The 65,397-nt window shown below is 60.9% G+C and overlaps 5 protein-coding genes across 5 annotated transcripts; 2 read left to right on the forward strand and 3 right to left on the reverse strand.

The window, feature by feature from the left end:
• Positions 1–475: 475 nt before the first annotated feature.
• APC2 (APC regulator of WNT signaling pathway 2) lies at positions 476–25,052 on the forward strand (the record flags this gene model as incomplete). The annotated part of the gene is made up of 15 exons (XM_082836490.1): positions 476–529; positions 6,723–6,881; positions 7,028–7,118; positions 7,248–7,428; positions 8,302–8,410; positions 8,551–8,667; positions 9,323–9,400; positions 9,602–9,700; positions 10,228–10,618; positions 11,128–11,223; positions 15,181–15,320; positions 15,696–15,773; positions 15,917–16,033; positions 16,566–16,780; positions 20,150–25,052. 15 exons carry the CDS (start codon positions 476–478, stop codon positions 25,050–25,052), a joined length of 6,828 nt encoding a protein of 2,275 aa, XP_082692616.1.
• Positions 25,053–28,788: 3,736 nt separating this feature from the next.
• Positions 28,789–33,500, reverse strand: LOC309959468 (UPF0449 protein C19orf25 homolog). The gene is made up of 3 exons (XM_082835770.1): positions 33,463–33,500; positions 33,128–33,259; positions 28,789–29,055 (listed from the first exon to the last, which is right to left on the reverse strand). Exons 2-3 carry the CDS (start codon positions 33,255–33,257, stop codon positions 28,826–28,828), a joined length of 360 nt encoding a protein of 119 aa, XP_082691896.1. The 5' UTR covers positions 33,258–33,259; positions 33,463–33,500; the 3' UTR covers positions 28,789–28,825.
• Positions 33,501–37,021: 3,521 nt separating this feature from the next.
• Positions 37,022–42,226, reverse strand: PCSK4 (proprotein convertase subtilisin/kexin type 4; the record flags this gene model as incomplete). The annotated part of the gene is made up of 13 exons (XM_082837301.1): positions 37,022–37,148; positions 37,810–37,989; positions 38,231–38,348; positions 38,416–38,519; positions 38,598–38,698; positions 39,001–39,213; positions 39,301–39,473; positions 39,648–39,736; positions 39,833–39,909; positions 39,987–40,115; positions 40,189–40,281; positions 41,643–41,747; positions 42,032–42,226. The coding sequence occupies 13 exons, from the start codon at positions 42,224–42,226 to the stop codon at positions 37,022–37,024; spliced, it is 1,704 nt and encodes a 567-aa protein (XP_082693427.1).
• An 895-nt stretch (positions 42,227–43,121) lies between these two features.
• REEP6 (receptor accessory protein 6) lies at positions 43,122–48,267 on the forward strand. Its single transcript, XM_082834847.1, has 5 exons — positions 43,122–43,342; positions 46,121–46,214; positions 46,296–46,434; positions 46,676–46,844; positions 47,396–48,267. The coding sequence occupies exons 1-5, from the start codon at positions 43,228–43,230 to the stop codon at positions 47,431–47,433; spliced, it is 555 nt and encodes a 184-aa protein (XP_082690973.1). The 5' UTR covers positions 43,122–43,227; the 3' UTR covers positions 47,434–48,267.
• Positions 48,268–54,493: 6,226 nt separating this feature from the next.
• ADAMTSL5 (ADAMTS like 5) lies at positions 54,494–59,421 on the reverse strand (the record flags this gene model as incomplete). Its single annotated transcript, XM_082835313.1, is given in 12 exon segments — positions 54,494–54,858; positions 55,145–55,216; positions 55,291–55,489; positions 55,668–55,885; positions 55,888–56,043; positions 56,409–56,520; positions 56,832–56,959; positions 58,134–58,242; positions 58,395–58,455; positions 58,698–58,789; positions 58,899–58,971; positions 59,366–59,421. Coding segments are annotated over 12 exon segments (1,641 nt in total).
• Between the last annotated feature and the right edge of the window lie 5,976 nt (positions 59,422–65,397).

Below are 65,397 nucleotides of genomic sequence, written 5' to 3' on the forward strand. Positions count from 1 at the left end.
GCGCCCCCCTACGTCCCTTCGAGATCTCCGTCCTCCAGGGGACCCCTCCTACCCCGGGCCCACTTCCCAACACCGGACCGCCTCTCCAGCTCCCGTGAGAGCCCCTCCCTGCTCTTCCCTCGCCCCAAGGGACCCCTCCCGCGCCTCTCTAGGGCTCCCCAACCCCGTTGGACCCCCGCCCCTCCCCCCTCCTCCGCTCACGCTGGTCCCCGCCCCCATCTCCCTCACTCGGTATCTCCTCACGCCGCCCCTCCCAAGTCCTCAGTCCCTCGAGACTCCCTTCCCCCGCCCGGGAGGGCCCCCCAGTTCCCCCCTCTTTCGCCCCCTTCGCGTTAGAGTCCCCGCCTGCCCCGCCGTGTGACCCCCTCTCAGTCCCTTGCTCCGCGCAGGCGCAGGCTTCCCGGCCCGTCCCTCCCACCCCCACCCCCGGCGGCCGAGGGGCGGGGCGCAGACTGATTGAGGCGGCCGCGACTCCATGGGGCTCCTGGGGCTGCTGAGCCTGCTGCACTCGGCCTTCTTCGGGGACCAGGTAGGGCGCGGGGGTCCCGGCCGCGGGGCGTGGGGTCTGGCCGTGGGCGCGGCTGGGGCGGGAGAGCCGCAGCCCGGAATGGGGTGAGGACCGCGGGAACGGTGGTCGCGGCAGCGGGAGGCGCAAGGGCACGCGCAGGGAATCGCCAAGGGTCTGGGGTCTCGCGCAGTCGCTGTGGAGACCGTTGCCAGGGAAACCGCCTCAGGTTGTTCGCAGGGCTGGCAGCCCCTCCCCCGCGCCGCAGCCACAACCCCCCCCCAACTCCGGGTTTGCGCAGGCGCGGCCACGCCGGGCCCAGCCTTCTGCCTCCGAGACAGACCCCCGGACCCCTCCTCATTGCGCAGACCAGAAGACTGGCTACGGCGGGAGGGCTGCGGCGGGGGCGCTGCGGCGAGGACTCGCTCTGCCTAGGCTCCGCCGTGCGCGAGCGGGTGGGGGACCGTGCCACGCCCTACAGCTCTCCAGGCCTCAGTTTCCCCTTCTGGCCGCAGAGCGTAGGGCTGACTTAGATGTTCGCCCACGCGGATGTCCATAGTAATATCCATCCCACCGGGCCCGAGCGCTTTGCTGGCCTCCGAAATCTGAATTCTGGGGCTATAACATCCCCTCTTTAAGAGAAACTGAGGCTGGGAGGGTGCTGCGGGGAGCCCAAGGTCACGCCTTGAGCTGGGCTGGAGCCTGAGCGCGGGGCGGAGGCGCCCGCAGAGGGCACAGCCCAGAGGCCGGCGGGAGCTGTCCGCGGTGCTGAAGGGGCCTCAAGCCCGTCCGCTCCACGCCCGGGAAACTGAGGCCCAGAACCGTGGTCAGGCGACCCATCCCGGGTCGGGATTCGGGGACGCGGCCTGGACCAGCCGGCCCCACCCTTCCCCCACCTCCAGTGGCATTCTCTCCTCACCTGTCAGGGCCCTGCCCAGTCACCCAGCCTGAGCCGTCTCTGTGATCTCATGACCACCTGCTGCCTTTCTGCTCCCCTGTCCCCCACCCCCATCCAGCTCCGAGTCGGGGGACGCTCCTGGTTCCGCCCCCGGCCCCTGACACGGCGGAGGCTCAGTGGGGAAGAGGGGGGCGAATCAAGGGGGCAGAGATGCCCGGGGTCAGGCTCAGAAGGCCCAAGAATGAACCTGGCTGTGTGCCAGGCTCGGGGGGCGTTGTTTTATGGTGGCGATGGGGAGAATCGAGCCCTGTGCGGTAGAGGGAGCAGACGATACCAGGGAGGGAGACTGGGAAGAGGCCCCCCACTAGGCCTGGGCACCCCGAGATTGGGCCTGGGGTCCTGGGAGGCTCTGAGGGTTCCGAAGGCTCTTGTCTTTCTAGGATTTACAGTGATGCCCGATTCTGGCTGTGGCTCAAAGATTTACAGGGTCAAGGATTTGGGGTGGTGTCAGGGACGTGATGTTCCAGAGGCTTGCGGACAAGGGCATTTTGCCTTGGGGTCTCAGGCCTCATGTGCTCTCAACCTTCCAGGCCCCAGCCCCACCCAGAGTGGTGAGGAACGCCCAGGGAGGGCCTGGTTGGGCTTGCGCATGAACTCAAGCAACGTGCTCCCTGCCCTGAGCGTCAGTTTTCCCCTGTGAACGAGGACAAGACTGGCCATTGGACCCTCCAAGCCTCCTGCCAGCTCTAACGTTCTGGCTGAGAGGGGCCTGGAGAGCAGTGGCATCTAAGACTGGATGGGGGAGCTGAGACTTCGTCCCATGGGGGTTGGGGCAGGGATTCTCTAACCACCTCCCAGTGAACAAAATGGGAAACTGAGGCCATGCCCCAGGTCATGCAGGGGAGTCAAGGTGGAGCTGAAGTCGGCCCTGGGCTCTGTCCTCTCCCCGCCCCCATTCCAGCTTTGCCCAGTCTGCCCTGCTTTCCCGTGGTCAGCTCAGCCCCAGGACTCCTCCTTCTCTAAACGCCTCATCAGTTCCCTGGTCCAACCCCACCACCGAAGTCCATATGCCTTGAGTGGGCTCTGATCTCTCCTGGCTCCAGGCATTGTATGTGCTGTTCCCTCAGCCTGGAATGCTTTTCCCCTCCTTGATCCCATGCCCAGCTCTGATTCATGCTGAAGAGGCCCAGCACCGGTGTCCCCTTCTCAGTGCAGCCTTCCCAGCCTCTGGAAAGAGCCCTTCTGCCCACTGCACTCACTCCCGGGTCCCACAGGCTGGGGGCGGCTGTGTTTGGCTCCGGAGGCTCTGGAACACGCAAGGTCCAAGTTCTTTCGGCGCCCCCAGTGTTTTTGTCCCAGGGTGGGACACAAGGGGCCTCCTGCAGCCGTTCCAACAGGAGACACCATGGTAGCCGTGGTCCTTGTGTCCTTGGCTGCCCCTCCTGTCCTGTCCTTCCCTGCACCAGCCCTTACAAAGGCTGCAGCCACCTCCCCATTTTACAGAGGGAGAAACTGAGGGTCTCCAGGTGAACGACTTGCCCTGGCCCCCCAGCCAAGAGAAGACAGAGGCAAGCCCCAAAGCCATGTCATGTCTCCTTCGTCCTTTGGGCAGCAGGCGGCCTGAGCTGCAGCTGCAGATTCGGCCTCTGGGTGTTAAACCCTCAAGTGGCCTCCGGGGACCCACTGACGATCTGAGACAGCTGGGGACGGGTACTCCTGGGAGCCCAGCCCCCTCCCTCCTCTGGCTTCCCTTGTGCAAGGGTGAATTATGGGTCCCACAGGGGACAGACACAGAGAGTCAGAGATTCAGAGAATGTAGGAAGGGCCATGGAGTCACGGAGGCGCTGACACTCTGCCAGGCAGGGGGACAGGGAGAGATGTAGGGTCCCAGCGTGCCTGCCCATCCCCCACGCTCACCTCCCATGTCAGCCAGGACGCTCGACGGGGTGGTCCAGCTAGATCCCCAACCCTGGCCTGCCCTGACCCATCGGATCCAGGCCAGGCCGTATCCGTGGGGAGGGGCTTCCTGCCCCGCCCCTGGAGCTTCCCTCCCTCCACCCTAAGGTTCTGATGTAACACCCAAAACTGGATGGCTTACACTCAAATTCTGCAGATCCAGCCACTGCAGGTTCTGAAACGCCATTTCACCCCGAATGGAGTGGAGGACACAAGGTCATGGTCATTGGGAGGCTCCCTTCCCTAAGGGGGATTCACCCATACACACGCGCACGCACACACACACACACACCCCGCCGAACCCGCTCGGAGGCCCGAAGCCCCGCAGCCGCCGGCGGTCCCAGCCCCGGGCCGCCATTGGCTGTTGCCATGGCACCAGCCCATCTTCCCGTGCCGCCATTGGCCGCCGCGCCTGCATCCCGCATCCTCCCCCGCGCGCTGTGGTCTCGCCCAGCGCCCGGAGTGGCGGCGCCGCCTGGCGAGGCCCGGACTGGGCTTTGTCTAACGCGGAGTCCTCGTCCGCCCCGCCGAAACCCCGGAGCCCTGGAGCCCGCGCCCCGCGGCCGCCCCAGCCCCGGAGGACTGGGAACTTGGGCGGGGCCGGCGTAGCTGCGCGGAGGGAGGAACCCCCAGGCCCTCGGCACCGCAGCCAGCCCAACCCCAGTGAGATAAAGTAAGCGGGCGCCTTCCCTGGGTGGAGGGCAGCGCGGGTGCGGCCTCCGCCTTGCCGGAGTCTCTGTCCTTTTCTCTCTGCCGCGCCTGTAAGCACACAGGCTGGAGCCTCCGTTTCTTCAGGGCGGAGCCAGAGGAGAAACTGTGTCCCAGGGAGGTGGGCGTCTGCGTCGCTGCAGTTGATCCCATGCAAACACCCACTCACAGGTGTCAATACCCAGACCTCCCAGAGTCTTCGGACAAGCCACTGTGTGTCTTGGGGAATGGTGCTGCACCTCTCTGGGTGGCAGCTTAACTAGAGGACGTGCGGCCCCTCACTGTCATTCAGACAAAACCCCTAGCTATTGGTGCTTTCCTATCGGTGCACACATCTCGGATGCGGTCCCCCGAGGCAGCCTGGGGGTGAGGGGCAGACAGGAGGGAGGAGGTGGCCTGTGACGATGGCAGGAGTTAGGAGAGGTGCTCCGGGCAGGAGAACTGCATGTGAAATGGCCTGGGGGAAAGAGAGCTGCCGGTGGCAGTGATGCGGGCTGTAAGCAGAGGGCTCACAGCTTATGCTGAGGGCACTGGGGAGCCGTGGAGGCATTGGCGCAGGGGAGAAATGGAATCCAACTCGCAACTTGCCCTCTGTCTGTGCATGAAAAGGGGATCGTGGGAGGCCGGGAAGAGGCTGGAGAGGCTGCCCTGGGAGGGGCCAGCTGGGTAGATCTTGAGGGGCTGGTGGGAGTGTGGTGTTGGGGACCCAGGTTGGAATGGGAGGGAGCCTGATGCGTGGCCCTGCTACCAAGTTCAGTCTGATGGGGACGCAGGAGTGACCACTGGGTCACTCCTGTGGGGGGAGTGAAAGGTCTGAGGCTCGGTCTGGGCCATTCCAGAAGAGCCCCTTGGGGGCAGCCTGGGGAGAGGGCCCCAGGAGGGGTCTGGGTTTGCCGAGTGGGAGGGGCATGCACAGGACTAGTGCTTCCCCCTGGCTGGGCATGGCATGGTGGCCTCAGCCAGGACACAGGGCCCCAGCCCATCCCCAGGGATCTTGCCACAGCGCCAGTGGGTCCTGATCCCCAGCTGGGACCCCCGACTGAGCCTCGGGCAGGATCAGTATCAGGGTAAGAGAGGGGACTGTGGTCCTCAGGCGCCAGCCTCCCCCACCTGACACACTGTCACCCATGGGACTGTCCTGTCTGCTCCATGACCACCATCCCACCTGGCCCTCTAGTCGGCCCATAAGATAAGCCTGGTAGACCGAGTTCTCCCCATTCCTCAGATGTGCAAACCGAGGCCTGCAGCGGGAGAGGGGCTTGTGTGCTTCCAGCACTGCCTGGACTTGTGACCACTTCCAGGACAGGGTCTGGGTCCCAGTCATGCCTGCTGCGTCCCCCCAGGCTCAGTTTCTCTCTCCGGGAACAGTCGAATGCTGATCCTTGAGGCTCAAGGCTCAGGACTGTGACAAGGTGTCAGATGACAAGGCCAGGCACGCAGTAGGTCCTCTGAGTGGTTAGAATGGACTGACTCCTCCTTGGGGCCGAGCCCCCCCTACCCCTACTCCAGGCCCAGCTGTGCCCACAGTGGGTGGGGGGGCTCCTGGGGGGAAGGAGAGGGAGAATGAGTGAGCGAGTGAAGGAATGGGTGTGCCCCGGTGGTGGAGGGAGAGGGAAGGGGCAGGTGCCCCCCTGCGGGCAGGGGCGGCTGACTGATTTGGGGAGGGGGCTCAGGCAGGCAGGGGGAGGGGGCTCCCAGGGAGGAGGTGGCGGAGGGGATGGGCTGCCATTGGTGCATCTCAGACAAAGGCGGAGGGAGGGGGTGAGGGCTGATGGGAAGGGAACAAAGAGGAAAGGGGGGCCGGTGGTGGGACGGCTCGGTCAAGAGGGCCAAGCCAGGGAGGAGACACCGGCTAGCTGGACAGAGGGAGGAGGCTGGGCTGTAGCAAGAAGGGCAGCCAGACACACAAAGAGCAAGTGGCAGTGGCGGCTCCAGGGGCGGGGGCAGGGGCCTCCGGGGGCTCTAGGGACAGAGCGCTGACCGGAGGGGCATCAGGGCCGAGCAGATAGCTACTCCGGATCCAGCCGCTGCTGGAGGGGGTGTCCGGGCTGCAGACCCCCAGGATGACTACGGTGGGTTTGTGTCTGGCTGGCTGGCTGTCCAGCTGCTGGGGCCACCATCAGCCCGTCCATCGCTTTCTTAGAACCTTCACGGCGTTCTTATTGGCCAGCATCTGGGCCAGCTGGTAGTCTGTCCACCCAGCCTCTGGGCGGCTGTGCTCATTCAGGAGAGGGTCCTGGCTGTCCGTCCATCTGTCTGTTTGTCTCTCTCTCTCTGGCTGTGTGTCTCTGAGCCTGGTGGCATTGGGCTGGTGAGTCCCCCTGCCAGTTTCAACTGTCTGGCTGTCCGTCTGTGTGTCTAAAAGCCCCACAGTGAGGGCCAGTGTCTGTCTGTGTCTTGTCTGTTGGTCAGTTCAGCTGTCTGTCTGAACACCTCTCCGACAGTTCTGTCCCTCTGTCTCCCGTTGTCCCTGCCTATGTCCGTCACTCCAACTGCCAGGCCGTCTGTCCCCCAGATTCCCTGGGCCAGCACCATCCCGTCTGCAGCAGTCCACGCCAGCCACCCCTGCCTGAGACCCAACCCAGGGCTGGAACTTAGGTCGAGGGCCGCCCCCTACCCAGACCCTCAGATCATCCCTCTCTCCCGTGGGCCCAGGCGCTGCAGGAGCTGAAGATGACGAGCTCCGTGGCGCCCTACGAGCAGCTGGTGCGGCAGGTGGAGGCCTTGAAGGCCGAGAACAGTCACCTGAGGCAGGAGCTTCGGGATAACTCAAGCCACTTGTCCAAGCTGGAGACAGAAACGTCGGGCATGAAGGTGCGAGGGGAGGCTGGGCGGAGGACGTGGACCCGGGTCACAGGGACAAACACCAGGGCGCTGGGCCCAGGGATGGGCAGGCAGGACAGGGGCATCTCACAGGGGGCTGGACCACTGACCGCTCTCTTTCCGGCCTCCATGTTCAGGAGGTCCTGAAGCACTTGCAGGGCAAGCTGGAGCAGGAGGCCCGCGTGCTGGTGTCCTCGGGGCAGACCGAGGTGCTGGAGCAGCTGAAAGGTGAGGGGGCTGGCCTGGGGACCCCCCCCCCGCACGTTGGGGCCAACCCTGGTCCGCTTCCTGAGGGAGCTGGGAGGAGGGGGCGCAGGGGGTGTGCTGACGTCAGCCTCTCCCTCTGCGCCCATCCAGCCCTGCAGATGGACATCACCAGCCTGTACAACCTCAAGTTCCAGCCCCCGGCTCTGGTCCCTGAGCCCACTGCCCGGACCCCCGAGGGAAGCCCGGTGCACAGCTCTGGGCCCTCCAAGGACAGCTTTGGGGAGCTGAGTCGGGCCACCATCCAGCTGCTGGAGGAACTGGACCGGGAACGGTGAGATGGCGGGGAACCTTGCCACAGGCAGTGGTCACAAGGCTCCACCCACATCATGAGCCCCCTTGCCCACTCCCTGCCCCATCCGCATGTGGTGCCTCAGCCCCCTTTCCTGGCCCAACTGACCTCAGCTGGAGGACAAGGGCGGGGGGGGGGTGTTCCTGGCAGAGGGGAAGGCTCCTGGGAGACGTCCCCAGGGGTCCTGGACACACAGGCGTCACCAGGGACAGGGCTGTGTCCAGTGCCAGGGCTCACAGTCAGGCCTGGAGCCAGAGAGACTCAAGGCAGCCTTTGTGGAGAAAGGGCTGCGGCCCAAGAAACCTGGGCTTGAGGCCAGAAGGAGGAGGCAGGGTCTGGGTGCCTAGCTCAGCTCAGCTGCGTTGTGCGCGGTCAGACGGGGAAGTTCTGGAGCAGCCTGGAGTTAAGTCCATGCTTTGCTACCTGACCTCAAGCAAGAACCCTAGCCCCTGCCAGCCTCAGACTTCTGCTCTGTAAAATGGGAATAGCAGTGTCTCCTCACAGGGTGTGAAGAGGGAGACTCTACTGCACCTGGAGCAATCCGAGCCTGAAGTTTGCCCTGTGTAGGCTAGAGGGAGATTAGCCGGTGTTCGAGAGGTGTTAGAACAGCCTCCTCAGAGCCTTTCTCCGAGGACCAAAATTTACAAAGGAGTTACCTTTTTTACTTTCAAATAACTTCTGCACTCCATCCCCACCCCAGTGCCAGGGGCACCACGGGCGAGAATTTGCCACACTACCTATTAAACTTGGCACCCAGTAAGCACCCCAGAAGTGATTACAAAAGTCAGGGTAAACAAACACGTGGCAACGTCTCCCGCTCTGTGAGCCCGCGTCCACCGACCGGCCCTCCGCCAGGTGTTTCCTATTGAATGAGATCGAGAAGGAGGAGAAGGAGAAGCTCTGGTATTACTCACAGCTGCAGGGCCTATCCAAGCGCCTGGACGAACTCCCGCACGTGGAGACGGTGAGCGCGCGGAGCTGCCCGGGATTTTGCAGTGCCCCGCCCCGCCCCGCCCATAGCGGGGGGCGGAGTGGAGCGGAGGCCCAGCCCTCGCCCGGGTATCGCCCCCCCTCAGCTCACCGAGGCCCACCCGCCCCTCCCAGCAGTTCTCGATGCAGATGGATCTGATCCGGCAGCAGCTGGAGTTCGAAGCCCAGCACATCCGTTCGCTGATGGAGGAGCGCTTCGGCACCTCGGACGAGATGGTGCAGCGGGCGCAGGTGCGGCTGGGGCGGAGCCTGGGCGGAGCCATACACCAGCGGGAGGATCAGAGCGCAGATATTGTTGTGGGAGGAGCGCAGATATTGTTAATGGGCGGGGTTATATGCCTGCGGGCGAATCACAGGACAGAGACTCCTGCGGGTGGGGCCTGACGCAGGAAGCGGAGCCAGAGTTAAGAGCGGAGTGTGAGCGGAGCCAAGGGGGGCTTAGCGCAGACCCCGGCTCAGAGGACAGAGTCCCAGAACGATAGGGACGGGGCGACCAGTGCGAGGAACCGAGTCTGACCAAGACTTGGGCGTTGACAGTCAAATGGCGGGACCAAGTCAGAAAATAGGTGGGTCCGGAGGGATGGCCTGGGGTTTAAGTTGTCGGCGGGGCCAGAGCCTGGGCTTGAGGGTTGGACCTTGGGTGGGATCAGGAAGTGGAGTCAGATAACTGGGGGGGGGGGTGCGGGTGTTGAGAGTGGGTGGGCCATATCAAGGAGGAGGCGGGGTCAGAGCCCAGTGGGGAGTTTTGGCAATGGATGGGGCCAAACCAGGGACTGGGTGGAGTCAGCATGGGGCAGGATTTGGACTGGGGACGGGGCCATATTGGGAGTGTGGGCGGAGTCGGAGCTGGGTGGGATTTCCTCAGTGTGCCCTTTCTCCCACGCAGATCCGTGCTTCCCGCCTGGAGCAGATAGACAAGGAATTGCTATCGGCACAGGACCGGGTGCAACAGACCGAGCCCCAGGTACCAGGAGGGGCGAAGTCAGAGCCCTAGTGCGTGGTGACAGCCCCAGGCAGCAGGGAGACCCCCAGGCCCTGCCCAGGGTTCAGGAATCCGTCTGCGGCCCCCGCCACATCGTCGTGGGGGTAGGGCAGGCATCAGCAGCCTGGGCGCTTTGTGGGGTGCCCCTGGGCGGAACCCGCAGGCCTGGCGTTCTCCCCACAGGCCTTGCTGGCAGTGAAGTCGATGCCGATGGATGAGGACCCAGAGGCCGAGGTCCCCACGCACCCTGAGGATGGTGCCCCTCAGCCGGGCAACAGCAAGGTGAGGGGAGTCCGGGGGGGGATGCTGAGAGACGGGGTGGGGGCAGTGGCGGCCGGCTGGGTTGGGATACACAGTGAAGTGGGTCCAGCATCCCTGCTGCATTTGAAGGCCCCTCCCTCTCCAGGCCGCCCTAAAGCATCCCCAGGTGTGGGAGGGTCATCCTGAGTTGGAGTGAGTCGGGAGGTTGGGTTGTGGTGCGGAGCCTGGCGTGCGTGTGTATACCTGTTCTGTATATTTGAGGGGCACTCTGGACTTAGATGTAGGGGGCCACCCCTAGGAGTACTGGTGAGGCTGATGGGGTGGACATTTGGCTCTCATGGGCTGGGGGCATCTCTGCAGTGGTGTGTGCGTGTGTGTGTGTGTTGCTCCCCGGGAGGATGCAGGGTGAGGGTAGTGGGGTGAGCAAGAGATTCTCCTGGGCTGAAGTCATAGGACTCTCATCCGTTTAGGGGGAGTGCAGGTGGGCCCGTCTGGGGCCAGGTGAGCCAGGCGGGGCTCCCCACCCTGACATCTCCTGCCCCTCGCAGGTGGAGGTGGTCTTCTGGCTGCTGTCCATGCTGGCGACGCGTGACCAGGAGGACACGGCACGGACGCTGCTCGCCATGTCCAGCTCACCTGAGAGCTGCGTGGCCATGCGCCGCTCGGGCTGCCTGCCGCTGCTGCTGCAGATCCTGCACGGCACCGAGGCCGGGGCTGGGGGTCGCAACGGGACCCCAGGGGCGCCGGGAGCCAAGGATGCGCGCATGCGCGCCAACGCAGCGCTGCACAACATCGTCTTCTCCCAGCCGGACCAGGGTCTGGCGCGCAAGGAAATGCGCGTCCTGCACGTGCTCGAGCAGATCCGTGCCTACTGTGAGACCTGCTGGGACTGGCTGCAGGCCCGGGACGGTGGGCCCGAGGGCAGCGGCGCCGGCGGCGGTGAGTGAGTGAGCAGCTTCTGTGCGCTGGGCGGCAGCCTGGGCTCCCCGGGTGCCAGGGCAGCACCGCTGGCAGTAACAGCGGCCTCTGGCTTTTGCCGGGCACCTGCTCTGTGCCACGCGCCGGCTGAGGCCTCCTGGGAACCTGTGAAGACAGACTGGCAAAGGGATAGCCACAAGGTGGACGCTCAAGAAACGGTCGTTGATTGAATGGATAGATTGTAGTTAACCCTCGAAAGGCGGGGGCAGAGTTTGAGATTCCTAGCTGTTGGGGCCGCCTGCAAAGTTAGTATCAGATGCTAAGCACCAGGCTGGGTGAGGCAGGCCCCTCCTTGTTCACTTCAGAGGGGCTGATGCTCTGGGGGTGACCCCGCGCGCCCGGCGGGCAGCACTTTGTAAAGCTCCAGGTCTTGGCAGGTCTGCAGGGTGGAGACTGCAGGGAGGGGCGGGGACCCACCAGGCGACGTTTCCTGCAGTGGAAGGGCTCTGACCCGGTCCCCTTGCCCACAGCCCCGGTCCCCATCGAGCCACAGATCTGCCAGGCCACCTGCGCCGTGATGAAGCTGTCCTTCGACGAGGAATACCGCCGTGCCATGAACGAGCTGGGTGAGTGCCCCTCGCCGCCCCTGCGAGCTGGAGCTACCCCTGATCTGGACGGCCTCCGGGCCTCACCCAGTGCAGGGCAGATTCTCGGCACTAGTGGTCCTGGGGCTCAGAGAACAGGGGAGAGGCCGGGAAGGCAGGAGAAAAGGTGAATCGGAGCTACTGGGTGGTCGAGGCGGAGCGACCCTGTGAAGTTTTAGGTTTGGGAGTACTGCAGCATCTTTTCCGCATAAAAGTAATCAAAACATGGGGAAAGGAAACATCAAGGGCCAAACGAGGCACTACTTCTCACCCAGCAGATGGTCAAACCAAAGGTTCTGTAAGGTCTCACGTGGTCCGGCCACATAGACTCGGGCGCTCGAAACCCAGTGTGGGTGTGGGGGGGAGCGCCCAGGCGCAGCCTTTCCGGGAGGGGCATCTGGAGTGGCAGACATTTTACAAGAGGGCACAGGTCTGGAGTCCTTCCTCCGCCAGCCGGTCCAGGGACGGCTGGAGGTTACCAAGCTCCTTCCCAGAGGCCTGCACACTCAGTGCTATGTTGGTAATTCCACGAAGATGCGATCTGCCTTTTTCACTCTCGTGCGCATGTGTGTTCAGAGGGGTTTTTCCAGGCACCCCTACTCTGAGGACCGCTGGGCTGTGCGTTCTGGGGTTACAAGATTTCTCCGTTTTCATTTCTAGTGTGGTAAATATTTTTTGTTTATTGAAGTATAGTTGATTTACAATATTGTGTTCGTTTTAGGTGTAAAGGGATGCAGTTACATATACATTCTTTTTTTATATCCTTTTCCATTATGGTTTATCACAGGATATTGAATATGGTTCCCTGTGCTCTACAGTAGGACCTTGTTGTGTATCTATCCTATATATAATAGTTTACATCTGCTAACCCCAGCCTCCCACTCCATCCCTCCCCCCAACCCCCTCCCCCCTGGCAACCATAAGTCTCTTCTCTGTGCCCATGAGTCTGTTTCTGTTTTGTAGGTAAGTTCATTTGTGTCATATTTTAGATGCCACATAAAAGTGACATCATATGGTATTTGTCTGACATACTTTACTTAGTATGATAATCTCTGGGCTCATCCATGTTGCTGCAAATGGCATTATTTCATTCTTTTTTTTAAGGCCGAGTAATATTCCATTGTATCTATATATACCACATTTTCTTTATCCACTCATCAGTCAATGGACATTTAGGTTGCTTCCATGTCTTGGCTATTGTAAATGGTGCTGCTATGAACACAGGGGTGCATGTATCTTTTCAAATTCTAGTTTTGTCCGGGTATATGCTCAGGAGTGGGATTGCTGGATCATATAGTAACTCTATTTTTAGTTGTTTAAGGATCCTCCATACTGTTCTCCATAATGGCTGCACCAACTTACATCCCCACCAACAGTGTAGGAGGGTTCCCTTTTCTCCACACCCTCCCCAGCATTTGTTATTTGTAGACGTTTTAACGATGGCCATTCTGACGGGTGTGAGGTGGTAGCTCCTGGTAGTTTTGATTTGCCTTTCTCTAAGAATTAGTGACGTCGAGCATCTTTGCACGTGCCTCTTGGCCATCTGTATGTCTTCCTTGGAGAAATGTCTATTTAGGTCTTCTGCCCACTTTTCGATTGGGATGTTTGTTTTGTTGTTGGTGGCAGTATGATAAATATTGAGCTGTAACCCAAGTGAACTCTTTGGGGGTCCTCAAAAAAATGTTCAGCGTGTACAGGGGTCCCGAGATGGAAATGCTGGCATGTCACTGGTGTCTGTCAGTCAGGCAAGGGATGCGTGATGAGCTGAGTGGCTCATCCGGTGAACGTGCCCCACGCACAGTTCAGTTCAACCTCTTTTTCCCTATTGTTATTTTTTTCCTTTGTGTGGGTTCCCGGGAGTGGAGTTTCCAGATTAAGAAGCAAAAAGGCTTTGGAAGCTCCCCACTCCGACTTATAATTACGTATTTAAACATTTTTAAATTTTAATTTTTTTTGGCCACGCTGCAGAGCTTATGGGATCTTAGTTCCCCAATCAGGGATTGAACCTGGGCCCTCAGCAGTGAAAGCACCGAGTCCTAACCACTGGACCGCCAGGGAATTCCCTAAACATTTTTTTAAACTGTGGTAAATTATATGTAACATAAAATTTACTGTCTTAACCATCTTTAATCTTATCTTCCCAAACTGAAACCCTGTCCCCATTAACCACTCAGCCCCCCATCCCCCTCCCCAGCCCCTGGCAACCACGAACCCATGCTCTGTGTCTGTGGTTCTGCCTGTTCTGGACGTTTCCCATCAATGGAATCACACACTCTGTGTCTGGCTTCTCTCACTGAGCATCGTGTTCTCCGGGTCCGTCCATGTGGTAGCGAGGGTCAGGGCTTCACCCCTTTTCGTGGCTGAGGGACGTCCCCGTGTGTGGAGGGACACGGTGTGTTTCTCCATCATCTGGTGATGGACACTCAGGCTGTTTCCACCTTCTGGCTGTTGTGACTCGTGCTGCTGTGCACACACACGTACAGGTTCGCTTTGGAAGTTTGTAGGTTTGTGTTGCTAAGCCCCTTCCCCAGGGCGGTCCCCACTGGCGTGCTCTTCGGCAAAACTGCCTCATCGGTCCCGGGTCCTGAGGACGATCCTGTTGCCGAACAAGGGGGAAGGGCTGCGTGTGTTTGGGTTCCTGCAGGTTCTTTCCCTTCTGCTCCCGCTGACCATTTACTCTTTAAAAAAAATTATTTATTTGGCTGCACCAGGTCTTAGTTGCAGCATGCAGAATCTTTTTTTTTTAACTAAAAAAATTTTTTTGGCTGCGTTGGGGTCTTTGTTGCTGCGCGTGGGCTTTCTCTAGTGCGGCAAGCAGGGGCTGCTCTTCGTTGTGGTGCACGGGCTTCTTCTCATTGCGGTGGCTTCTCTTGTTGCGGAGCACGGGCTCTAGGCGCACGGGCTTCAGTAGTTGTGGCACATGGGCTCAGTGGTTGTGGCTTGCGGCTTGCGGGCTTTAGAGCACAGGCTCAATAGTTGTGGTGTACGGGCTTAGTTCCTCCGCGGCATGTGGGATCTTCCTGGACCAGGGCTCGAACCCGTGTCCCCTGCATTGGCAGGTGGATTCTTAACCACTGCGCCACCAGGTAAGTCCCCATGCAGAATCTTTTAGTTGGGGCATGCAGGCTTTTAGTTGCAGCATGTGGGATCTAGTTCCCTGACCAGGAATCGAACCCCGGGCACCCCTTGCTTTGGAAGCATGGAGTCTTAACCGCTGGACCACCAGGGAAGTCCCGACCATTTACTCTTTGTAAAGTGAGAACCCAGTTGTCCTAGTGAGTAAAGAACTGTGTGTGCAGGAACCTCCCTGGCGGTCCAGTGGTTAAGAGTCCGTGCTTCCACTGCAGGGGCCGCGGGTCTGATCCCGGGTCGGGGAACTAAGATCCCACATGCTGTGTGGCATGGCCAAAAAATTAAAAAAGTAAAAAAAAGTCGCGTGTGTGGGGCATCAGCAGTGGCTCCTGAGCACACGCCCTCTGGTCCGTCCTGGGGACGCAGCAGGGCAGCCACCAGCCCTGCCCTCAGCGGCTTGCTGGCTAATGCTTTGGGAACTTCTCATCTGGGGAGTTGGGGGCTTCCCTGAGGAAGTCACCCTTGAGCAGAAGGGGACCCAGGAGACTGGGTGAACAGTGGGGAAGAGCATCCCGGGCAGAGGGAACAGCATGTGCAAAGGCCCGGCAGCCGGACGAAGTGTGACTGGGGGCTGAGGGCAGAAAAGAGGCGGGTGTGAAGGCACAGGGCACGCAGGGGGCTGGGCCAGCCAGGCTGCCTGGAGGAGGTGTCCTCAGAGTTGGGCTTCAAAGGTGGGCTTGAGGAGAGCAGATCGGAGGGAGGGGAGGGCGTATAGGTAGAGTGAGCTGTGCGGGCAGAAGCTGGGAGGTGGGCAGGCGGGGTGGTGAGGGGCGCCCCCCTGCCCCCAGCCCTGCCATGTCCGCACAGGTGGGCTGCAGGCCGTGGCGGAGTTACTGCAGGTCGACTATGAGATGCACAAGATGACACGGGACCCTCTCAACCTGGCCCTGCGCCGATACGCCGGCATGACCCTCACCAACCTAACCTTCGGGGACGTCGCCAACAAGGTGCCTGGGTGGGCCGGCGGGTGGGCCAGCATCCCCCAGGCCAAGACCTGGTGGCCTCCTCCCCGCCTCGAAGCAGCACTGAGAGGCGGGGACAGGCGGGGAGACTGAGGCCTGGGGTCCAGGCCACCATCCTCTTGGCCCCTTTGCTGCCACCCCTGTGGAGCGGGGGCCTCTGGGCCTGGGCAGGGTGTCTGCGCCTGCCGGAGCCTCAGTCTTCTCATCAGAGCAACAGGGCGAGTGCTCTCCCTCCGCTGTGGTGGTGAAGATGGGGTGGGAGGTGAGGTTTGAGCTCCAGCACATAGTAGGTGCTCAGTCAACGCGGCAGGTGCACCCCCCCACCCCCCGCCATGGCATGACTCCCGTGTCACCCCACAGGCCGCACTGTGCGCCCGCCGGGGCTGCATGGAGGCCATCGTGGCCCAGCTGGCGTCCGAGAGTGAGGAGCTGCACCAGGTACCCGGGGGGCTGTGGTGCTGCCGGGGGTGAGGGGCAACCCTGGGCTCTGCCACCTGCCGCCGTGGGGCTTGCGGGTGGGCCCTGTGAGCCACCCTGGAAGCCGGGCCCGGGCCCAGACAGCCTGTCCTGCACTCGCCCAGGTGGTGTCCAGCATCCTGCGCAACCTGTCCTGGAGGGCGGACATCAACAGCAAGAAGGTGCTGAGGGAGGTGGGCAGCATGACGGCCCTGATGCAGTGCGTCCTGCGAGCCTCCAAGGTGGGCACCGGGTGGGGTGGCGGGGGCCACGTTTGCGGGGTGCCAGCCACGTGGCTGGGAGGCACTGGCAGCAGGTGGTGAGTTCGCCACCTTGGGGGGAAGTCAAGCCAGACGGACAACCCACCGCCTGGCAGCGGGTCCAGGCCGGGGGCTTCCAACCCAAAAGACCTTGCTGTGGCCGGCTGTGTTACTTTTTTTTTTTTTGTGGTACGCGGGCCTCTCACTGTTGTGGCCTCTCCCGTTGCGGAGCACAGGCTCCAGACGCGCAGGCTCAGCGGCCATGGCTCACGGGCCCAGCCGCTCCACGGCATGTGGGATCTTCCCGGACCGGGGCACGAACCCGCGTCCCCTGCATCGGCAGGCGGACTCTCAACCACTGCGCCACCAGGGAAGCCCCTGGTTGTGTTACTTTTGACTTCTACTCGAAGAGGCATTTGGGTGCCTTGTGTCGGCGCCTCGAGGGAGAGGGCCCGGGGGTGGGTGGGGCTGGGGACCCGCCGCTGACCCCCTCCTGCTCCTGCCCTGTGCCCAGGAGTCCACCCTGAAGAGCGTGCTCAGCGCCCTGTGGAACCTCTCAGCGCACAGCACGGAGAACAAGGCCGCCATCTGCCAGGTGGATGGCGCCCTGGGCTTCCTGGTCAGCACACTGACCTACAAGTGCCAGAGCAACTCGCTGGCCATCATCGAGAGTGGAGGCGGCATCCTGCGCAACGTGTCCAGCCTCATTGCCACCCGTGAGGACTACAGGTCAGCAGGGGGCACGGGGGAGGGTGCTGGGCAGGTGGAGCCCAGGAGCAGCTGGCGTGGGGCTGGCGGCTCCCCCTCGGCGCTGAACCACGGGGAGCCTCACCTCGTCCACCCGCGAATGGGTCGGCACGACGCATCCCCGGTCGCTGACTGTTTTTAGTATAAATACATCCTCAATACTGCCTGGGATATACTCGTACCACAATTTAAATTAACTTAGTAAAAATATACGTAGCATTCTAAGTCATATTAATAATGCTTTTTCTTTTTCAAACTATTATGCGCTAAGTAGTAAACAAAGATTATTCTTCATTAACATACATATTAACTTCTTACTAGGTAACGTTAACAGTAAGTAATGCTTCTAACGTATGAAATACGTAACCATTAAAAAGTATAAATACATCCCAAATAATGCATGGGATATACTTGCGCTAAAGATTTTACCAATTAAAATAAAACATTATTTATTAATAATGCTAATAACTAACAAACAATACTTAGATTTCAGTTTACTTTAAAAGTACTATCTTTAGTATAAATACATCCCAAACACCGCACGGGATATACTTGTACTAAATTGTAAATTAACATAGTAAGCATATACATAATTTTCTAAATAATAATCATAAATACTTGTTCTTTATTAAAATATTCACTAATCAACATTAATAAATAAAACAATGCTTATTCTTCATTAGCATAACTATTACCTATTAGGTAACATTAATAATAAGTAATACTTCTAATGTATGAAAATACATAGCTATTAAAAAGTATACGAATATTGCAAATATTGCGTGGGATATACTGAATTTTAAATTAAATTATTAAAAATAAAAATGCAGGGCTTCCCTGGTGGCGCAGTGATTGAGAGTCTGCCTGCCAATGCAGGGGGACGCGGGTTCGTCCCCCGTTCCGGGAAGATGCCACATGCCGCTGAGCGGCTGGGCCCGTGAGCCATGGCTGCTGAGCCTGCGCGTCCGGAGCCTGTGCTCCGCAATGGGAGAGGCCACAACAGTGAGAGGCCCGCGTACCGCAAAAAACAAAACAAAACAAAACAAAACACATTACTTTCTAAATAATAGTAAAAATATGTTCTTTATTAAAATGAATAATTTGTTAATACTACTAATAAATAATGCTTCAGATTTATGAAAACACATAACTTTTAAAAAGCATATCCTAAACACTGCATGGGATGTGCTTGTGCTAAAGACTTTATCAATTAAATTAAAACATTAATTTACTAATTATGCTAATAATTAACAAACAATACTTAGATTTTTGTTATCTTTTATTTTTTTTAATTTTTAATTTTTTTTTTTTTTGCGGTACGCGGGCCTCTCACTGTTGTGGCCTCTCCCGTTGCGGAGCACAGGCTCCGGACGCGCAGGCTCAGCGGCCACGGCTCACGGGCCCAGCCGCTCCGCGGCATGTGGGATCTTCCCGGACAGGGGCACGAACCTGTGTCCCCTGCATCGGCAGGCGGACTCTCAACCACTGCGCCACCAGGGAAGCCCTTTGTTATCTTTTAAAAACACTACCTTTAGTATATTCCCGAATGTTGCATGGGAGGTACTTGTGCTAAAGATCTTACCAAGTAAAATAAAACATTTATTTACTAGTAATGCCAATAATTAAGAAACAATACTTAGTATTTTTAAAAGCAAACAGCAATGTGTCTTTAGTATACCCCAAATATCACAAGATTTAGATGCCCTAAAATGAGTTATACTATACACTACTATACATAAAATAGGAAATCAACAGGACCTACTGTGTAGCACAGGGAACTCCAATCAATAGTCTGTAATAACCTAAATGGGAAAAGAATCTGAAAAAGAAAGGATATATGTACATGTATAACTGAATCACTTAGCTGTACACCTGAAAGTAACACAACACTGTAAATCAGCTGTACTCCAATGTAAAATAAAAATTAAAGAAATAAAATGATATGGTTTTAATGAAATTTCATTTTAAATAGTAAGTAACAGGGGCTTCCCTGGTGGCGCAGTGGTTGACAGTCCGCCTACCGATGCAGGGGACACGGGTTCGTGTTCTGCTCCGGAAATATCCCACATGCCGCTGAGCGGCTGGGCCCGTGAGCCATGGCTGCTGAACCTGTGTGTCCGGAGCCTGTGCTCAGAAACAGGAAAGGCCACAACAAACAAACAAAAAAAAACACAACACATTATTTTGTAAATAATGGTAAAAATGTGTTCTTTGTTAAAATAAATAAAATTATTTGTTAATACTACTAATAAGTAATGCTTGAGTTGTATGAAAACACATAACTTTGAAAAAATATATCCTAAATACTGCATGGGATACGCTTGTGCTAAAGACTTTATCAATTAAATTAAAACGCTGATTTACTAATTATGCTAATAATTAACAAACAATACTTAGATTTCTGTTTTCTTTTAAAAACACTATCTTTAGTACATTCTCGAATGTTGCATGGGAGGTACTTGTGCTAAAGATCTTACCAAGTAAAATAAAACATTTATTTACTAGTGATGACAATAATTAAGAAACAATGCTTAGTATTTTTAAAAGCAAACAGAAATCTGTCTTCAGTATATCCTAAATATCACAAGATTTAGATGCCCTAAAATGAGTTATACTATACACTACTATACATAAAATAGGAAATCAACAGGACCTACTGTGTAGCACAGGGAACTCCAATCAATAGTCTGTAATATCCTAAATGGGAAAAGAATCTGAAAAAGAACAGATATATGTATATGTATAACTGAATCACTTAGCTGTACACCTGAAAGTAACACAACACTGTAAATCAGCTGTACTCCAATGTAAAATAAAAATTAAAGAAATAAAATGAGATGGTTTTAATGAAATTTCATTTTAAATAATAAGTAATAGGGGCTTCCCAGGTGTCGCACTGGTTGAGAGTCCGCCTGCAGATGCAGGGGACACGGGTTCGTGCCCTGGTCCGGCCGTGAGCCATGGCTGCTGAGCCTGTGTGTCCAGAGCCTATGCTCCGCAACGGGAGAGGCCACAGCAATGAGAGGGCCGCGTAGCGGGGAAAAAAAAAAAAAAAAGAAAAAGTAAATAATAAGTAATGTTAACACATTAGTATTGTTTCATAAATAGTTTGTTGAGATTAATAAATGAAACCTTTCACACAAGTACAGCACATTCAATGTTTGAGGTATGCTTTTACTAAAAATGTATCCCTTCCTTTGAAATGCAATGTTACCTGGGCACTTTCCGTTTTGACTTGCCCCACGTGGCCACGGTCCTGCCGGCGGGCGGGTGTCCGGTGGGCTGGGGTCCGGGCTGGGCGGGGGTCTGACACACCCCTCCCGCCCCTCCTCACCCCTCCGGCCCCCGCAGGCAGGTGCTGCGGGACCACAACTGCCTGCAGACGCTGCTGCAGCACCTGACGTCGCACAGCCTGACCATCGTGAGCAACGCATGTGGCACGCTCTGGAACCTGTCGGCCCGCAGCGCCAGTGACCAGGAGCTGCTGTGGGACCTGGGTGCTGTGGGCATGCTGCGCAACCTGGTGCACTCCAAGCACAAGATGATCGCCATGGGCAGCGCCGCCGCCCTGCGCAACCTGCTGGCCCACCGGCCCGCCAAGTACCAGGCGGCAGCCACTGCCGTCTCCCCCAGCGCCTGTGCACCCAGCCTGTACGTGCGCAAGCAGCGGGCGCTGGAGGCTGCGCTGGACGCGCGGCACCTGGCGCAGGCACTTGACCACCTGGAGAAGCAAGGCCTGCCCGAGGCCGAGGCCGCCTCCAAGAAGCCGCTGCCGCCCCTGCGCCACCTGGATGGCCTGGCCCAGGACTACGCTTCCGACTCGGGCTGCTTCGATGATGACGACGCACCCTCCCTGGCCACCGCCGCTGCCGCCACCGCCGAGCCCGCCAGCCCCGCCGTGCTGCCCCTCTTCCTGGGCAGCCCCTTCCTGCAGGGCCAGGCGCTGGCCCGCACCCCGCCCGCCCGCCGGGGCGGCCTGGAGTCCGAGAAGGAGGCCGGCAGGGAGGCAGCTGTGGCAGCCAGGGCCAAGGCCAAGCTGGCACTGGCAGTGGCGCGCATCGACCGGCTGGTGGAGGACATCTCGGCCCTGCACACCTCGTCTGACGACAGCTTCAGCCTCAGCTCTGGGGATCCCGGGCAGGAGGCCCCACGGGAGGGCCGTGCGCACTCCTGCTCCCCTTGCCGGGGGCCCGAGGCAGGGCGGCGAGAGGCCGGCAGCCGGGCTCACCCGCTGCTGCGGATCAAGGCGGCCCACGCCAGCCTCTCAAACGACAGTCTTAACAGCGGCAGCACCAGTGACGGGCACTGTCCCCGCGAGCACTCGCAGCCCTGCTCGCTGGCCGCGCTGGCCGAGCACTGCGAGGGACCCTTGTGCGGCCAGGCGCGGCCCAGCCGGCTTGACCTCAACCTGCCCAGCGGCCAGGTTGAGCCCAAGGCCCGGGACACCGCGGCCACAGATGCCCGCGTGTGCACCATCAAGCTGTCGCCCACCTACCAGCATGTGCCGCTGCTTGAGGGCACCACCAGAGCGGGCGCGGGGTCCCTGGCCCCCAGGGCCCGGAAACAGGCCTGGCTGCCCGCAGAGGACCTAAGCAAGGTGCCCGAGAAGCTGGCGGTGGAGAAGGCGCCCCTCTGCCTATCCCGCTGCAGCTCCCTGTCCTCACTGTCCTCGGCCGGCCGCCCAGGGCCCAGTGAGGCCGGGGACCTGGATGACAGCGACTCGTCCCTGGAGGGGCTGGAGGAGGCTGGCCCCAGCGAGGCCGGGCTGGACGGGGCCTGGCAGGGGCCGGGCTCCGCCTCCCTGCCCATGGCCATCCCGGTGCCTCAGCGGGGCCGGGGCCTGGGGGTGGAGGACGCCACGCCGTCCAGCTCGTCTGAGAACTGCGTACAGGAGACGCCGCTGGTGCTGAGCCGCTGCAGCTCGGTCAGCTCGCTGGGCAGCTTCGAGAGCCCATCCATTGCCAGCTCCGTCGCCAGCGATCCGTGCAGCGGGCTGGGCAGCGGTACAGTCAGCCCCAGCGAGCTGCCCGACAGCCCTGGGCAGACCATGCCACCGAGCCGCAGCAAGACGCCCCCGCCGGCCCCCGCGCCGCCGGGCGAGCGTGAGGTCACCCAGTTCAGCCTGCAGTGGGAGAGCTACGTGAAGCGCTTCCTGGACATTGCCGACTGCCGGGAGCGCTGCCGGCTACCGTCTGAGCTGGACGCGGGCAGCGTGCGCTTCACCGTGGAGAAGCCCGACGAGAACTTCTCGTGTGCTTCCAGCCTGAGTGCGCTGGCCCTGCATGAGCTCTATGTGCAGAAGGACGTGGAGCTGCGGCTGCTGCCCCCGGCCTGCCCTGAGCGCAGCAGTGCGGGAGGCGTGGGCCCCGGGCACCGCCGGCGGGACGAGGCCAGTGGCCGCCTCGAAGGGCCAACATCCACCGACCGGGACCTGGAACTGCTGCGCGAGTGCCTGGGTGGGACCGTGCCCGCCCGGCTCCGCAAGGTGGCCTCGGCGCTGGTGCCTGGCCACCGCACCCTGCCCGTGCCCGTCTACATGCTGGTGCCCGCCCCGGCACGGGAGGATGAGTCCTGCACCGACTCGGCCGAGGGCACGCCGGTCACCTTCTCCAGCACCACCTCCCTCAGCGAGGAGACACTGCAGGGACCCCCCGGGGATGGCGGGCCTGCGCAGGGGCAGAAGGCTGCGGGCCATGCTGCCCCCACCAGGCAGCCCGCCGGGCACCGGCACAGGGCGGGGGACACGGGCCGGAGCACAGAGCAGCCCCGGGGGGCTGGCAGGAGCCGCGCAGGGCTGGAGCTGCCCCTCTGCCGGCCCCCTAGCGCCTGCAGAGACAGGGACAGCTCCCGCCCGGGCCAGGCGCGTGGGGACGGGGCCCTGCAGTCTCTGTGCCTCACGACGCCCACCGAGGAGGCCGTGTACTGCTTCTACGGCAACGAATCAGACGAAGAGCCGTCCGCGGCAGCGGCGGTGGCACCCCCGCGGCGGGCATCTGCGATCCCCCGCGCGGTGAAGAGGGAGTACCCGGCTGGTGGCAGGAAGGAGGTGCAGGCCGTGCCCAAGGTCGCGCCGCCCAAGGCTGCCACGCCCAAGGTCGCGCCGCCAGCCCGGGCTCAGCCCAGTCTCATCGCTGATGAGACGCCACCATGCTACTCCCTGAGCTCCTCCGCCAGCTCCCTGAGCGAGCCTGAGCCCTTTGAGCGCGCAGCCAGCCGGCCCCGAGCCCGCGAGCCAGGGGTCACCAAGGACCCAGGCCCCGGGGGCAGGCGGGACAGCGCCCCCCGCCCGCGGGCCGAGGCAGACCTGCTCCGGCGCTGCACTGGCTCAGCCGTGCCCAGGCGCCGGCCCCAGGTGTCTGGCCCAGGGTGCCGCCAGTCCAGAGCGGTGCAGCAGGAGAAGAGGCCAGCAGAGGGGCCCCGGGAGCACAGTGAGGAGGCAGCGGGCTCGGACCACGCCTCAGACCTGGACAGCGTCGAGTGGCGCGCCATCCAGGAGGGGGCCAACTCCATCGTCACGTGGCTACACCAGGCAGCGGCGGCAGCCACCCACGAGGCCTCCTCTGAGTCCGACTCCGTTCTGTCCTTTGCCTCAGGGCGGTCGGTGGGCTCCACCCTGCAGCTTCCCCTGCACAGGAAGGGTCGAAGGCCAAGGGCAGAGGGTCAGGCGGGCAGTGCCATGCGGCCAGAGAAACGGGACAGGGCTCTGGCCCAGCGCAGCAGCGGCCTGGAGAAGCCACGTGGCACTCAGAAGGCCGCGTCCGGGGTGCCAGCCGTGCTCCGGGGACGGACAGTGATCTACATGCCCAGCCCAGCCACCCGGGCCCAGCCCAAAGGTGCCCCTGGGCCCCGCAATGTGCCGAGAAAGACGGGAGTCCCAAGTCCAGTGCAGCCAGCAGCCCCCGCCAAAATCCCTGGCCCCGGGCAGCAGCGGTCTCGAAGCCTGCACCGACCCGGCAAGATCTCGGAGCTGGCGGCGCTGAGCCCCCCTCAGAGGAGTGCCACGCCACCTGCCCGCCTCGCCAAGACCCCCTCGTCGAGCTCCTCCCAGACCTCCCCGGCCTCACAGCCTCTGCCGAGGAGGTCACCCCCGGCCACCCAGGCCACAGGAACCCTGCCCGGCCCCAGGGCCTCCCCCGCAACCAAGACTCCTGCCCGGGCCCTGCTGGCCAAGCAGCACAAGACACAGAAGTCGCCCGTGCGGATCCCCTTCATGCAGAGACCCACCCGGCGGGGGCCGCCACCCCTGGCCAAGGCAGCCCCGGAACCAGGTCCAAGGGCCCGAGGGGGCCGCCCAGGGCTCGTGCGTGTGGCCTCCGCCCGCTCCAGCGGCAGCGTGGCCTCCGCCCGCTCCAGTGGCAGCGAGGCCTCCGACCGCTCCGGTTTCCGGAGGCAGCTGACCTTCATCAAGGAGTCGCCGGGCCTGCTGCGCCGCCGACGCACCGAACTGTCCGCCACCGAGGCCGCCACCCCGGCTGCCCAGGCAGGCCTGACCCGCCGCGGCCGGCCCGCGCTACCCGCCGTCTTCCTATGCTCCTCGCGCTGTGATGAGCTGCGGGCGGCCCCCCGGCAGGCTCCCGCCCCCCAGCGGCCCCCCATGGCCCGGCCCGGCCTGGGCGAGCGGCCGCCCCGGCGCACCAGCTCTGAGAGCCCGTCTCGCCTGCCCGTCCGCACGCCAGCCGCCCGGCCTGATACGGTCAAGCGCTACGCCTCCCTGCCTCACATCAGTGTGGCCCGCGGGCCCGACGCCCCCGTGCCTGTGGCAGACAACGCACCCCGCAGCAGCACCGGGGAGGCCGCGCCGGGCACCACGTGGCGTCGCATCCGGGACGAGGACGTTCCGCACATCCTGCGGAGCACGCTGCCCCCCCGCGCCCTGCCCCTGCTGGGCTCCTCACCGGAGGACGGCCCCACAGGCCCTCCGCAGCGCAAGACCAGCGACGCCGTGGTCCAGACCGAGGACTTCGCAGCTACCAAGACCAACTCGAGCACGTCCCCGAGCCTGGAGAGCTGGGTGACCCCACAGGCCACGACCGGCGGCGCCCCCTCCCTCCTACTCGGCAGCGACGTGGACGGGCCGGGCCCCGCCAAGGCGCCCGCCCCCAGCCCCTTCGTCCCCGCCAGCCGACACGGTTCCCCCAGCCGCTCCGCCCGCGTCCCCCCCTTCAACTACGTGCCCAGCCCCATGGTGGTAGCCACCACTGACTCTGCCGTGGAGAAAGCCCCCGCCCCCGCCCCTACCGGCCTCCTGGGATAGTGGCCGGGGCTGGCCTTCCAGAACGTCCTCTCCCGGCCCAGGGCCGTCTGGCTGCCCCGAGGGTGGACCACCCGCCTGCCCACCCGGGCCCCGCCCTCTGAGCCTCTGCCCTGCCCGTACGGGCCCCACCCTCACTGCGTAGGCGCTTGCTTCCATGCCCAGGGGGCTCTGCAAGGAAAGTGAGCTGCAGGGTGGACCTTGCGTCCCCGCCAGGGGGTGCCTACGAGGGCGCTGTCCCAGCCTGGCCCCCACGCGGAGACCACCCTCCTGGCTGGGGCTGTCCTCGGCAGTGCCCTCCTGGGCTCCTGACTCCACCGGGCCCAGCATCAGCACCACACCCCCTCCCCTCCCCTCCGGGGAGCCGCAGGGAGGTGACAGTGCCCGCCCGCCGACGTGGGGGACGGGAGCCTGCCAGCTGGGGGCATTGGCAGGCAACCATGGCAGAGCAGGAAGCCTGTAATTACGGGCAAGGCTGAGTAATTTGTTCACCAGGGCTTAGCCTGTTGGCCTGCCTGTTCAGCCTCAGCGGGGGGCACTGGGGAGGGGCGTGGTTGAGCCCCACAGAAAGGCAGCCCCACCCGAGACGGCGAGTGTAGGGAGCCTGGAGCACCCCGGGACTGGCCGGGGGTGGTCTGGACACAGCATCCCCGCAATCCTCGTAAGGAACATGGAGAGGCAGGCGTGCAGCGAGGGCTCTGGCCGAGGCAGGCGGGGCACCGAGGGGAGGCCGGGGCCCGGCTGACCGCCCCGCCGCCGGGCCTGGACTGCACTCTGAGGACGTCCCGGGAGGCGCCCGCCCGGCGCCCGGCCCCCGGCCTTTCCCTTTTCGATCTCAACCTCCTTTGCGACGTGGGAAGCCCTGGATCTGTGGGCTCCGTGCGGGCACGGCCTCCTCCCTGAGGTCCAGCACAGCTGTGGGACTTGGAGCGGGGGCCCTGGAGCCCACAGGTGCTGGAGGGAGCTGGTCCCAGAGGAGGCAGAGGGGGAGCCCCGGCATACCTGCACGAAGAGCCGCCCACCGCCTCCCTGCAGAACCCAGCTCTGGGCGGGGCTGCTCTCGGTCGCCCCGCGGATCTAAAGTCACAGTCGCCCTGCAGAGCTGCTCCTGGGGCCGGGGACCCTGTGCCGGCATCTGTCCCTTCTCTGGGAGGAGGGGGAGCAGGGCTGAGTCAAGAGGAGGTGCTGGAGGGGCCCCATCTCCACCCCGGGCACCACCGACTGTCCCTCCCCTCCCTCGGACACCGCCGCTGCTGAGACACACAGACTGCAACCTCTCCCTCACACCCGACACACCGTCCTGCAGGACAGGCGCCAGGACTCTGCCTGAGGGCCTGAATGCAGCACGCGAGAAGGGCTGCACCACGTGCCCCTCCTGTGGAGGGCCAGCCGGCAGCAGCGAAGGAGGCCAGGGGCTGAGCAGGGTGCCAGGGACCGGGCCCCCAGGCGGATCACGATCAGATGCGTCTCAGATACAGGCCGCCCCCAGTCCCCGTCAGTAGCCAGAAGGGCGGGACTGGGGGGGTCTTCCGAGCGCCTTCTTAGATATGGGGGCTGAAGGATGCTGCCCACCACCACCATGGGCCAGCCTCCCCTGGAAAAGGGGGACCCACCCCAGCTCGCCCAGCCGTGAGGGCCGGGGTGGGAGCCCCCCGCACTGGGAGACCCGGGCGGCGCTCTGGCCGCTGTGTGCCTGTCTCCCCACGTGGGCCGTGGGGCGAACTCCCAGAGCTACCTCTCGGCGAGCAGCGCAGCCACCGTGACTGGGGGCAGAGGACCCTCCCCGGCCGCCCCCGCTGCCCTCTGTCTGGCCCAGGCGTTCTCTCCCCAGGCCGGGGCCATCCTGTCAGGGCCACCTCTGCCTTTTCCAACCCCTGCAGCGGGGCCAGCCATGCCTCATCACCCAGCCCAGCAGGCCAATGGGGGCCCAGGGCCCTGAGAAGATGCGCTTCCTGGAGGAAGGCACTGGCGGTTGCTGGACAGTCGTCTGCGGCAGGAGCTGGAGGACCAAAGTCTGAAGCCCTCAGGATGCCGCCCGGCCACCCGCTGAGGGGACACAGGACACCCACTCCCGGACCTGGGCCCAGGAGCAGACGGACACCACGAGCTGGGTGCTGGATTCGGTGCATCACCTGACCCCTGCCACCCTGCCGGCTGCCGCCCGAGCCCAGCTGTCTAGGCTCCCCCTCCACCCTGCATCTCCCTCCTGGGTCTGCAGTGCCACCGGACATGTGTAAATACGTACAGCCCCGTCCCATCCTGTCCCCCCAACTGTAAAGCCATCATCTGGCGGAAGGAGGCCGCGGAACCAGGCGTCTCACATGCACCTTTAATAAACAGCTGTTGAGTTGCGCTCCACAATGCCTGCGCCCGTCTCCAGGGGGGACAAGCCAGGGTGGGGGTCCACGTGCCGCCTGCAGAGCCTCGCTCCCCACAACCGCGAGGACACGAGGGGACGCCCAAGGGCTGAGCCCCAGCGTGACCCGGGGGTGCAGGGAGAGCGCTCAGAACAGGCGCAGGGGGAGGCACCCGGCAGGAGTCAGTGGAGTGTCTCTGCCTGATGCCGGGGGGGATCTGGAGGGTGGACAGTGCCCCAAAGACAGGCGGCCCCATCCGGAGGCCAGGCCAGGCAGGGAGAGGGGAAGCAGCTCACCCCAGGGGCCCGCTGTTAGCCAGCGCACCCTGGAGGAGGCAGCCTGGCGTCCACTGCTGCCACTAGAGACAAGCCCGCGCTGGGCTTATCTCCTGGGCCTCCAAAGTCAAGTCTCCAGTTTTGGGGTCTCTGAGGGTGAAGCAGACACTCTTTCTTCCTGGGATGCGCAGGGTCTCCCTTGTCAGGGCCCTGCGTGCTGGGTCCTAGCACTGCCCCGAGCTTCTGGGGACCCTGCAAAGGAGTGGTCTATGGGGGCACTGTTCAGGCAGCTACACAAAGGGATTTCATCAGAGGGACTCGGGCTCATCCACGACGGGCCTGGCCCCGGAGCCACCTCCCGCCAGCCTACTGCTTCTCTGGTCTTCATGGGATGGGTTTTTTAGGGTGATGCCCTTTTCAAGATCCTCTCCTGCCCCACCACCCACCTGTCCACAGACGAAGGTGTACGGACAGGAGGGCAGCTGGGTGATGGCCCGGGGCAGTGGACTGACCACCACGTCCTCATGGCGCCCCCATGTGACAGAACCCCACAGCTGACGGACAGACAAGTGCCCTGGGGGAGCGCCCAGGCCCTGGGTCGGGGTGCCGGGGGCCCTGAGGGGTGGCACCCACCGCGAGGCCCCATCTCAGATCTGGGCCCTGGGGGGACCACAGCTCCTCACATAACCTCAGCCACTACGCGTCAGGGAGGACACTGAATTCCCCACCCTCTTCTGGGACCCCTGGGGCCCCACAGTTAACACGGAGACGGCAGAACCAGAGGGGTGGGTCCCACCAGTTCAGTCTGATGCGGGGGGCAGTGAAGCAGGGTCGCCAGAGGAAGGAAGGGAGGATGGACGGAGGGCCCTCGGGGGCTGGGCCCCGCAGGAAGTCCAGTCGGGGCTCCTGAGGGCGAGGGGCATGCCCACAACCCGGACCCCACCATCGGGGAGGGGCCTGTGCCTGGCTGAGGCAGCCCCACCCCCTGGGCGGGCTGTGTCCCCCGGGGTCTCTGGGTGCCAGGCGTGCCTAGGCCGTGGATCAGAGAGCCTGGACCCTGGTTCCGGGACCCAGGGGCCAGGTGTCAGGTGAGGTGCGCCAGGCCAGGTGTCGAGCAGAGGCCCCGAGGCCCCGGGGAGCCAGGTCAGCCCAGGAAGGTGGCGGCCGCGGTGCCCGGCAGAGCCACCTGGCCCACATGGCTGACCTCCTGCTCCAGCTCCTCGCGTGCCCGCCACAGCTCCTCACGCTGCTGCTTCAGCTGGGCGCCCGCGCGCCACAGCCGCTGGTTCGTGGCCACGTAGACCCGGCTCTGCTGGTAGAGCTGCTCCCGCTGGGCCTCAGTGTCCTCGGCCCTCCCCGAGGGGGCTGGGGGGTCTGGGGACAGGACACGGCAGCATCACTGCCCGCTGGCCACACAGGGGACTCAGTTTACCCCCCAAAGAAAGCAGTGGACCGAAGGGCACAGGTCACAGTAAAGGCCAGACTCCACTGTCCCTTGGCCCCGCCTGGGGGTGGGCTCCAGCTCCTGGAAAGGGCCTTGACCCTGACCATGAGCTGGCCGGCCTCACCTGTGCTCTCAGCAATCAGGGAGGTGAGAGGAGGCCAGGAGGGCATGGACGCACATTTCCCAACGACCACGCTTCCTAAAGGGCGTGGCGGGGGGGTGGGGGGACCGGGGCAGGAAAAGCACAGGTTTCAGGGCCACCTGGAGATACGTCAAAGTCCTCTCCACTCTGACTGGTTTCCTTGTCTACAAACAGGCCCAGAAACGCTGGCATTTAACTAAAAATCACTTTATCTGCTTTAGTAACAAGGTGGGAAAGGCCAGACAGTGCACACGGAGGCCAGGTATGGTCCTAGATGTGAACACAGGCCGGCAGGGGAAGCCCCTCGCCCTCGAGTGGCCCCGGCACTGCTCATGGGGTAACTGGGACCAGGATCCTTAAGTTGGGGCTCAAGTGGCCTCTGAAGACCCAGCCGCGGGCCAGGGATAAATACAGCTCCTGTTCCTCGGGCTGCCCCGTCCAACACGACGTTCCAAGTGATGGAAACGCCCTCCAGCTGAGCCACCAGGGGCTCCTGAGCCCTTGAAATGTGGCTACATGGAACAAAGAACGGAATTTTTTTTTTTTTACTATTAAGAAAAAAAACCACTGTCCCACAGCCGCGTGTAAAGCAGTGAAGTTAGAACATTCCCTCACACTATACACAAGAATAAACTCAACAAGGCTCAAAGACTTAAATATAAGATATGACACCATACAACTTCGAGAAAAAAAGCACAGGCAAAACATTCTGACATAAATGGTACCAGTATTTCCTTAGGTCAGTCTCCCAAGGCAACAGAAATAAAAGCAAAACTGGGACTTCCCTGGTGGTCCAGTGGTAAAGAATCTGCCTTCCAACGCGGGGAATGAGGGTTTGATCCCTGGTGGGGGAACTAAGATCCCACATGCCGCAAACTACTGAGCTTGTGCGCCTCAACTAGAGCCCGTGTGCCGCAAACTACAGAGCCCACGCACCCTGGAGCCCGAGCGCCACACTAGAGAGAAGCCCACGTGCCTCAATGAAGATCCCACGTGGCACAACAAAGACCGAGCGCAGACAAAATATATAAATAAATGAATAATGGAAATAAAATAATAAACAGATGGGACTTCATCAAACTCACAAGCTTTTGTACAGCAAAGGAAACCATCAAAGCGAAAAGTCAACCTATGGAATGGGAGAAAATATTTGCGAATGATGCGACTGACAAGGGCTTACTCTCCAAAATATACAAACAGCTCATACAACTCAATCAAAAAAAACAAAACAGCCCGATCGAAAAATGGGCAGAAGACCTAAACAGACATGTCTTCAAAGAAGACATACAGATGGCCAACAGGCACATGAAAAGATGCTCAACATCGCTAATTATTAAAGAACTGCAAATCAAAACCACAATGAGGTATCAACTCATACCAGTCAGAATGGCCATCATTAAAAAGTCTACAAACGGGGCTTCCCTGGTGGCGCAGTCGTTAAGAATCCGCCGGCCAATGCAGGGGACACGGGTTCGAGCCCTGGTCCGGGAAGATCCCACATGCTGGGGAGCAACTAAGCCTGTGTGCCACAAGTACTGAGCCTGGAAGGCACAACTACTGAAGCCCGTGTGCCTAGAGCCCGTGCCATCGCAATGAGAAGCCCACGCACTGCAACAAAGAGTAGCCCCCGCCCGCCACAACTAGAGAAAGCCCGTGCAGAGCAATGAAGACCCAACGCAGCCAAGAAAAAAAAAAGTCTACAAACAATAAACGCTGGAGAGGGTGTGGAGAAGAGGGAATCCTCCTACACTGTTGGTGGGAATGTAAGTTGGTGTAGCCACTTTGGAAAACACTATGGAGGCTCCTCAAAAAACTAAAAATAGAGCTACCATATGATCCAGCAATCCCACTCCTGGGCATATAGCCAGACAAAACTCTAATTCAAAAAGACACATGCACCCCAATGTTCAGAGCAGCACTATTTACAATAGCCAGACATGGAAACAACCTAAATGTCCATCAACAGATAAATGGATAAAGATATGGTGTGTGTGTGTGTGTGTGTGTGTGTGTGTGTGTGTGTACACACACACACACACAATGGAATACTACTCAGCCATAAAAAGGATGAAATAATGCCATTTGCAGCAACATGGATGGATCTAGAGATTATCATACTAAGTGAAGTAAGTCAGAAAAAGAAGGACAGAAACTATATATCACTTATATGTGGAATCTAAAATATGACCCAGGGCTTCTTTGGTGGCACAGTGGTTAAGAATCCGCCTGTCAATGCAGGGGACACGGGTTTGGGCCCTGGTCCAGAAGATCCCACACGCCGTGTGGAGCGGCTGGGCCCGTGCACCACAACTACTGAGCCCGTGCTCTAGAGCTCATGCTCTGCAACAAGAGAAGCCACCTCAGCGAGAAGACCGGGCACCGCAGCGAGGAGTGGTCCCCACTTGCTGCAACTAGAGAGAGGCCCGCATGCAGCAACGGAGACCCAGTGCAGCCAAAAATAAAATAAATTTTAAAAAAACAAAACACCATTCACTTTATAGCAGTACACCATATATACTCAATAAATATTTGTTAATAAGTATTTTAAAAATTTTAAAAATAAAAAAATAAAATAAGGGGCTTCCCTGGTGGCGCAGTGGCTGAGAGTCCGCCTGCCGATGCAGGGGACACAGGTTCGTGCCCTGGTCCGGGAGGATCCCGCATGCCGCGGAGCGACTGGGCCCGTGAGCCATGGCCGCTGAGCCTGTGCATCCGGAGCCTGTGCTCCGCAACAGGAGAGGCCACAGCAGTGAGAGGCCCGCGTACCGCAAAAAAAAAAAAAAAAAAAAAATGACCCAAATTGGACTTCCCTGGTGGCCCCGTGGTTAAGACTCCACACTTCCACTGCAGGGGGCATGGGTTCAATCCCTGGTCGGGGAACTAAGATCCCACATGCCGAACAGCGCGGCCAAAAGAAAAAGAAAAGAAAAAAAAACAACCCAAATGAGCTTATCTACGAAACAGAAACAGACTCACAGACATAGAGAGCAGAACTGTGCTTGCCAAAGGGGAGGGGGGGCGAGGAAGGGACGAATTGGGAGTTTGGGATTAGCAGGTGTAAACTATTATATACAAACTGTATAAACAACAAGGTCCCACTCAGGAGCACAGGGAACCATATTCAATATCCCGTGATAAACCATATCACGAATATGAAGAATGTATATGTACGTATAACTGAGTCACTTTGCTGTACATCAGGAGTTAACAAAACACTGTAAATCAACTATACTTCAACTTTAAAAAAAAAGACACCAAAAACAATCAAACAACAACAACAAAAAACAAAGCCCCAGAGCGTTTCTCACTTTCTATCGTCCCACAAGCCTTACATATTGAACGTTTCTACCCACTAGAACGGCCCGAGGGCACGCAGGTTTTCACCCCCCGCCTTGGCCACGCCGCGCAGCAGGAGGGATCTGAGTTCCCCGACCCGGTGGCGAACCCGTGGCGCCTGCAGTGGAAGCGCCTAGTCTTCACCATTCGACCGCCAGGGAAGTCCCAGGCACTTCCATCTTTTTTCATCACCTATCCACCTCAGTGCTTATACCAGAACCTGACCCACAACAGGTTCTCAATGAAGGTTTGTTGAATGAATAAACGAACCTCACTGAGTGGAACACAAAATTCACCCTACAACTGTGTGACACTCATGTGCTTCCAAACTTCTGAACAAGGAACGGGCACACGTTTTCTGCAAAAGGCCAGACCTACGTATTTTTGGCACTGCAGGGCCAGACAGTCTCCGTCCTGACTACTTAACTGCCAGTATGTCTTAAAGGCAGCCAAGCGCTTCCCCCGCCCCTTCCTGCTGGGGTCTCTGGGCCGCCTCTCCCCCGCCCGACCTGGGCTCCCCCTACCTTCCCGGGCCACGGCGGTGAAGACTAGGTCCTCGGCGGGTGCCCCCCGCACGTCTTCCAGGATCTGCTCCACCGTGGGGGGCGCCGGGCGGGTGGGCAGCACCACGCGCTTCTTGGCCTTGGAGCCCATCCCTGCAGGTGGGAGAAGGGAGCATGGACCGGGCCGTTCCTGCCGCCCAGCAAAACCTACACGCGCTCCGGAACCCCGCTCCCGGGGAAGCCCGTCCTGCCCCGCTCCTCCCAGGGCCGAACAGCACAGGGCCAGGGGGTTCGGCCTCCGTCTCCAACCAGGCCCCAGCTTCCCGCTGAAGCCCCCAGCGCGACCGCCTCCTCACCTGGCGTAGAGCCTTCAGCCCGCAGCCACGGCCCAGTGGCCACTTCCGCTTCCGGTTGGCGCGCGGACCCACCCTACAGGCCCGTGACGCGCACTTCCGGCCTCCTCCGGCTCCCGCCTGCCGCGAAGCCACGCCCCTCTTAAAGGGGCCGGGCCCGCTAGGTTCCGGGTACCATCTGAGCAGCGAAGTTGACTGGACCAGAGCTAATAAGGACGCGCCGGGCCTGGAAGCCCAAGGGGTGGGCGTAGGGTCCAATCCCGGCTCTTCTCGCTGCCTAACAAGGCATCCGAAGCCCGGTTTTCTGCAAAAGGGGGACACGGCCCCCAACGTGGCTGTCGTGGGAACAAAGTTACTGTGCAGCCCACGCCAGGTGGCGGGCGGACAGCGAGCGCTCCGTGAATGCCAGCTGCGCCAGCCCCAGCGAGGTGGCCAGGGGCGTAGCACGCGCGTCTGGTCCGGCCTCCCAGATCCCCGTCAGGCTCACCTCTCCTGTCTCTAAAACCCCCTCCCCACCGGGGTGGGGGCGTAGCGCTGGACGGTGATCTTGGCCCCTCCCCTCTTGGGTAGCGTGGGAAGACAGGCTCAGAGCCCACGGAGGTTTTTGCGTTTCTAAACAACTTTATAAAAAGTAATTTACAGGGAATTCCCTGGCGGTGCAGTTGTTAGGACTCTGCGCTCTCACTAACGAGGGCTTGGATTCAATCCCTGGTGGGGGAACTAAGCTCCCACATCCCAGAAGACGCAAGGCGCGGCCAAAAAAAAAAAAAAAAAGTAATTTACATACCATAAAGTCCACCTGTTTAAAGCGTACAAGTCAATGGTTTGGGAATATATAGAGAGACCTGTTCTGGACGTTTCCCATCAGTGGAATCACACATCGTGTGTCCTTTTATGCCTGGCTTCTCTCACTGAGCATCGTGTTCTCCAGGTCCATCCATGTCTTGAGGAGTGTCAGTGCTTCACTCCTTTTCATGGCTGAGTGATGCTCCCGTGTGTGGAGGGACCACACTGTATCTATTCATTCACCTGTTAATGGATGTTTAGGTTTTTCCACATTTTTGCTGCTGTGAACATCCTTGCAAAGGTTTTTGTGTGAATGTGTCTTTAGTTTTCTTGGGCACGTACCTGGCAGCAGAATCGCTGAGTCCTACAGTAATTCTATGTTTAATTGTCTGTGGAACTATTTCCCAAAGTGGCTGCCCCAAGATGGCATGTTTTGGGCACTTACTATGTGCCAGGCGGGAAAACTACCTCTTTGGATCCTTGAGAGTATTTGGTGAGGCAGGTGCCAGGCTTAATGCTGTTGCACGGGTGCAGCCACCGAGGCTCTGAGAGGGAGGCCATGTGCTTCTGGACACACAGACTGGACCTAACTTCAGAACTAGGGGCTGAGCTTGGTGGGACTCTGGGGGCCGTGGGCAGGACTCAGAGAGCAGCTGGCTGTCTCCCCTCCCTCACTAGCCACCTGCTTCCATTGGGTCCAGCTGCAGCCCTAGACAGAGCCCCATTCCCTTCACAGCTTGAGGCTGGCCAACCTGGGCCTGGTGGCCAAGGAGATTCTCAGGGGCCCAGGGCCACTGGATACCGGGGCTGTCTCTGGGGCTCCTGAAACAAACCAGGAGTTCAAGTGAAGGCTATGGTCAAGGCACAACCAGCCTCCACTTCCTTGTGGAAATCGCCTCCCCGCTCTGAAAATCAAGAGGCACATGTCCCCACCCCACTGGTGTGTGCGAGGACAGAGGAGGGACCCTTACTAACTCCATCCATGCCTTACCCCACCCCCACCCCCACACCCCTGCACCTCAGGATCCTCCTTCTGTTCCAGAGAGGTGGAGAACCCATTTTCCAGATGAGGAGGTCAAGGCCTGAAGGAGTAAGATCAATGTACCCCAGCTCACAATTCCCTCAGCCTCCCGACGACCTCAGAAAATAGACAAAGGTGTAATTACTGGAAGCTGGTAGACAGGCTGAGTGGATGGAAAGCTGCGGTGAATTGTCCTTTGCAAATTGCACTTCTGTTAGTTCTCCACGTTAAAGAGAAACTCACGCATAAAGATGGAAGAGGAGGGTTTCCCTGGTGGCGCAGTGGTTAAGAACCCGCCTGCCAATGCAGGGAACACGGGTTCAAGCCCTGGTCCAGGAGGATCCTACATGCCACGGAGCAACTAAGCCCATGCGCCACAACTACTGAAGCCCACGTGCCTAGAGCCCGTGAGCCACAACTACTGAAGCCCGCGTGCCGCAACGAAGAGCAGCTCCCACTTGCCGCAACTAGAGAAAACCTACACGCAGCAACGAAGACCCAACACAGCCAAAAATAAATTAAAAAAAAAAAAAAAAAGATGGAAGAGGAGCCAGAGCCACAGGGGGCCAGGCTGCATCGTGGGGCCTCAGAGGCTCTGCAGCACACGGGTGGGTATCACTTGGGACACTACCCCACCCCACCCCCAGAACCCCAGCTGACCCCTTCTCCAGGGACAGACGCCCCGGGGAAGGCAGATTCCACATGATACGCAGGGGACTCCCACAATCATTCCATGGAGAAGGGACCGGTGCCCCAAAGGAGCCCACAGACTTGCACCTCCTATTCAACCTTTATTTGCAAACTCTGAGGTCGCACGTGGTACCCGAGACCCTGGACGGTGTCATCTGCTCTCCTTCCTGCTTCCCCCATTCCGGAAAGGGAAGGGATGGTGGTCACTGCCGGGCTCTGCCCCATCCTACCCTCTCCCTACCCAAACTGTGCAACGAGACTTCTCTCTGTCTCTCCCCCTCTTTCACCTGGACCTGCCGAGGCCGGGGTGCAGGGTCCCACGCAGCCGCCCCTGGCCCACGGCCTCGGTGGCAGCCAGGGCCTTCCCGGGGCAGGTTCCCACAGGGCGCCCGTCTGGACAGCAGGGCAGCGGTGCCCACCAGGGACCTGGGTGGAGGCGCACGCTAGCTGTCCTTGTCAACCAGCTCTGGGTTCCAGCTTGCAGCGGGGTCTGGAGTGGTGATGGGAGTGGCCCCCTGCTCCGGGGGGTCCCACCCATGGTGGCGGGCAGCCTACAAGGAGGATGCGGCAGAGGAGGGGGCTCCCGAAGGCCACGGCCAACAGGGCCAGCACCACGGCCTGGGCCGGGCCGTGGCGGCAGGGGCAGGCGGTCGCAGTGGGCTGGGGGGGGCCCTCAGGGGGGTCGGGTCCCGAGCAGGAGCCCCGCTGCACGTCCAGCATGGACGGCGGGGGGCAAGCGGTACAGTCCAGCGGGGAGCTGCCGCGGCAGGTGTAACAGGACGGGTGGCAGCTGGAGCAGACCCGCAGGGCAGGCGCGGCTGGGCGCCCAGGTTCAGCCGTCACCGCCTGCTGGGTGTGGTTGAAGTACCTCGGTGGGCAGTAGGTGAGGCAGAGGTGGCCCAGGAGGTAGGCCGGGCTCTGGCATTCTGCACGAGGGAGGGACACGTCCACCGGGCTGTGAGGCCATGACCTGCTGCCCCGGCCCGCCCGTCCCCTGTCCCAGGCCGCACACGCACGCTGCCCACCTGCCGCCTCCCAGCAGGTGGGCCATGCGGCACCGGGCACTCACCCTGGCACGGCCCCTCTGTGTCCCGCTGCACACACGCGCTGCTGGTCCCCTGGGGGCCCGAGGGCCGCGCCGTCATGTCCTCGGCCGTCCCATAGAGCAGCAGCGTGTAGTGGTACAGCGTCCCTGGGCAGGGGTCGTGGTGGGCACGGGGAGAAGAGGGAAAGGCTGTCGGCAGCCTCGTCCTGACATTCTGGGCCCACACCCTCCCCGGATCCCCAGACTCAGATGGTGCCCAGGGTCACCCAGTACCCTCTAAGCGCTGGTAACTGGATACCTCCTGCCCTTAATACCTGAACCCCTACTGTGCACTGGTAACCAGACACCAATTACGTGCCAGCCCTGTGTGCTCAGTCTCTCAGAGGACACCAGCGGGAGCCCTGTGCCTTGGGCTTGGGGGCAGTAAGGAGGCCGCCAGCTCCAGAGCATGGGGCAGGTGGGGCTCGAGCCCCAGCCTGTGCCCGGCTCTCACCTGTGTTGAAATAGTAGCCCTTGTTCTCCAGGACCAGGGTCCACAAGCCGCGCGGGTCCTCGTCCCAGAAGTGGGTGGACATGAAGATCCAGTTGTTGTAGCCTTGGCCACTGACGTCAAAGGGTCTGGGACAGACAGGCAGGCGGGGGGATGAGGGGCGCTTCACAACCAGAGTCCTGAGCAGCCGCGAGCACTGTAAGTGTCTGTGATGCCAAGGGGTGGGGTCCAGCCCGCCTGACCCCACGGGGCACTTGTCTCCTCCTCGTGGGGTTACTCAGGAAAGAGAGTTTGTGGCCCGGTCCCCTGCCCCCGCACCTGATGGCCACAAGCGTGGAGCGGGTGCCCATGGGGCTGGTGAGCGAGATCTCCAAGTCCCCACGGCGGCTGTAGGACAGGGACAGCTGCACCTGCACGTGCTCCAGCGAGCGGATGTAGTTGGCGTGGCCGAAGCAGGCCGACACGTTCTTCCTCACGTGCATCACCCGCAGGATGGGGCTGGGGGCTGCAGCACGTGAGGTGAGGGCCCCTCCTGCTGGCCTGCTGGGAGATGGGCGGCCAGCAGGCAGGGTCTGGGCTCAGATCCTGCCCTTTCCTTGTACAGATGGGTGAACTGAGACCTCGGGGCCTGCCTCCACGTGTCCACCCACCAGGGTGGGGGGAGAGGTCTGGGGACGTGGCAGTGGGGACGTGGCTGGGGTTAGATGCGGGCGTGCAGGGGGCAGAGGAGGGCGCTCACGTGGGGGTGTGCACGATGTGGATGATGCATTTCCTCTGGGGCTGTGTGGGCAGCCACGAGCGAGCCAAGTCCACCAGCAGCCCGGCGTCCAGCAGCCCGTAGCCGTAGTGGTGGCTCACTGTGTGGAGGGGCGTGGTCATCGCCCTGTGGGCGTGGCGTCCCCAACCCCGCCCGTTCTGCCGCACCTTGGCGCCCCACGCCGTTGGTCCTCCAGTCCTCGGCCTGGAGCTGCGCTGGCCTGGACGCCCGGACCACCAGATGCTGCATGTCCCTCCACGTCAAGAACGGGCTGGGGGTGGGTGAGGGAGGGTGAGCCGGGGCCACACTGGGGAGCTCCGGCAGTAGGCAGGACCCCTCCGTCACCTACTTGGCCTCCAGAGCCAGGGCGATCATGCCCGCAGCCAGCGGGGCGGAGGCCGAGGTGCCCGTGTGCTTGTCCGTGCACCGGTGGTGCAGGTCTGTTGTGACCTGGGTGCACAGAGAGGGACTCAGGCGCCTGGTGCACAGGAAAACCCAGCCCCTGTTCAAAACGGCCCAAGTGCTCCAAGGAAGAGGCACCTCAGAGCACGACAGCATGTCTGGGGCCGTGAACACAGCCGCCCAGCTGCCAGCCCTGCCTGGGAGACACGAGGGCATGTGAAGGGGCGCCAACCGTGGGCCCTGGTCCCTGAACCCCAGTCTATGTGTCAGACGTGAACCGGGCAGCCCTGGGAAGAGGCAAGGTAGGGGACAGGAGGGAAGGCAGGGCACCGGGTGGGGCGGGCGCTCACGATTTGGGGGTTGGCAGCAATGCCGCTGCTGTAGGTAGTGGTGAGCGTGGAGGCGCAGGCCTCGCTGTACCAGGGCACGCGGCCCTGCTGGGTGGTGCTGCCCACCGAGAGCGTGTGGATGCTGTTGGTGTAGCCGTCACAGTTGCAGTTGTCATAGTGCAGGCCGCCGTTGCCCGACGCCCAGATGAAAAGGGTGCCCAGCCCGCCTCGGCCCTGCAGATGGAGAACCAGGCCAGAGACGGGGACGGGGTGTGGGCCTTGCATGCTGGCCCAGGCCCTCCGTGCCCCATACCAGCTCACCTTGGTCACGCCGCGCCTGAAGGCCTCTCGGGTGAGGATGCCCGGGCCGTCCACTGTGCGGCCGTCGTCCTCGGGGCCCCAGCTGGCGCTGTAGATGTGGATGTGCTGCGGCTGCAGGCTCAGCGACTGGGCCTCGATCACATCAGTGATGGTGCCGTCCAACATGCGCACCCCTGCACGGGCGGCCTTGGTGAACACCCCGCCTGCGCCCCACACTCTCCCTGCCCTGGGGATGGAGGTGTCTGTGGGGGTTTCAGCTCTCCCCGACCCTTAGCCTGGGGCCCTGACATGGCCCAGTGGCTAGTGTGGGGCCAAGAGGCGCCCCACCACCCTCCTGGCCTGAGTACCTCCAATTCGGGCATTGTAGGCGACGCCAGCACCACAGAACCTGTTGTTTGCCGTCGCTGCCACTTCCCCAGCACAGCGGGTCCCATGCCTGGCGCCAGGACAGAGACAGGTGCCCGTCACAGCCCCTTGGCCCCTCGTAGGGTAGTGGGGGCTGCCCCCATGCCCTGTGGGATGCTGGGCTCACCGGTTCTCATCGCTGGATGTGTATCGCGGCTGGGGGTCCGGGTCATAGTCATTGAAGTCGTAGCTGGCTAGGGGGTCCTGGGGGGTGGAGACATGAGGGGCTGCGACCAGCCGTGGGACCTGGGGCAGCCCCCACCCAAGCCCCACAGGCTCACATAGTTGGCCCAGAGGTCTGGGTGGTCCTTCTCGATGCCGTCGTCCAGGACAGAAACCACGATGCCCTGGCCAGAAAGTCCCTGGCTCCAGACCTGCAGGATGTTCAGGTCCGGCTGCACCTCCTTGTTCTGTGCAAGGCGGGGCCGGGGTCAGTGGGGCTCTGGCCTGGCCTGGCCCCGCCGTCCAGCCTGGCCAGCTCACCATGTACCACTGCTTGGAGAACCAGGGGTCCGTGGGCACCACCAAGGAGCGTTTCACCCGCCGCTGCACCGTCTGCTGCTGGAGCCACTGCACCTGGGGGTGGGGAGACCACACCATGGGAGAGGCTGGACCCACGAGCAGCCCACCCTCCTCCCAGCTTCCTGCCCTCACACCAGGCTGCTTTAGAGGGCCCTGGCCCTCAGCCCTTCCACCAATTCCTGGTCAAAGGGCCCAAATCTGCTTCCAGGGTCTGGCATCGGCCTCTTCCCTGGATCTGCCAAGGGTCAGCGGTGTGGGGCTGAGACTTAATGTGTCTGGGCTGTCACCTACTTGTCCTGGGGCCCACATGGTGTGCGATGGGGCCAGGGACCCCGTGTTTGCTGGGGCTGCTCTTGGGGGTCCCCGTGTGCCTGGGGCTCTGCCTCCGGAGGGGACTGAAGCCCTCAGAGCACCCATCCCCTGTGGCCCACAGACATGTGGTGGCTGCTATTCAGGGTGGCTGCGGCTCCTGGGGTCCCACCCCTGCCCCCGTCCCCATCCCTGCTCTAGAATCCCTCTCCCCAAGACATGCCCTTATCCCCTTGCAGTATTCACTTCTCTCAACCGCACCCTCCCTGGTGCAGGACACCCCTGTATGGCCACACCCACCTCCTCCCTGGTCGTCCAGCAGCCCTGCCCTGCTGCCTCTCTACAGCCCATTCTTGGCACACTGCAGCATTACTCTCTGTGGAACCCTCTCTGTGAAACCCGTGCCTGTCCAACACCTCTCCAAAGCCCACAAGGCCCCCTGCCTGTCTGGCCCCCAGCAGCCTTCCTCTGCTGCAGCCACAGTGGCTGCCTCACCCCAGGGCCTTTGCACATGCCCTTCTGCCTGCCCCAGGCCACCCTTTCTCAGACCTTTGCCCTTTCCCCTTTTTCCTTGTTCTGCTCCCAATACCCCCCCAACCTGGTTCATATTCCCCCGTCCCCATCTCAGCAATCAGGGCCACCTTCTCCCCGTTTTCTCAGCTCCAGATCGTGATTTCTCTCTGTCCCACACATCCAATCCTGGCCTCTGTCCTGCAAACCACGTCTCAAACCAACCACTTCTCTCTGTCCCAGTGCTCCTGGTGGGGTTTCCAGCTGTCATGCTTCTTGCCTCCTTACCAATCAGCACCCCCTCCCCCAACCCAGCCTCTTTATGGGGTACCTGGGAACTTTGATCTTTCAGGGTGAGATAGAGGAGGGAAGGGGAGGTGACAAGAAATTGTTGACAGTGCATCTGCCCTGGGGTGAGTGCTCTGCACAGATCTTCCCCATTTGACTCCCCACTGTATAGACTAGGGGGCCAAATGGACACCAAGACTCAGAGAGAGCTGGTGACTTGCCGAAGGTCACACAGACATTTATTACAATTACAAGAATAACGAGAGGTGCTGACATCCCTCAGGAGGCAGCCTCAAGGCCAGGCTCACCTTGGGGTCTTTCTTCAGGCGCAGGCGGCGGCCCCAGTGTGGGGTAAGGGACTGCTGGACCACACCCCGGTGCCGCAGATGGAAATACTGCCCATCAGGGAAGATCTGGGAATAAAGGGGAGCAGCTACATGGCTGGGACCTGGTACCCCTGATGGAGTCCCTCCCAGGACAGGGGCCAGCCCCCCTTCCTTATGTTTCCCTCAACCAGGTGCCCAGGTGGGAGCTTCAGATGCCCTCTGAGGGTCCCAGGATCTGGAGATGGTCTAGGCAGTAGTGAGCTGGGGGGTCCTTGATATCTGGGGAACCTAGCGAGGTACCACCCTCTCATCTGCCGGGGTCTGGGGTCGTCCAGCCCTCGCCCCCTCCCGTCAGTCCGGGTCCCACCCACCGGCCCCAGGTTGACGAAGCCGAATTTGCGCGCCAGGCGCTCGATTTCCTGGTAACCCTGGGACACCCGCACGGCCCAGCTGCTGACATAGATGGGAGCCCGGGGTGAGGCCCAACCCACAGCCATGGGGCCAACGAGTGCCAGGCCCAAGGCCAAGGTCAGGCGCAGCCAGAGCGCACTCCGGGCGGGCCGCATGCCGGCGGGGGCGGGGCCTCAGAAAAGCCCCTCCTCCTGGCCAAACCGCCGAGATGGCCCAAGCGCCCGCCCCGCCCCCGGCGCCATAGCAACCCCTGAAAGCCTTCAACTCCCAGGGGGCCTTGCAGCTCCCCAACTTGATGGGCGCGAAGATCTGACAGCAGGGTGGGGGAGAGGCATGCCCACCCTATTCTTCCGCAGACTCGAACCCTCTGAAGCCTCAGTCTCCCCATTTGTACAATGATTCACCAATTCTTCCGACCCAGAGGTGCGGGTTCACTGTTGCTATAATTGACCCCGCCCCTTATTTTGCCCCGCCTACTTCCCTATACACCCCCTCCCCCTAGAATAAGCCTTGCCTCCTCCCTGGTCCAACCAGAATTGCTCTTTCGAATAAGTCCCACCTCCTCATCTTAGCTCCGCCCCACCCTGCCTTTCAGATTCCGTCCCTCCTCCTTTACGTTCAGCCCCGCCCCCTCCCTGTTTTTGCTAATAAATCTCTTCTCGTTTCTCCAATCAGCTCTGGCCTTTCTCCAGCCCCTCCCACCAGCTCCGCCTCCCCAGCACTCTTCTCTCCTCACCCAGCTCCACCCACAACGGCTCAGCGAATAATCCCCGGCCATGACCCCGCCCCTCCAATCAGTTACGTCCCGCTACCGCTGGGCCAATCGGCGTCCTCAGCCCCCGCGCCCCGCCCCCTTCCTCCAAAGGGGCGGCTGCGGCAGCCGCGGCCAGCCCTGGGGCAATGCGGCGGAGGAGACGGGGCAGGCCCCACCTCCTTTGTCCTCCCTGCCCTCCCATTGGCCAGAGAGGGGGACAGGAGGCGGAGACCAGCCCGGGGGCGGAGACCAGCCCGGGGGCGGAGACCAGCCCGGGGGCGGAGAGTGGCCCCGGTGTCCGGCGGTGCGGCTCGCGTGGACGGAAGGCAGCGCGCAGGCTCTACGGCAGGTACACGGGGTGGCGGTCAAGTTCAAGCTGCCAGCCCCGGGCCCGCCGGTGCCATGGATGGCCTGCGCCAGCGCTTCGAGCGCTTTCTGGAACAGAGGAATTTGGCCACCGAAGCGCTAGGGGCGCTCGAAGCCAAGACCGGTGTCGACAAGCGGTACTTGGCCGCGGGTGAGCCGTCGGGGGGGGCTCTCGGGGCCGCCGCCCCATTTCGCAGACGGGCACACTGAGGCCGTGGGCTACCGGGGCCTCGGACCTGCACCCTCCGGCCAGCTCCGGCTGCGGGGTCCAGCTCAGGCGGCGGGGCGCGCCCACAGTTCAGGAAGGAGACTGCGATTCTGGGTAGGGTCGTGGACCGGGACCTTGGGTCTACCTGCAGCCCCTCCCCGCCCCCGCTGTGCGACCTCGGTCGAGGACCACCCCCTCTCTCGGCCCCGCAGCCGTCCTCTGCTCCCTCCCTCCGGGCCCTGGGTGCCCGCCAGGCAGAAGTCCGGTTCTTCCAGTTGTCCTACTGGCCCCCGGGGAGGACGGGGCAGGTAGGCAGCCAGTGCCCTGCCAGTCTTGCCACCCTCTTCCCGGATGGACTCCAGCATGGAAGCAAGTGTAGAGATCTTCCCGTTTTCCCAGGGGATGCTCCAGACATGGAGGGGAAGGGTCACTCCCACCTCCCCTCAGGTTGTTTTCCTGCTAATATCACCCCCTACCCCTGCCCTTGGCCTGCCCTCTCCCCTCCCCCGTCCGGAGTTGGGTTGTTTGACTGCTGTGGTGGGGTTGAAGAAGGGTTGAATGGGGCCCACGGAGAGGGAGGTCCAGCCACCCCGATTGTCACTTCCATTCCAGTCCCTCCTCTGCCTTTCTTCCTCAGTGACCTTGGGTGGCCCCTGCCACCCTCTGAAACTGTCCAGTAAGTGTCCCTTAAGTGCCTCCCCTCTTTTTTGGTGCTTCAGACCCGACTGCCCTCTGCCACCTCTTCCAGGAAGCCCCCCTGGAATGAATCACAGGACACTTTGTTCGGACACTGGGGGGCAGCTCTGGCTGAGGACATGCCACGTGTTTTGAGCCCTGTGTACAGATCCTTAGAGTCCCCTTTCCTCCCATTTCCCTGCCAGCTGGGGGATTCCCATGCCAGACAGCCCAAGGAAGGTCCAAAACCTGTCCCCCCAGCTTCCTAGTGCCCAATCTGTGTCGGGTCAGCCAGGGACCTGCCCCTGAGAGCAAGCCCTTGACCTCCTGCCTGTTTTTCAACATCCCTGATACCAGTGGGCGGGGAATTTAGGTCATAGAACACAGGGGAGGGGCCTGTTGGGAGGGGCCTGCTGGGTAGGCTGGGGGGTCACAGGGAGGAAACCGACGCCTGGAGTGGGAGGCTGCCCCTGCTGTCTGCCCTGTCTGGAGCATCCACCCCCACCCCACCCCAGCCCCGTAGGCTGCTGATTGGACTGTCCCCGCCCATGTCCAAGGTCATCCTCCCTTTGCTGAGGCTGCAGGAATAGGGATTGAGCGGAGAGGGGCCCTGGGAGAGCTGCTTCTCCCCAACTAGCAGCAATTGCCAGGGAAGGGGTGCCATTTCCCCCACCCCCTCTCCCAGATGTTGGAACCCTTGGGCCCCACCGGCCTGAGACGGCCAAAATACCCCCTCCCAGGTAACTGAGGAGGAAACCCAGAAGAGGCAGTGACCAGGCCTCCTAGGGCCAGCTGGGGATTCCCCTCCCTCTCCTGACCCCAGACCCCCAGGATAAAGGCTAATGCAGGTGGAGGGGAGGGTGGAGAGAACTCTGCCCTTTGGTCCACTAGTGGCTTCTGTCTCTCTCTGCAGATAACAGCCTGGAGGTGGGGGAAGAGGCTGTAAATGCTCCCAGGAGCCAGAGGCTCCCCGAGTGATGAGCATGAGCCTCTTCCGCCACCCCCACCCCCAGCTTCCGTTTCGTCCTGGCTGTTGAATGAGACAGAGCAGGGAGGGACAGAGACCTGCACACAAGAAGCGCTTCATAAATGCAGCAGCGACCATTATGATTTCAGAGTGGCTAACGCTCCTGGCCCCCATCCCCCACACCGTTCTCCTCTGAGCCCTCATTGCTGGGAGTGTGCTTGGGCCACCGGAAGGGGTTCCCTAGACGTGTAGGGCGGGGTCCCTTCTACTGAGTCTTGTTTAGCTAACTCCACAGCAGCCCTAGGAGACAGGGCCACTACCCACCCCACTGACAGTTGGGGAAACTGAGGCTGCAAGCAGAGAGACACTTGCTAGGTGTCTCATAGTGGGTGAGAGCCCTCCTCAGTCAGGGGGACTCTCAATACGGCGCTTTGCATCCTCCCACTAAGACAAGGGCTCTCAGAGGGGGCCGTGCAGCCCCCAGGAGACACCGGTCGATGTCTGGGGACATCTGATGGTCACGACTGGGGGGCTCCTGGCATCAAGTGGGTGGGGACCAGGGATGCTGCTCCACACCCCAGATGCAGTGCCCAGGGTGGTTCCCCCTGCCCCAGAGTCAGCAGTGGTGAGGGGAAGAGACCCTGGACTAAGAAAAAAGTTAGAAATTGTTGCCTTTCTCCGCTCTCCAGGAATCATGCCTTGGTTTTTCTCCCATTTACTTATATTCAAACTCTAGCCTCTTGTGCTCAGCTCCTCCTATAGGACCCAGAGTGAGGTGGTTATAATTGCAGAGATCACATATTCATTCAACAAACACGGGGCAGCCACTCAGTACAGACCAGTCCTAAGGTGCTGGCCTGCCCTTGGGGAGCTCACAGTCCTGCGGTGGAAACTGACATGTTAGTGGGGTTCAGGGCCACGATGAGGGTTGCCCAGGTGCTGCAGGGCAATAACCCCTCCTAGAGGGGCCGCCGAGGCTTCTGGGAGGAGTGATGGATGCAGGCTGCATGGGCCAGGCCAAGGTGGCTCTGGAGACTGGGCTCAGCACGTGCAGCCCACACCCAGCCCCCTCTCCACAGGAGCCGCCGCTCTGCTAAGCCTGTATCTTCTGTTCGGGTACGGGGCGTCTCTGCTGTGCAATCTCATCGGCTTTGCATACCCCGCATATGCTTCGTGAGTGCCCGCTGGTTTGGGGGCGCGGGGAGGGGCGTCTGGGGCTCTGAGCAGCCCCTGACCCTGCCTTGCCTCCCCCAGGATCAAAGCTATCGAAAGCCCAAGCAAAGAAGACGACACTGTGTGGCTTACCTACTGGGTGGTGTACGGCCTGTTTGGGCTGGCCGAGTTCTTCAGCGATCTACTTCTGTCCTGGTTCCCTTTCTACTACGCGGGCAAGGTGGGCACCACCCGGGACACACCGTGGTGGCTGGGGTTCCCAGGAGCGGGTACCCAGGGGTGTCTGACAGGGTAGGCCAGGCCCATCCCCAGGGGTGTCTGATGCGGAGGCCAGGCCCATCCACAGAGGTGTCTGATGAGTGTGGCCAGGTCCACCCCAGCCCAGCATCTGATGGAGGAGACCCCCCCCAACCCGAGGCACAGAGTGGGGGCCAAGTGGAACTCCTGCCCTGTGTCCGCAGTGCGCCTTCCTGTTGTTCTGCATGGCTCCTGGCCCCTGGAACGGGGCTCTCGTGCTGTATCATCGCGTCATACGTCCACTGTTTCTAAAGTATCACGAGGCCGTGGACAGCATCGTGAGCGACCTCAGCGGGCGGACCCTGGACGTGGCGGCCGGAATAACGAGGGACAGTGCGTGCTCGCAGGGCGAGGGGTGTCTGTCTCTCCGGTCTCTGTCTGTCTGTCTGTCTCCCGGCTCCCCCTGCCCCACTCACCTTCATTCCTGCCTGCTGTCCTCCTGACTCTGACTGGGCTCTGTCTGGCGTCTGGACCGCCTCCGCTGGGTGCTCGCTAAATCTTCCCCTCTCACTGTCCGCCTCTGTCTCCTACGCTCTCCGGAACCAGTCCTGCAGGCCCTGGCCCGCAGCCGGGCTCTCATCACCCCGGCGGCTGCGGCAGTGGTCCCCTCACTGCCCTCGGAGCCGACTGTACGTAATGCCCGCCCCTGGGAGGTAGGGAGGGCCCACACGTGTGTGCGCACGTGCGTGTGTGCGTGCGTGTGTGTGTGAGTGCCGGCACTTGCCTCTCTCCCTGCCAAGGCCGGCTGTTGGCCACTCAAGTGAAGCTGGCCCCCGGCAGTCCCCAGCAGCCTCTGTCCCAGTCTCCACCGGCTTAGCGCAGCCCTTGGGCCCCTGGACACAGCCAGACCCGCCTCACTCACCCTCAGGGCGCTCTCTCCACAGTCAAAGCAAGCGTGACTCAGCTCCCGAAGAACAGGTGAAGTCCCTGCCCAGCCCCTGTGCAGAAAAGCCGGCCGGCCAGCTGGAGGACGCGTTACACTCCAAGTCCTCCGTGGATTCCCCAGCCGACTCCCCAGTGGAGTCCACCACCAGCCCCTCGTCCCCAAGCAAGCCAGCCCACAGGAGCTCCGCCAACTTGGGCCACTCCCAGCCTCAATCCCCTGCCACTGGCTCTGCCAATGGCACCCAGCTGCCCAGCAAGCTCCGGGGTGGGCTTCTGGCTCGAGCCAACTCCTCCAGCCAGCCCCAGGCCCCAGGGCAGCCCCAGGCTCCCGGGCAGTCCCAGTCCCCCCGACAGCCCCAGGTCCACGGCCAGCAGCGCGCCCAGCCCTCCATCACTTCCTCTGGCCCTTCCCAGACGTCCCACCGGTCCTCAGGCTCTGCACAGCGTCCCAGCACCTCCTCCAGCCAGGGACCCCACCTTGTGCGGTCTCCCAGTGGCATCACCATCCCCCCTCAGCCCCCCAACAAGACCCCCGATGGACCAGAGGCCTCAGCCCCCAAGTCCAGCAGACGGCATCAGAAACGGCCCATAACTAAAGCCACTAGCAGCACCTCGGTGCCCAAGCTGCCTGTCTCCTGCCAATTCGAGTCCAGCACTGAAGTCATATGCATCTGGCCCCACCACAGACACGGATTCCACTACCTGCAGCACTGCTGGCGGCTGAAACACCTGGCCTGCTAGGGAGGGCTCAGTAAAGCTCATCTGGACCAGCCTTATCTCACCTTCTGTCCGCTGGGCTCCAGGGGGCGGGGCTTCTTGGGCACAGGGTCTCCTCCAACCAGGGCAGGTGCTGGGCAGCCCCACTTTACAGATGAGAAAACCGAGGTTCAGAATGGAGGTCTCACCAAGTGGCTGAGAAGGACACGAGCCCGGGCAATCCTTGTCCTCACGCTTTCTCTCTCCCCTCCTGGGGTAGCTCTCAGGCCCACTCACCACAATCCCCTTCTTTTTTTTTTGGCTGTGCCGTGCGGCATGCGGGATCTTAGTTCCCTGCCCAGGGATCGAACCCATGCCCCCTGCAGTGGAAGCACAGAGCCTTAACCACTGGACCTCCAGGGAAGTCCCCATAATCCCCTTGTTGTGAAAACTCTTCCAGACAAGCAAGCTAGAGGCAATAGCCCCACCTCACTTGCGTTCCCTCTAGAAGCAGATGGCGGGGCAGGAATTTGAGTACAAGTCCTTTACGTGGGAGGGATCCCAGGAAGAGCCGAGAGGGAGAAGATTGAGGTGGGAGGGGGAAGAAGCCAATAAAGAAGAAGAAGCCAATAAAGCAGGTGTGGCTAAACCCAGCACACCTGCCAGCCCGTGGCTCTCCCGCCCATGTTGAAGGCACACCTGAGACTCATCCTGTCCAGGTGCTGAGGGGCTGGATCCACCACCCTGCCGGTCACTGGGGGGAGCGGTGTCCATTCACTCCACCCAGCGCCCCCGCAGGCAGCATAGGGGCCAGGGCCAGGCAGCCTTCGGCAAAGAGGCCCCGGGAGGCTGGCCGTGGACGCCAGCCTGGCCTTCATGGAAACTGGGAGGCGGGAGCTGGGTGGGCACGGACAGGACCTCCTAGGACCTGCCGTTGCTTTCCTTTGTGAGGCCAGCACAACCCTGATTGTAAAAACAGGCAGAGACAGAACAAGTAAGGAATGTGATGCACCTGTCATGTGGATATAGACGCAAAAACATCTAAGCAAAAAATAGCAAATCCAACCCAACAGGATATGAAGAACCAGAACACTCTGCCCCCACTGCCCCGTTCAACTTCATGTCCCCGGAAGCACAGCCTGAGTTGGAAGCTGGGGGGTGGGGGGAGCTGAGTGAAGCAGTGGGGGGGGGGGGGGTCTGGAGCTGGTACTGCACCTGCAGTCGGCCCCCCTGGAGCCCAGGGGCCCGTGTTTTGTGCCTCCACATCTGTCAGTCACTGGTTTCAGCCCACCCCTGGGAGGGGGCCTTAACCCCACGGGCATCTCCGAGTGGCAGCTACCGTCGCCCAGAGACGAATCTCCCGTGAGGCATCTGCAGCCACAGCTGAGAGGACACTGTAGCGCCCATCACATCCCGCCCCCTGCCCACACACACCCGAGCTCTGCTTCTCCCAGATTCTGGTTGGTTACAACTTCTGGGCCCAACACAAGGGGAGGGTTAGGAGGAGAAACCACAAACCCCGACAGGGCAGTGGCTTTCAAGGCCATAAGTCAGTGGTTCTCAACCGGGGGTGATTCTGTCCCACGGCCATTGGGCCATATCTGGAGACACTTTTGATTCCTGCCTGAACACATCAGCCAAGAACTGCAATCCTTTGACGTGTCATCCCTCTCCCCACTGAGCGGCCCAGCTTGTCCCCAGCTGGTGGTGACCCTGTCCATCACAGACAGTTTTCCTGAAAAGGAGGCAGCTCTGTGTAGCTGCCAACCTGGCAGCCCTGTGTCCTCATCCTTGAGAACACCAGCGAGAGAGGAAGAAGCACGGAGCGAGTGCTACTGGTGAGCGGTGGGTCCAGTTCATTCAATCAGTCACTGCAAAGGCCCTGAGGCAGGACCATGCCTGTTGGGTTAGAAGAAAAGCAGGCAGGCTGGTGTGGCTGGAACCACATGGGCCAGGGCGAGAGACGAGGTGGGTCTGGGGGGTGGACCACGCAGGTGCCTGCCTGGGAGGTGTGGTGAGGACTTTGGCTTTTACTTGAGAATGTTGGATTTGTTGGGAGGAAAGGATCGAGGGTAATTATTAATGAGCCCCCACCCTGCTGAGGAGTCCACTTGGGCTCTGGGGACAGTGATCCCTTAATCTGCTTATCGCTGGCCCAGGTGTTTGAAGCAGGTGGTGTGGCCTGGGTCCAGGGCAGGAGACGGGGCCTTGCCCCACCCCCTGTGCCCCTTGAAGACTGTCCTTGGGCCCCGCCCCCCAGGTCAGGTCACCTGGGAGCACAGGTGAGCGGACACACACACCTGTCTCCCCAGGTGGAAGCAGTGACGTTGACTTAGCCCCTCAGATTTGTTTTGGTTTTAATTTAAATGTACAGAAAAGTGTAACCCGCGCCTTGGGGGCAAGTCTCACAACAGGGCCAGCCCCTCCCAGTCACTTCCCCCTCAAGGTAACCCCCATCCTGCCTCCATTGCCTCTGGCCTTGAAGGTCACTTGTGTTATGTCCAAGGGGTCTTCTGTCCCCTCCTGTCTGACTCAGACTCACCACGCTGCTGCGGGAATGATTGGTGCATCATTCTCTTTCGTTGGCAGAGAGCATGTCATTCTGTGAGGGCCAGAGAATGATTCTGTCCACTGCTGATGGGTGTTAGAGTTGTTTCCAGTGGGGGGCTATTGGGACTAAAGCTGCTAGGAACATTCTAGAAGCAGCCTTTGGTGAGCGGAGCTCTCATTTGTCTTGGGCGTATACCTGTCAGAGACTGCAGGGTGTAGGGTGAGCCTCTGAGTCTCCTGGGGCTGCCGTAACCAGTCACCACCAACTGGGTAGCTTGGGACAACAGGAATTTTTCCTTTCACCATCCAGAGGCCGGAAGTTCAAGATCAAGGTGTCACAGGGCTGTGCTCCCTCTGGAGGCTCCAGGAGATGGTCCTTCCTGCCTCTTCCAGCTTCTGGGAGCCCCAGGCATCCCTGGGCTTGTGGCTGCATCCCTCCAATCTCTGCCTCTGTCTTCACACGGGTGTCGTCTCTCTGTCTCTCCTCTGTGTGTCTCTTACAAGTCACTTGTCACTGGATTTAGCGTCCATCTGGATACTACAGAATGATCTTCTTGAGACTCTTAATTACATCCTCAGGGGCTTCCCTGGTGGCGCAGTGGTTGAGAGTCCACCTGCCGATGCAGGGGACCCGGGTTCGTGCCCCGGTCCGGGAAGATCCCGCATGTCGCAGAGCGGCTGGGCCCGTCAGCCATGGCCACTGAGCCTGTGCGTCCGGAGCCTGTGCTCCGCAATGGGAGAGGCCACAGCAGTGAGAGGCCCGCATACCGCAAAAACAAAAACCAAAAACCAAACAAACAAACAAACAAAAATTACATCCTCAAAAGTTCGTTTTCCAAATAAAGTTCTGTTCACAGGTTCCAGGGGTTAGGGCGTGGACATGATTACTCAAACTTTTACACGAGTGTGCGTTCAGCTGTAGCAGAAATAGCCAAACTGTTTTCCCAGGTGGTCAAGCCATTGTAACCCTCAAATAACCCTCAGGGTGTGAGACAGTCCAGGGGTTTTCAGCAGCCCTTCAACCGGACTCATGTCCTCCTGTGGGTGAGCCAACTGGTACAGGGCCGGTGAGAGAGAAGCGCAGACAACAGAGGGGTGCTGTCTGCAGAGGATTCAAAACAGTAAGAAAAGCATCGCACCCCCCAGAGCTGGTACTCCACAAGTTTGTTGAATACAATATTTTGTGGGGTTGATGAAAGAACTGTCGTGATTACTATTGTTTTATTAACATAGACACAAGTTTCAAGCTTGCCTGTTTTCATTCTTTATCCTTTAATAAACATCGCTTCCTGCGGGAAGTCCATTTGGAGAATTCCCAGTTCTGGACCCTTGAGGACTCAGCTGTGAGCGCTTCCCCTGAGAAGCGGTTCCGTCTGTAACCACCTGCGGTGTCTTCGGGCAGCAATTCAATCTCTAAACCAAATGGGCCCTGCGTGTTCCTACAGGGACACAGTAATCCCAGAGCCAGGGATTGTAAAGACACAGAGATACAGATCTCGAGTCTCTCCGTTTCCGTTGTTGCACCTGGAGTTTTTATTCGTCTTTAAAAGTAAAGCATCAAAGCAGCATGGAATTTTTGCTGGGCAAGTAAGTGCAAATGCTAGTCCCACCTTCAACTGGGTTGCTGATTTTGAGTATCTTTAAAATTGCAATGTTTTCTTCTCTCTTTAAATGCTTCCATTGATTGTTTGTTACATGACCATTACCGGAAACAATGTTGCCGCTCGGAAAACGGCATGTGGGAAATCGTGGCTCCTGTGGCCACAGGCCATCCTGTCTGCTAGAGTGGGCCCTGCATTGGCCTCTGCCCTGGCAGGAACCTCACCCCTGCAAAGCGGTCCTGCTAGTTGGGGAGTAGATGGCAGGGTTGCCCCACAGAGCTCCGGGGAAGAAGAGGCCAGAGGCTCCCATTTCCAGACACTGAACACACTCCCACACTGCAGTGAGGCAGAGGGGACCATCTGGGGCCTTCGGGGACCTGAAGCCCTTGGGGGCTGCAGGTTAACACCTGAAACGCTGAATTCCTTCTGCCCCCCGTCCTGCCACCAGGGGGCGCCCAGACCCCACGCCTCCTTCCAGAACTGTGCCCCACTCTGCCCCATGGGAGGGGGCGTTCGGGAGATCCTCCGGCTTCAGCACTTGTTACAGAAGAAAGGGCCAGGCTGGACCGCCCCAGGCGCTGCTGGGTCCCAGGCATACAGTAGGTGCTCAATAAATACTCTTTGGAGGAATGCACGAATGAACAGAAGGGCTAGGGAAGGAGTCTGGAAGAGTGAGGTTCCCAAGATCAGGGCCGGGAGGGGCTGAAAGGGTATACACAGATGGGGAAACTGAGGCCCAGAGAGGGGCAGGGCTTGGCCTGAGGTCACCCCCAAAGTCAAGGGCCGAGTCCATTGAGATCCACATGTCCAGCACCCCTTGCACACTCCCACCATCCCGCGCCCCAGAGGAAGACACAACCACAGATGGTACAGATGAGCAGGTTGTCCCAGATCACGGTGTGAGTCACCCCACGCAGGATGGGGAGGCAGAAGGGGAGGTTTGCTGGGTGACTATGTGACACCCCACTGACACTTCCAATCCACACATGATCTAGGCCTGCCCTCCTGGCTCTAGAATCTATGAGGAGACTACATCCAAGACACATGAGGGCAGGGCACACGCTGAGGGTGGGGGCTCTGACCTGCCTGCTCTGCTCAGCCTGAGAGGAATATGTGGCCCCAAGGGGCATCGGGAGGGGGCTTGGAACCTCAGAAAGTCCCGCCTTCCCCCATCCTCTTATATTCCCCGTCCTCACGGTTGCCCCAGGGTCAGACACACTGGGGGGAGGTGGGGGCTGGACCAGGAGGAGGGGATGAGGTGCACGTGATTACGTGTGTACAGGTGGTGACAACGTGGCTGTGGATCTGAGTAACAGGGCATCCTGAAGTGTCTGCAGCCAAGTATGTGAAACTGGGGTGCCCTTGTTAAAAAAAAACTGCTTGTAAAAATTAAATAGGGGGGACACGGGTTCGTGCCCCGGTCCGGGAAGATCCCACATGGCACAGAGCGGCTGGGCCCGTGAGCCATGGCCGCTGAGCCTCTGCGTCCGGAGCCTATGCTCCGCAACGGGAGAAGCCACAACAGTGAGAGGCCCGCATACCGCAAAAAAAAAAAAAAAAAAAAAAAAAAAAAAATTAAATAGGAATAAAAAAGGGGTGAACAGCAGTGTTGCCTGGAGGGAACCCTCCCGCCTCCCCCCGAATTGCGGAAGCTGTCAAGATTATCTCTGAACTTTCTGGTAGCCAGGGCAAAAGGGGAAATTGGTACGTTACAGTGCCTGGGTAGGCATGTTTACTAGGGGGTCATGCCTGTTTTTAACAGTGTCTCTGAATACGTGAGGGTGCGTGTGTTAAGTGGCAATGAGAAGGGATAGACAGAGTGTCAGGGGGTTAAACAGTGGTGAGCTTCCTGGTAGCCAGGGCAAGAGGGGAAAGGGATACATTACAAGGTCTCCTTAGGCATATCTTCGTCGGGGTCATGCTTGTGTGTGACAGTGTCTCCCAGCAAATGAGTGTGAGGCAAGGGGAATAAAAGCAGACACAGAGTCTCTGAGAGTAAAATAACTATGAGTTTCCAGGGTGAGAGAGGAAATCAGAGCTAAAGAGTCCATTTAGTGTATCCTCACCAGTGCGTGCCTGCTTCCGACAGTGGATCTGACTGAGTGCAGGGGTGTCTGAGTGTGTGTGGTGGGGAGTCACAGAGCTGCAGGTGGGAGATAGTTCTGAGCTCCCTGGAAGCTATGGCAATAAGGGAAATATGCTGACTTTGAGCCTGGTCAGCCGTGTGTGGCCGAGGTCTGGTCCAGGGGCTCAGAGGGGGCAGCGTCTGGCGGCCAGGCGCACGCGGCTGTCCTCGGCGGGGCTCCAGGGCCGGGCGTAGCCAGCATGGGGGAGCAGCAGCCAGTCCTGAGTGCCATCGGGGCTGATGAGGCGCCGGGCCGCCAGCAGGTAGTCCCGATGGAGGGCCAGCGGTGGGCAGGGGCAGCGGCTCGGCGCCCACACATACTCGAGGGCCCGCAGTGGCGAGCGGTTCTTGTAGATGAGCTGCACGCGCACCTCATATCGGGTCTCCTGGGCCTGCCGGACGCGGCCCAGCACGTGGGCCCGGAACACTGCGGGCAGGGTGGTGCTGAGCCCGGCTGGACGCTCCGCCCCGGGGCCCATCCACACACCCCTTTCCAGACGAGGGAACTGGCGGTCAGGTGGGGCATTGGGGGCCCTTGGGGACTGTGGTCAGCTGAGGCCTGGGGTAAGGGTCAGCTCAAGGATCAGTGAGGGGTTAGGAGTCAGATTAGGGCAAAGGATTAGATCAGGGAGTCAAATGAGCGTCAGGAGGGGTCAAGCTGGAGTCAGGTCAAGGAGTGAAAGGCAAAGTCTGACCAGGGTCAGAGGTCAGCTGGATAGGGGTCAAGTTCAGGTCAGTTAGGGGCCAGGTGAGGGATGGGGTCAAGGGCCTCTCACCAAAGTCGCTGCCGCAATAGTGGAGCAGCCGGTGGGCACGACCGCGGGTGTCAGGGCAGGGTGGGCAGGGGTCTGCGGGGGCAGTGCAGTCAGGGGCACAGGCCTTGCTTCCCTGCTCGCCCCCGCCCAGGCTGTCCCCAGCTCACCTGGGGTGGGGCCTGGGGTCCGTGGGGGGATAACAGTGGGGGCAGCGGGAGACTCAGGGGACTGAGGATCTACCTCCCGAGGCTGCGGCTGCCGCAGGGACCAGCCCTGGGCCTGAGCCTGCGCCTGGAAGGGGCCATAGCGCTCCCGGGGGAGCCAGAACTCGAACTCAACGCCGGGGTTGGGCTCCTGCAGGAGGACCTGGGCGGCGGGGGTGGGGGGGGTGTCACATACTAGTGAGCTGCCCTCGGACCTGATGGCCCAGCGTCCCCCAACACACACTCTACCCAGCCCCCCCCCCGCCCCGCCCCGCCCCCTGCTTCCCAAAGGATTCTTTATCCCCACACTCCCAGACGCCCTCTCAGAGGCCCGCCCCCACCTGCAGGAGCAGGTCTTCGGAGGTGGGCCCGGCGGCGCGCAGCGTCTCCTCTGACCCTGTGACGCGGCTGTAGACCACGCGGGTGCCCGCTGCCTCGTAGGTCCCGGGAGGGCTGACCGCCCAGTTCCCGTTGAACACGTAGCGCCCGTCGCCCCCCATCAGCGCTGCAAGGGAAGGGTCAGCCCGGGCTCCCCGGAAGCGGCCCCGCCCGCCTCCCGACCCTGTCGCCCCCCTCCCCGCTGGATTCGGGCAGCCAGCAGGGCGCCTCCTCCCTCGGACCCTGCGATACCCAGGTGGTTCCGGCTCCGGTGGGCGGCGCGGATGTGCCTGGCGCCCTCAGGGATCAGGGTCACGTTCCAATACCCAGCGAAGGCACCTGGGCGGGAGGGAAGGACGGCGTTGGGGAGCAGGTGGGGTGTATTTGAAGGATGATTTGAGGATTAAGTGGGATACTGCGGTAAGAAGGTTAGCCAAGGCCCTGGTACTTCGAAAACGCTTCCTAAAGGATTGGAGTTACGATGATTATCACTTAAGTGCGGCAGCAAAGGAGTTAAACCCCGTCTGCTCTGGGAAGGGCGGGACAATCTGGCAATGACCAATCAGAACGATGAGCGGGGGGGGGCTGAGCAATGACCAATCAGAACGTTGAGCGGGGGGGGCTGGGCCGCAGACTACCCAATCAGTGCGGGGCGTCTTAAAGGGCCCGCTCTGGGAGAGCGCGAGGATGGGGAGGGCGGTCACCGGCATCCCGGAACACGCGCTGCACGAAGAGGCACGAGTCGTTGGCGCCGCCGCAGCGGCCGCAGCGGTCTTCGCTGGCATCCGAACCCAGCAAACCGTCACAGCCGGCTCTCTAAAGGGATGGGGAGGGCACGCGCGCCGTCAGACGGGCCCTGCCGTCGAGGGGGCGGGGCCCATGGAAGAAGACAGGACCAAGAACTAAAAGGATGGAACCTGGGGGGCAGGCCCTAGTGGGAGGAGGCTGGGGATGAGGCCTAGTGATAGGTGGGGCAGGGGAGGTAGGGGACTCGGTAGGGGGCGGGGCCTAGGGAAGAGGGCGGGACCAGGAACTTAGTGAACGGGGTCTGGGTGCGGGGCCTGGAGGGAATAGGCCGGGTGGAACCTACGAGGGGCAGGGATGGGGGCGGGGCCTGGAGTTCTTACGAGGCAGCGGCCAGCCACGCAGAGTCCCTGGGTGCCCGGGCTGCAGGGGGTACCGTCCAGCACGCGGCCGAAGCTGTGATAGAAGTCGTGCCCCTCCGCCAGGCAGTTGAGGTCGCACTGGTTGGGTGCTGGGGATGGGAGGAGTCGGTGGCAGTGGGGGACATATCTGAGTTCCAGCCCCCTTCCTGCCAGTCTCCCCTCAGGCAGCCATCCTCTTGGGCAGATGAGGCCCAGAGACTCAGCCAAAGCCACACATGGAGGCTGAGGCAGAGCCAGGACTGGAACTTAGGCATTCTGCTTCCCGTTCGCTGGGACTGTCCCAGGCAAGTATCCTGGGCCTGCACTCATTCGTTCATTCATTCATTCATGTTCAGTCCTAATATTAGGGGCCCACTATTAACATCATCACCCATTCTTCACTCATTCTTCCATACGTTCATTCCACAAACACTCATCGAGCACCTACTATTTTCCAAACAATGTTCTAGGCTCTGGGGCACAGAGGTGGGCAGAACACACTCGGCACTTGGGCTCTGCACCCAGAAGGTGCCCCCAAAAAGGTTTTGGCCAGTTCTGACTGAGTCCTGCATAGCCTGGGTATGTTGCTGGCCCTCCCTGGGACTCAGTTTTCCCCTCTGCCTGGCAGTGGGGCATAATGGACAGTCTGACCACACCCGAGGCCCGCAGACCTGATCCCTGCTCCCCCTGCTCAGGCTCCCTCTGGCTCCCGACGCCCTGAGGCTGGCTGGCAGACCCAGCCTGGAATAGAGCCTGAGCTGGCCCTGGCGGGCCTTTGTGAGGGTGAAATCACGGCAAGTTTCCGCCAATTCTTAGGGTGAAGGGAATAAAAATCTGTGACGTTGACGGTTGGAACTTTCTCCATTCTAGGATTTTCTTATCTGTGTCTACCCCCACCGTGGCGTCTGAAGCTGCCTATTTCCCTTAAATCTGGAGGCGCACTGCCCCAGGCACACAATTATATAACTCTCTATTTTCAGCTCAGTGCGACAATATTTCCTGCTACTGGTGTAAGTTTGAGAAATGTTGGCCTCTGGATACAGCTCCCAGTAAATCCTCAGCTTCGTGTTCGACCCTGTGCAGAATAGACCCTGCCTCCTTCTGCCCCTCTTCACAACTCACACTTGCTTTCCACCCTTCACTTCACTAACTCCTACATATCCCTGAAAGCCCCAGTGCCAATGCCCCCTTCTTGCACCCCTCCAAGTCCCCCTTCCTTCTTAGCAGCCACTTTTCCCTGCCAGCTCTGAGGGAGCTGGACTAACAGGAGCATAGGCTACTCACCACCATAGAAGGGCACCCATTGGTAGGTCTTCTGGGTGCCCAGGACAGGGTGGCCATTGTAGAGGGCGCATTGGAGGTCTCGGAAGGGCACGGCCCCTGGGGGACATTCCTGGGGACACAGATCGGTGGAGCAGAGGCTGGGACAGCCCCGGGGATGCCCAGAGAATCTGGCATGGTGGCAAGGATATTTGGGGGCATGAGTAGGGAAGCAGGAGGGCTCCAGGGAGAACTCAGTCTTGGGGGTGGTTGGATAGAACTTACGGGCAGCTGGCAGAGGCGGTACTCGTGGGTGTCCCCCCAGCACAGCTCTTCCCTGGGAAACCTTCGAGGAGCAGGGTGGCCAGACTGCGGTCAGCACCTCCAGAAACCGTTCCCCAGAGCCAGCCTGCCCACCCATCCACCCCCGCTAACCCCACCCACATTCCAGCTGGATTAGTGGGATTAAAAGGCACAGCTTGTGTGGGCAGGTCGAGGGTGCGGCCAGGGGCTGGGCCAGCCTGACAGGAGAGGAGGGGCAGGGACCCCCTCCCATCCCACCCAGCCGGGTCCCAGGAGCCTCCTCACCGGATGCATTGCCGGCTGCGCACGGAGAGCCCTCGCCCGCAAGAGCTAGAACAGCGGCTCCAGGAACCCCATGGAGTCCACTCACCCGGACCCTACTTGGGGAGACAGAGGCAGAGTCAGCCTGGAAGGGAGGCTGGTGACCCCCACACTGCCAGCTGGGTTCCCATGCCCACTGCCCCCTGGGCTCATGTCCCCCTTTACCTGAGCGTTGCCCCCCAAACCACAGTTCAGGAGGGTCCACAGCAGGAGCAGGAGATTCTGGAGTGGGCGGGGTCTGGGGGACAGAAGGGGGCGCAGCAGTGGGGGGGCCAGCAGGCCAGGGGTTGCACCCCAGCTCTTCCCTGACTGGCTGTGTGATTTTGGACAGTATCTCAAACTCTCTGAGCCTCCCTTCTCATCTCTGAAAAATGAAGTCATAATAGAGCCCACTTAATAGGAGAGTTTTGAGGGGTTCGTCAAATTAGGTGAGGAAAACGAAAACGGGGGCCACAGAGCCCGGTCTGGAGAGAGAAAACTCAAGTAATTATTACTGGTTGTTTACTGTCTATGATGCACGTAGTAGGTGCTTATTCAGCGTCTGATGATGGAAGGAATCATTCCAGGAGCGTGCACAGGTGTCTCCAGGGTCCTAGGGCCCTCCCCAATCTCCCCACCATCTTTGCTCCTACCTTCCGGTGTGGCCGGGGGCCAGGTGCTCCTCTTCCCCCCGCCTCAGTTTCCCCATCTGTGCAGTGGGGACCAGCTGGGCACAGTCCAGGATTCTATGGGACCTTGCAGAGGGTGTGGCTGGTGGTGGCTGGGTCTGGTGCCTGGCAGAGCTCCCCCCACCCCACGCCCGGGCGGGCCCCAGCCTCCAGGGCCCCCTCAGCTCCCAGACCTGCAGCAGCCAGGAGCTCCCGGATGGGGGGCGGGACGGGGCAGGGTGACCTGGCCCCGGACCAGTGGGTGCCTCATGGCCTCATGTGAAGAGGGTGTGGGATGGAGCCCCAGAGCCGCCTGCAGAGGGAAAGGGGCTGCCAATGAGGATGACCCAGGGAAGAGGGAGGCGGCTGTGTGGGGGCGGGGGAGAGGGCGGCTGTGTGGGGCCGGGGGAGAGGGTGGCTGGGAGGCTTTGCCTCCCTGGGCCTCAGTTTCCCCATCTGTCAGGGGAAGAATGAAGTCACTTGCCATCCCCACCCTCCCCATGACCATGGCGTTGGTGGAGAAAGTGGCGGGCTAGGGCCAGGGAGCCCAGCGGTCAGCAGTGCCCAAAGGACACGCAGGCCATGCTGGAGGGCTCCAGTCCTGGAGGTCCCGGGCAGCGGATGGGGGAAGGCAGGGCCCCACTGGATGTTCTCGAGCAGCAGTGTCCCTGGTTATCAGGCTCTCCTGGCTCTGACATTCAAACCTGGGGCACCAAGGGTCTGGGGCCAAGGTGGCTCCAGATGCTGAGAACCTGGGGGACCACGGGGTGGGTCCCCCCCGACCCACCCCCCCCACCCCCCCTCTCTGACCAGAGCTGTGAGGCTGGCTGCATCTCTGAACCCCAGCACTGGCTGGCCCAGGAAGCCGGAAGAAGTCCGGGTTGGAGAGCAGAGGTAGGGGGAGGGGGCTTGACCCTCGGACACCCGCTCCCCTCTTAGCACTGGCTTGTGGGGTGGGGGTCTAGGTGATGCAAAATGAGGGGCTTGAGGGATCACCATTCCCACTCTCCAGAGCCCTCTGCCCGAGGAGCAGGACACACCCCCCGTTTAGGCTGCAGTCCTGACTCTCGGTGTGATCTCAGGGCAAGCCACGCCTCTGGACCTCAGTTTCCCAAGGAGGAAGTGGGGATGAGCTTTCTCCCACCCTGGGGATTGCTGCCTCGCCACCCCCCAGCTTAGGGACGGGGAGAAGACTCCGGCCGGGATAGTGGGGGGATAGGAAGAGGGACTTACCGGCTACGTAGAGCCCAGGCGGCGCGTCCAGGTTCCCCGGGCTGCCCGTGGGCGAGCGGAAGCCGCGGGGCCCGCGAGGAGGGGCGGGGGGAACCCGGGACGGCCCCTCCCACTCGGCCTCCCAGGGCGCGCCCCGGCCGGGGTCCAGAGGGGCGGTGGCACCGTGCGCCCCCGCGCGGCCGTTGCGCGCCTGGGCGCCGATCTGCGGCAGGGGACTGCTCCGCACGCGCCGCGGCGCCGCAGAACTGCGGCCTGGTGTCCGACCGTCCGCGCCCCGGTGACCTTGGGAAGCCCAGGGCGGGGGAGCCACGCGGGGACTGACCGCCCTTACCCCCACCTCGGGGCTGCTATTCCGGGCGCCGCGCTCAGGGCCCGGGAATGTGAGCGAACCGAGGTCGCCCTGTTGAGGCTCCAGGAGGGCGCTGCCCTCTCCCCACCGACGCCCGGATCGCGTCCCCACGAAGGTTCCCTTTCCTGGCCATTACCCCTCCCCAAATCCCTCTCCCTACCCCTCCCTCAAAGTCATCCTACTCAGGAACCGGCGCGCCTGGGTTCCCGCCCCAGGTCCCGACCACCCCCAGCGCAGGGCCCCAGAGCACTGGGGGGAAGCTCAGTCCCAGGGGCCTGGCGTGGGGGGCGGAGAGCCCCTTCCCAGCCCGGCGCATTCCCGGGCGCTGCTGTCACCAGAGGACGCGCCCCACCCCGCCTCCCGCCCTCCCTGCCCGGCCCCAGGCTGCAAGCCGTGGCTTCGCAGCTAGACCCGGATCCAGAAGGTCCGCCTCCCACGCGACTGTGGCCCCACCCTCCCCGACCTCAAGTTCCCCATCCGGGCAATGGGGCCGGTGGGGGTCTCCACAGCGACAATTCCAGGTGGATCTCAGCTCTTTGCGCGGACGGGCAAGGACAGGGTTACCCCAGGGTTCCCCACCACCAGACCTTTCCCCGGTTTAGAATCTGCGCGCCCCACCCCACCCCTCATCCCCCGCCCAAGCAGGGACGCAGCAGGCACCCTCCGCTCGCCCCCTCCCCTGGCTCCTCGCTGTGGCCCCAGGATGCTGCCTGGCGAGCGGATTGAGGAGATGGGGGCAGCAAGGGGGGCGTTGGGTGGACAGCTCTTCTGCTCCCTGGGCTCGGCCCAGGCTCAGCTTGAGTGCCCCCTTCTCCCGGGAGCCCGCAGTGAGGTGTTCCAGCCCCGACCACAGGGAGGGGGTACCGCCGGTCCAGCTCTGTCTGTCCTCCAGCCTGGAGCAGCTCAAGGCAGGGCCATCCAACGCCGTTCATTCATCCAACACTTACTGAGCATTTACTTTGTGCCGCTACAGCTGTGAATCCGGCTAGTGAGGGGAGACAGTGCCCTACGAGGGCACCATGCTACCTTCCCATCAGGACGTTCTGCAGAGATAGCCCAAGCCCACGGCAGATGGGGTGGGGGGCCAGGAAGGCCCTCACGCAGGAGGTCACTGCTGCAGGGAGGTGGGGGAAGGGCAGCCCAGTCTGCCTGGAACAGCACATGCAAAGGCCCTGAGGCTGGAAAAGGGAATAAGGGGCAGTGGGAAGGTTGGGGTGGGTGGAGCCAGTAGCCAGCCTGGGGGTGGGATGTGGTCAGAGAGGGGCCAGGGGGATGGCAACCCTGGGAGGTGGGAGGGGGTGCTCTGGTTTGGGAACAGCTGCCTCTGGCTGTCATGGGGGCAGGACAGGGGACCTGGAAAGCAGTGGGGAGGCAGTGGCAAGCATGCTGGGGTCAGGGGCTGGGCTGGGGGCGTGGGGGGTGGGGAGGGCACTGGGCAGCTCCCAGCTGTTTGGAGTGGAGTCTGCAGGCCTTGGGACAGATCCCACGGGGGAGGCACTGGGAGGAGGCAGGTGGGAGCTTGGGCTGAGCAGCCAGTGACGGGAGGCGCCCCATTCCCTGCGGGGGAGGGAGAGGCACAAGTCCGGAGGTCACCTGAATGGGTCTAGGGTGAGGCAAGGACAGCTGGGAGTCCAGGGGCCGCGTCTGGCTGGGGATGGACATGTGGGCATCCTTTGCACACAGGGGTGTTTAGAGTCATCGATGAGGTCATGGGGTGAGAGTGTGGACAGAACAGAGACTGGGGCCTGAGTGTCAGAGGCTGAGGTGGGCATGGGGTCCCCCAAGGTCGCAAGAGGATGGGCTTCCGAGAGGAGGAGGGGCAGCCTGAGTGGGTAAGATGAGGATAGAGCATGGACCAGTGGCCAGCGGATCAGCATCAATGAAGGCAGTGACCTTGACAAGGTTCAGCCTGGGGGAACAAGGCTCCAGAGAGGATAGCAGGAGAGAGAGGGGGATGGTGAGGGCAGGCACCCTCTGCAGAGCAGCTACTGTGTGCTGAGCTGGGGCCTCGGGCCTGGGCGGCATCAGAGAGAAATCAGGCTTGGCCAGGAGTGCCACCAAGTGGACAATCTCATCCCCCGCACCCCCACCCCCATGTGCCTTATGCCCCAAGCCCCAGTCCACCGTGCTGTGCGGGGTGTACATACAGCAGGCAGTGTGCCCTGCAGGACGATATACAGAAGGCACTGTACCCTGCAAGGAGTGTATATACCAGGCATTGTGATCTGCAAAGAATGCATACAGCAGGCGCTGTGTCCTGCATGGAGCATATACAGCAGGCATTATGCTTTGCAGGCAACGTATGCAGCAGTCACTGCATCCTAGACATGCATACAGTAGACACTTGGCCCTGCAGGGAGTGTATACAGTAGGCACTGCACCCTGCAAGGAATGCATTTAGTAGACACTGACCCTCCCAAGGAGTGTATACAACAGTCAATGTAGCCTATAGAAAGTGTATACAGAAGTCACTGCACCCTGCAGGGAGGGTATACAGAAGGCACTATGTCCCACAAGGAGTGCATACAGCAGGCACCATGCTCTACAGAGAATGTCTACAGCAGGCATTGTACTCTGCAGTGAGTGTATACAGCAGGCACTGAGTCCTATAGAAAGTGCATACAACAGTCCCTGTGCCCTGCGGGGACAAAACACAGGAGGCACTGGGTCCTGCAGGGAGTGCATACAGTAGGCACTGTGCCCCGCATGGGGGCCCTAATGCTCATGGGATGGCCAGATGGGGCTGGGGTGAAGGTGTGGAGTCCTGTACCCACCCATGCCCCCTCTCCCCAGTCTTTGTCGCCCTGCAGATCTCCAGCCTCCCATCCGCATGCAGGAGCTAACTCAGCTGGATTCAGCAGATCCCCAGAGGAGGCGGAGAGCTCAGCTCGAAATACCTGCTGCAGGTGGAGGGGTGGTTGTGAGGTTTGGAGGCTCCAGGTGCGGTGGCATCTCACCCCCCCCAACTCATGCCCTGGTCTGAACTCAGGCCCAGGGGTCGGCAGGGTCCCCCTACGCTGAGCTCCAGCCTGGACCGCATCCCTGACGCTGGGCCTGGACAGGATCAGGCCAAGTGGGCACGAGTCCTGATGGATGTGGGTCAGCCTAGGCTCCCTCTGTGGTCTCACAGCCTTGAGCCTCCCCCTGCCCCCCTCCCCAACTCCCTATGGCCTCCCACGATCCCTCAGGCCTGGGCACGTGGTCCACAGGATACTCCAGTCTCCTGTGTAGATGGGGTGGGAGGGGTCCTGCAACCCCAGAACCCGGGTCTCTGGAGCTGCCCAGCTGTCCCTGGGCCTGAGCATGAATAGAGCAGGATCGGGGACCCACCATGGCCAGGGTCGCCCATGTGAGTTGGGATGGTAGTTTTCTCCACCCCAGGGAGAAGCCAACAGAAGCAGGAAGCAGAGAGGGCGAGATTTCTGAGACGGTTGTTTCAGTCCCTGGATTAAGCTGCACCTGAAGCCATCCATCCATTATTTTTCACTTTAGCAATTTGGAGTTTCTGTGACTTGTTATCAGGAGGTCCTCTCAAATAGGGAACAGCATCTTTTTCAACACCCTCACCCCCCTGGACAGGTCCTGTTTCTTAGGCCACTGATCCTGTGATGCAGTATTTCACCTCTACATATCACCACCACCTTGGAGGCCTCCATATCTGATGTGACACCCCCAGCTGCCCCCGTGAGAGGAATCCTCACCCCCACCTCATGGGTCGGGATGCTGGGGGGGGCAGAGGGGCAGAGTCACACGCAGTGAGACTTGGAGGGCCTGGGATTGCTTCACAGTCACATCCGAATGGGTGTCCTGAGCTCCTTTTGAGGCAGGGGGCTGGGGGGACTTGCCTGAGTGGGGAGATGCTTGAGGCAGGACCTGGAGAATGAAGGGGAACCGGACGGAAGAGGGTGTGAGGGAGAGGGTGCTCCTGGCAGATGGAACAGTACGTGCAAAGGACAGGGGGCCAAAGGAGCAGGGTGAGGACCAGCCCAGCGAGGAGGCCTGTGTAGCTGGAGAGCAGTGAACATGAGGCCAGAGGCGGCAGGGGCCTCACATATTGTGGGGACCGGGAGCATGGGAAGGTTATTCAGAAACGGCAAGAAGCGTTAGGTGAGAAGGAAAAGTTATGCATGATCTGATGCCGTTTATATAAAAGGAAAAGTACCTATGTTAGCATAAACTCAGACAGGAAGTGGACAGGAATAAACCCTCACGGTTGAGCATGATGATCTAGGCGGGAGTGGGGGGGGAGGGGGTTGGGGTGAGTTTGAGTTACTGCCTTTTAGGTTTTAATTTATTGTAGTCTTTTAATTCTCTTTTTTAAAGAGAATTTTTATTTTGGAATAATTTTAGATTTACAGAAAGTTGCAGAGATGTTACAGCAAGTTTCTCTCTATCCTTTGTCATCAGTAGTATAATGTCACCCCCCGCACACACA

The sequence above is a fragment of the Leucopleurus acutus genome (assembly GCF_964270905.1).
Source record: "Leucopleurus acutus genome assembly, chromosome: 3".
NCBI lineage: Eukaryota > Metazoa > Chordata > Mammalia > Artiodactyla > Delphinidae > Leucopleurus > Leucopleurus acutus.

Bases quoted from the DNA above. Each gene is read 5' to 3' on its own strand.
- LOC309959468 (XM_082835770.1), bottom strand. From the start codon at position 33,257: ATGGGCTCCAAGGCCAAGAAGCGCGTGGTGCTGCCCACCCGCCCGGCG. The intron at 29,056-33,127 runs GTAGGGGGAGCC...TCCTGTCCCCAG, and splicing joins CACCGCCGTGGCCCGGGAAG to ACCCCCCAGCCCCCTCGGGG.
- REEP6 (XM_082834847.1), top strand. From the start codon at position 43,228: ATGGATGGCCTGCGCCAGCGCTTCGAGCGCTTTCTGGAACAGAGGAAT. The intron at 43,343-46,120 runs GTGAGCCGTCGG...CCCTCTCCACAG, and splicing joins CAAGCGGTACTTGGCCGCGG to GAGCCGCCGCTCTGCTAAGC. The intron at 46,435-46,675 runs GTGGGCACCACC...CTGTGTCCGCAG, and splicing joins CTTTCTACTACGCGGGCAAG to TGCGCCTTCCTGTTGTTCTG.